Consider the following 68,629-nt stretch of genomic DNA (forward strand, 5'->3'; position numbering starts at 1 on the left):
TTTCTTAATCTTGTGTGTTGAATTACAGTGCTTCCTTCATTTTGCAGACAGGAGCTCTCCATTGAAATTTCACTGTATGCTCATAATTGTATTGTCAATTCGTGTAGTTAACCAGCATTTACACTAGGCAGGAATAGAGAAATGACTGAATAAAGTAAACATCTCCCTAGACTATGTAGAAAATGCTGAATACAGAATTAATGCAGAGGGAAAGAAATTGATCCACTTAGTTTTAACCTTTTTTCTGTTTTAATGCAGTCCTTTAAAAGACCTGGAGGTGTTTGTTTGGTTTTTTGAACAGAAATGGGAGGACATTGAAGTGCTCAATACTACTCTCAGTTTTCAGAAAGGACCACCCCTCATCTTGGTAGTTATTATTTACATTGAGCTGTGTGATGAGGCGGAAATTAAAAATAGAATTAAAATGGTTCTAAAGTAGAGTCATTCACAGAGATTGTGAAGTGTAGCATATTAAATTACAATAATAAAGCTAATTATCAGCTGCTTGCTGAGATATTGAATGCTTTTAATTAAAACTAGTTTGTAGAATTCTAGCAGTTTTCTTCAAGTATTTGAAGATTGGTTATACAATACCGATTACCTTTTTTCCATGTTTAACAGTCTTCCTGTTGCATGCTCAGTCATATTTAGCACATTTGAACATGAAGTTACAAGTCTGTTTATATATATATTAGCTCTTCCATTTAAAATGAAGCTAAAAGTTAAATCCTTTTACAAAGGTGACTTTATTCACCTCTCCTCTTGGTTGTTGCCCCATATTCCTTGACTTCCTTGGATACAAGAGGCTTGGTTCTGTTAGGTTGAGACTGTCTGGTGCAATTAGAAATGCAGCTGTACTATCATTCTGCAGGCAGATGCAACTCCCAGCTTAAACCCCAAAAGACTGATGACACATACATGATGATGCCATTCCTAACCTGTTTTTAATGTGCAAATTCTCCTGTCAGGTATCTTAAGGGCTATAGGAGTTTAGCATGTTTTTCAGGCTGCAATCTCCTTTTCCTTTATTCACTTATTTCTTAAACTTCTGTTTATGTGTCTTGGGTGGTTGAATGTACGACCCATTTTAAGAGCTTTGCTTCAATTTAGGTTTTAAAGCAGGTTGAGCTTTTATAGTTTTGGTTGTTGGTTTGGAGTCTTAGTTTGCTAAAGCTGCAGGCTATGTGCTGAGGAGCCAGTGAGACATGTCAGGGACCACGAAGAGAGACCTGCTCACACACCAGCACTCCATTAGAGCCAGCTGCTCTAGTGACCAGTGTGAGTGGTCCCTTTCCTGCAGAGAGGCTGCTTACAGAAGTGGGGGTTGCACAGTCAGGCATTTCCCTAAGGTGGCTGTAGAAGTAAGGCTGGGGTTTACCTCTTTGCTTGTTTATCACAGTTAACCCAGAGCTGCCACCACTGAGGTCTGCATGTTCCCCTCACTTTTTGTGTTTGCAAAAGCACCTGCAGAGCACCAGGTCCCTTGTAGAAAGTTTATTTCCCCTCCTCTCAAGACTTTGTGAGTGCTTATTTTCTGCTTTGAGGTTTCATGGAAGTGTACCTGCCCTTGTGGGCTGCACTCAAGACCGAAGTGTTCCTTCAGGGACCTTTCTGTCTGCTCAGCATGGCTACAACTACGAATTGTCAGGAAATGTGCAGCTAGTTTTGGTGTACATTTGTGAAATCCTTGCAGCACCAGAGGTAGGGCTCTCTGTAGATGAGAGGACAGCTCTGAGTTTAGGTGTGCTGGTGTAAGACCAAAGTGGCTCCACAAATATCAGCATTTGTGATTTCATTTCCTTACCCTAAGTGAGGTTCCATTGTGCTGAGTGTGGAGCACATCTTGTCCCAGAGAAGTCAGTACATACGTAGCTCAGGAAACACAGAAGAGACAAAAGGATAGCTTGTCTTTGGCCTTGGATTAGGTCATTCCATTGAATCACATCAGTGGCCCATTCTTGCTATCTTTTAGTATCCTAAGAGAACAGGGTTATAGGAGGACAGACATACTTACACATGCTTTATTTCAATTGATGAAGCACTGTATAAATGCTAAGCATTCATTTCTTGAGAAGGAGGTTTACTTTTGAATTTGCTGGGAGATGAAATAATAAACCAAGATTTGCAAATAATTAATTTGCTGTATTCTGAAAGATTAGAAAATCTTGACTTTACAATAGCTTCTTCCTGTTTACACCTGGAATTCTAAAAGGTCCTAAATCTGCTTCTGGTTGTAATTGACATTAGGAATAAATGGAGAAGTATTTCGAGTGATTCATGGGGTGTATTTTGATATATTATTAAAACATAGCATGAGTTATATTGTATAGAAAGTTGCAAGGAGGGAAGTCCATGACAGGTAAAATTTCTTCCGGACAAATGCTGACTAACTTTAATCCAAAATTTTTGTGTGAGCATGGTTACTTAGATGCTTCCTTATTTAAAAAACAAAAAAATCAACATAACCTTTCAGGGGTGTGTGTGTTGATTATTGAGTAATTTAAGGTTGCAATATTTGATTCTTTTTTGAAAGGATTGTAGTAACTTCATCTCTGAATCTGGTATTCACAGTCTGAAAAGGAAAGCATACAGGTTAGAGTTCCTTATCTGAACAGCCTTGAAGAAATAGTTTTATCTATTTTGAAAGGAATTTTATCTATTTTGTAGCTCTTGTAATAAGGAGCCAAACTTTGAAGCTATTTGGATTTCTAAATAGAAGAATTATTTGTTATCACCTAGGTGCTAATCCTTGTCCTGCTATAAATGAGTGAGAGAGGTTCAGAATTTGAGAGCAAGGTTTTTTCAGTCAGGTGCCCACCAAGGTTTTGATTTCTTACTTTGGGCTCCCAAATTAGCTGATAACCTGAAGAGATGTGACTGCATTGAAGACAATGACGCCATACACACTTCTTATGCTAGTGAAGAATTTGATCCATAAGTAAAACTTTAGCAATGAAAAATTACAAAACATCTTTTTTACAAGAAAAAGATGTCATAAACATTTCTAAAACATTGTTCTTTTAGATAAAAAAAATAAAGGTTTATTGATTTACAAATTGATAACAAATAGATGCATTAGTGCAAATCTCCATATCCATACATAGGATCTCTTATTTTCCAGACAGTGACAATGTTTCTGCTGATTCTAGAGCAGAGGAAAGGGAGAAAAATCAGGGCATGGTTTCCTATTCATAAATTCACCATACCAAAGGCAAAAAGGTAAATTCTACTCTTAGCACTTAAAATTTAGCCCAAGACCTGTTATGCTCAAGTCTGGTGTGAAAAACCTTTTAACAGACACAGAGCCAAAACCTACACGTGGCCCATTGCAGAACTGAGATGGGGTGGCAGGTGTCCTGTCATATATTCTTTGCTGATGCAGGGCCTAAGCTGAAGTTAGTGGGATTTCATTAGTATTTGCCAGCTACAATAACAATACAATTTTCCTTTGGGAGAGATTCAAAACAGTTTTGAGGATTTTTTAAAGTTTTCATTTCTTTTATCTGTTTGTTTAGTGCTTGTGGATCTTAATCTACATTTAGGAACTATGTTTAATTGTTCTCAGTAGTTATTTTGAAGGAAAAAAATCTTTCCATCCTCACTTTTCCACCAGCTCTATTTCCTCTCAATGTTTCATCCCTGGGAAATGGATCAGCTTTGCCGAATGTCTTAAAGTCACCTAATTCGAGGATAAACCCTGATATCATCAGTGTGAGATGTGAGGGTGTGTGTTTCATGACAGGCAGTCATCCAACCTCACAGAAAGCAAGCTAAGACAATTCCACTAAAAAAAACCCATAACAAACTGTACTCCAGTTTACCTTCATTTAAAAATACCAAAGCAAGCAAACAAAAATGTGTCCTGTAGTTTAGCTCTTCCTTTAAGAAATCAGGAAATGGGACTTCTCCATTGGGAAGTGTTTTCCAACAGAATTCTGCTTGATGACAGCAAGATGCAGAAAGGAGTACAGCTGAGAAGTGCATGGCAGAAGTTGCAGAAATGCTGAGCATAAGACTTGTCATGACAAAGGCAGGTAAATTCAGGAGTACAAAACTAGAAGAAACTTTCTCCTTTGCACCTTCTCCCCTTGGCACTCCCAGGCCTGCTGAAGCCCCAGCATGAGCGAGAAGGCAGGTGCAGCTGGAACAAAGGGCCCTTCCTGAGTGTGACCCTTTTCTGGTGGGTATTTTCTTGGGGTGTTTTTTTTTGGTTGGTTAAGGTTCACTGTCCTCTGAAAAAAATGTGCAGTAATCAACTGATTAATAGTAGCTGGGTGACCCTAGAAGGCAGTAATAGATGCATTCATATCTATTTTTTCCTGCTTTGTGTTCAGTCATACTTGCTGGAGAAGTAAGGCGGTTGTACCTTGCCACCTGCCATAAATACACCATGCTTCCAGTGACTGAGCAGGCTACCATCATAGGGCTTTCCCTCTTGCAAAAGAAGCTGCTTTTCCCACTGACTACTTTATTAAAAATGGACCTAGTGAAAGCTCTTCAGTCCCATAGGAACCGATGCAAATTTTTGAGTGGAAAGTGGCTGTCTGCATTTTGCATGGCTGTAGTAATTTTTGAGAACTATATATAGACGTTAAACAAATTGCTTGTCTGGAATGAAAGTTTAAGTGCAGAATAAAGCAAGACAGAGTATTACTGGATATTAAGCAGTATTATGGTACATGTGCAACAGCCAGAATGCTCTGTGAGAGTACCCAACATTTTTTGCAAACTACATAGACCATAATCTGTTCAACATCCTATCTGTCTGTGGTCCTGCAGTCTACACGCTCTCTTTTTGCAATTCTAGCATGGGCCTGGTGAGGAAAGACAGGATTTGTAAGTTGGAAGGTGGGGAGAAGCAATATATTGGATCTGAGATGTACTGTTGACATTCAGAAGCAACTGATTAGACCATAAAATTTATGAAATTAATAAATACAATAATAGCTGTTACACTTTCCCACTGTGAATTTTTGAAGAGCAGGATGAAGATCTTGTTTTGGGAAAAGAATAATCATGGAAGTTGGGCTAAAAAAGTTAGGGTAAAGTTGAACACTCCCAGGAACTTGAGCTACATCCTCCTCTGCTTCCATCCCTCAAGAAAATGCTTGTTTCATTTCAGGAAGCAGGCTTGATGGTGCAAGCATCTCAGTTATAAGGAACAGCAAAGAACAGCTTCTCTGCTTGGTAGGATATGGAGCCAGCTGCAGCAGGTGGAGATGTGACCTAACATTCCATGGCTGAACAAAGAACTTGTAGGCTCTTTATCCCTTTCCCACCTGAGGCTACCTCAGCTGCCCATGCCGTGTTTCAAGGTGGTGACCAAGTTGTGAAGGGACTACCTGCTCCAGCAGCACATCTGTTATCCCAGGGGCCACCAGCTGTCTGTAGCCAGAGCTTGAGCCCTGGGACTGCAGGGCCCCTTCTGATTGAGAACCTGAGTTTTGTTTCTACCCCACTGACTCTCCACATCTTCTCCCTGGTGCTTGTGGTCACTGGTATCTGGCTCCTCGGAAGATGGTGTGTCGCAAGCAGAGGGCAGGAGCTTCCTGGTATCGCTTACCATGCTGTGGAGCCAGCCATCTGTCAGCAAAACAGGAAGGCACGGGTTCCTTCTCCCTCCTGGGCTTGTTTCGCTATTTTCGGGAGCTGTACTTCTCCCGCCTGCAGCGCCAGGCTGGTGTGGTCTGAGGGAAGGGCTCCCAGGCGAGCGAGGGGCCAAAGCCTGGAGCTGCTGCTCTGCCCATCTGCTGTGGCTGGAGGTGTATTCATTATTAATGGAGGTAGTGGCTGTTGCTGCTCAGATATGCAGCCCTGCCTGGGTAAATGAGACATTCTTCAGCAAATTGCTTCGTTTTTTGATTGCTGATTGTACGTGTGTCACCAAGCTGACTCAAGGTTCATCGATGCATGCTCAGTAAATTAGAAAGAACATAACTATGGATCAACCAAGAGAATGAATTCTGTGCCTACAATGACCCAGGGCCATTTAATTTTCTGCTTAATTTTGTTGCAGTCAGTTTGCATTTTGGGTTATTATGCAGTAGGAAATTAACAATAAATAACAAATTTGGTCCTCCTGTGCTTGTAATGATATTTTTATAAATCTCTGTAATGCTGTTTTTCAAAGGATCAAGGTCTGTGCCAGTCTGATACTCCAGCAAGTATGCAGGGAGGAAATAAAGAGAAAAATACATTATTCTTCCCAGATAATCTTATAGTTAAATAGCAAAGGGTTTTTTTCCTTTCCCCTTCTTTCTCCTTCTGTGTCTGTGTGAGGTGGTTTTTTTTTTCCTTTTTCTGTGTGTGTATGTGTGTGTTATTTTACATTAACATAAGGCTTTTCCTCTCTTCTCAGATAACTTGAGGAAAATGGAAACAGATGAGGCTCAAGATATGTCCCAGGTTTCAGGTGAGGTCCTTAACAAATACTTCTACAAAGAAAATACTAAATTCCTGCTCATCTTTCTAGCACAGTACAATGTTTTTCTTGTTGTCAATAAAATTGCTTTGGGTCTTTTTTAAAACCAAAGTGGGAATTGAGATATAATTAATGATATCACTTGATACCAAGCCCAATGGTGCATGGATTTTTTAAAAGGGACTGTGCAAATAAAGAAGTCAAGGGAATATAGAAGCATAGATGTAATTTTGCATTAAATCTGTGGTAACGTATCCCTAAAGCATGGTCAAGTGCATGTTTATGCCACTTCTTTTGGGAGCAAAATTCTGATTGTTACAAAATAAATATAGAACAAACAAAGTTCACCAGGTGGGAGGGGGAAAATACCAATGAAAAACAAACAAACTGTGTTTACCATATAGGGTTATTTGACTTTTTCCCAAAGCATTCCGTTTTACTTACACGTTTAAAAACAAAAAGAAAAAAAAAAGGAGTAAAAAAAGAAAGAAGAAAAAAGAAAATAAGAACTGACTGGCATGAGACTTTGTGCTTGTAATTGTTTTTGTCCAAGATGATGTTTTGAAATATGTTTAAATAGCAGAAAATTTAGGTTTCTAAAATTTGCCCTGTAGTCGCATTAGTAGGATTTTGCAGTCTTACCCCATATTGATATTCCTTTAGGCTATTCTTAACTTCCTTGGAAATTGGTTCCTTACAAAATTGGCTTAGAGAGAGATAATAGATATTCATATAGTTGTGCCTCTGCAGTTGAAAAAGGCCAAGTTACTGTCTTTCCCAGTTTCCCTAATATGTTGGCAGCTGCAACGGTTAATGGCTTTCAGTTTTCACTTTTAGTGTTCAGCCTGGAACACAACAGCCCCATCACCGAGCTCGCTCACAGCAGACACCTGGGTGTGCGGCTCTCGCTTCAAAAGCAGCTCTTGGGCACTGCTGCCTCAGGGCCTGGGGGGTCCAGCTATAGGAGGTAGCTGGTAAAGGTCTGGGCACAGTGTGGGTGATTAGGTCACTGGGTTTTTCTGAAATACACAAACACAATTTTCATTCCCTCTCTCTTTTGTTATTTTTCTGCCTCCTTTCTACAAAATTTGAGAAGTTTTATCAAAAATTGGAACCCAGAACTTTCAATGTCATCTGAGAAATGAAAATCAAACACATTTTCTGTCTGAAAGAGCAACAGTATAATAATCTTTCATGCCAACAGAAGATTACCAGTTAGGTTTAATATAGGGAAGTCATTCCTAGTTAGCCCTGTAGAGACATGTTGCACTTTCTCCTCAGGTAACAAATTTGGAATTGTAACTGGATATACTTACACGTCACTGTTTTGTTGCATTTTGAACCAATTTGTAAATGAAATAAAATCCGTCCTTGTACATGCGGTTCCTGAAGCATGTGTGGCCTTAGCAGAAAAAGCAGTGGGGTTTTAGTCCTTTTTTCACTGTGGATCTACTTGGAGCAGTGAGAGGCACCATGACTTGAGTCCAGCTCCTCTGCCTGCTGCAGAAACCCTTCCCTGCTTGTGTGAGCTCCATCAGGCAGGAACGCTGACCACCTCTTCCTCTGCAGCAGCACAGGCTACCCTGGATACCCACACCTAACTGCTGTGGAGTTCTTTACAACGGTGTGATTTTGAGCTTCACACCTGCTACTTCTTACTAGAGCATTGCTTGCTTTTCTTTTGACATGAAGAGTAGCAGCAGGGGAGATGCTGCCTTGAGTCAAGGATTGAATTGGCAGATCAAATATATTGCATTCCTTGTGGTCTGCCTCTCCCCTTCGAGGGAAAACTTACAAGAAACTTGGCCATTTTGAATGTTTATATATATGTAAATATATACATAATAGACATATCTCTATGTTTAAAATATGTAGCTCTCAAAGTTTTCTGTAGCTGAACCAGTGTAGTATTTTGTTGTGCCTTTTAGCTTTTCCAGAAGATCGTGCAAGAGTACTATTCTGTGATGAGAGAGGGTTTTCTTGAAAAAGAAAGTTACCTTTGATAAGAGGGAGACCTACACAAACAGATTAAAGAGAAAAAAAATCTGCTTTGAACTCTTCCTGCTGTTTCTGTCACCGAGCATCTGGTACTTTCTGTGAGCAAAGGCTGTGACTTGTATTGGGTTGTTAGCTGGATTTATGAACAACTGGCCAAAAAAAGAACTTCCTAATTTGCTTTCATTTATGATAAGAGTTGTGTGGGAATTCACCTTCTGGAAATGAACGCTTGTCAGATTAGGTTCCACAGATACTGGTTCTTTGTAAACTCTTACTAGACCTCAAAAGTAGAGGATCTGAAGGTACAGGGATGTTACCTGCTTCTTTCTCATAGGTTGGTGAATGCAAAAAGGAATTTTTCCCCTTGTCTTCTCCTGGGGTTCTATGTGCTTCTGGGATGCTTCCTTGCATGATGAGGGAGCTCTGCTGTACTTTGGGAACCAGTTAAACAACTGCACAGTTTCAGGAGTGTGAGATTGTCCTGTCTTATTCATTTCTCCTGTTTTATGAGGAATGCTCATCAGGTGTAGCTTGCTCTCTGGGCCTATGGAATTAGGGGACTTGGTTCACTAGCACACTTGGCTGTGTTTTTAAAAATTATAAATTAAAAAAATAAATTCGGTTTGGTGGGTTTCTTTTGGGGCTTTTTGGCTTTTTTTTAAACACAGAAATAAAGAAGGTCTCTAGAAACAGTCACCCCAGCTCAAACATGGTGTTTTGCAGCCACGTGCTTTATGCAGCTGCAGCTGACTCAGGTGTGGCAGCAACCAGCCGGGCCAGGAGAGTATAAAACTAATGTGAGTGAGCCAAACCCTGTATGCACACAGGCATTCCCACCTCGGGGAATCCAGGCATGGCTGACTCCTAGAGGAACTGAAATACTGTGTGACTAGCACAGAATTCACACTTTTTATTTTTCTCCTGAAAGTGATATTTCATGAGACAAGCAGTTGCAGTTCTGAAATGAGGAGAGAGCTGACATACATTTAACCAAATGGTATCCGGCACCCATAAAAGAGAGTCAGAAAACACAGATAATATCTCACTTAACAAGCAGTATTTTTCCTGCCTTTTTTTCTCTTTTTTTTTTTTTTTCTCAGTTCTAGGGCCTAACAGTTAAGGAAGGTGAAAAAACGGTACAAATGTTTCCACATCTAACATTAAGAGATCTCCTAGAACAAACCAGGCTGTGCTGCACTCTGTGCTGCACTCTGCAAAAGCAGGAAGAAGAAACCCTCAGTATTAAATACAGACATACCCAGCATTAGTTTGTGAAAGGATAGGGAATGAGATTTCTATAAGACGTCCTGCCCTGGCTTTCTTTTCAACAGTTGAAGCACCAGCAGCACCATTCTGGCATGAACTGAATCACTCTCAGAGCTGGATGTACATGTTAAAGCAACACCAGGCTAAGGACTTTGACAGAAATAAAGGGTACTAAAACTTTATTGAACTGGCAAGTTTTTTCCCCTTCCTCTCTTTCCTTATGGCTTCAACTATATTTCTTGGGCAGAGATGAGGAAACTCAAATAGAGAGAAGTTGAGTGCCTTGCCAGGCATCGTTGATAGGTTAGGCTGTTCTCTGACTATTTTTATACAGAAATGGCAGTGTTGGAAATCTGAGACCATCTTTCAGAGATGCAGGTTGAAATGAAGGAATGTTTGATACAACAGTTGTTGTTGCAAGCCTGCAGTTGTAGTTCTTTCTATTTATGACTTAACCAAGAGTATGTTGGGATGGGATTTAGTTCCTTTTCCTTTGACCAGTTGTTGTTCTGGGCATGTCTGTTTGAAATTAAAATGGAAAGCATTCCCCCATTTCCCCACCTGCCTTCCATTTCTAAATTAATTGGAAAAATAATGTGAGATTGTGTACCTGTAAGATTGCCATGCAGTAATGAACTTACCATGGTGTAATGATTTAGATGTAGTTAAGGCATGAAATACAAATACGATGCCCTAGAATCCAGGAGACACAGCTCAATAAATGGATCTATTTTAAATCCACTATTTTTGCCCTTTTTGCATGTACGGATTTCTCAATCATGTGTAACAAGAAGAAATCAAACTGTATTAAATGGGTCATTAAAGCCAAGTTTACTAAGTTTTCTAAACTGCAGTCTCCTGCAAAGAGGGAAGCAGACCTGATCTCCAGCTTCTGCCCCACCAAGTTTGTGAGGCGAGTCTGATTCATACCACCTGGACAAACTGCTATTAATTTAACAAGCAGAAGACTGATACGCATTTAATGAACCAAAGAGTTCACCACTGCAAACGTACTCTTCTGCTAACAGGTTTTTATTCCAAAAAGACTTCTCTGACTTATCTTCAAAGTATTCCACTTAGACTACATATTGTAGGATGCCTAATTACACACTTAGAAAGATATTATTTTGTTTGCTGTTATCCCATAGTTCTGAGGAGTTTATATTGGTTTGTAACCAAAAATAGTCTTCAGGTTTTTAGGATAAGTGTTCTTCTCAGCCTAGACTCAGTCAAAGCATCAACCTCCATTGTTTTAACTGGGAGCACAGTTAAAAGAGATCCTTGGATGCAGGTAGCTTTGGATTACTGTTACTTTTTAACAAATTTCCTTAACTTACATGCAGTACGAAGAGAGCTGCCACGCTGTTAATTGTCCTGCAATAAAACCCCTGGGAATTTTTGGTTTTGTTTAGTGTGGGGCAAAATATGTTGAACAAACTGAAGTGTTTCAGTTGTCTCTCTTCACCTGTGCATTTGTCAGGGTGGAACTGCAGCTTGTCAGGGTGGAACTTGGAATGGAAAATTTGCTGTCAGTTGTATAAGTTCCCTACATCTCAGAAATCTGAAGAAATAACTAAATAAGGAGCTAAACAATGAATGGCAAAGAAATGTTTTAATGAACTTACTTCCTGCTTTTATTTTCCTTTGCTGTAAAATTCATATTCCTTCTTGTCTGTTTATGCAATCCACCTTTGCTCTTGCACTTACATCCAGTAGTTGTGATTTTGCCCATTTAAGAACACTCCACAGAAGGTGGATATAAGGGGACCTTATTAAATCATCTAGTTAGTCCCTCTGCCAGTGCAGGACTGTTTCTTCATTACCCTGGAGTCTTCTGGCTGCAGTTTGGGATGGTTCACCTGATGCTGCTCTCAAAACTCCTGCTCAGTGATTATTCCACAGTTTCATAGATATGTCATTAAGAAATGCAGTCACATACTTATTTCATTCATTTAAACATAGATTTGTGCAAATGACTCAAACCAGCTAATTTGGAAGGCGACTTAAACCTACCTGTCATTTCTCCCCGTCATGATCAGTAAAGATGGAAAGCACAATGCTTTGATCAATCTAGGAGGTAGAGAGGAAACCATTCACTTCATTCAGATCAAGTCCATAACTGGCACCACTAAACTGCTGTTACTTAATTAAGCTATATTTCGTTTAATTTTTCAATTTCTGTTAAGTGTTTTAAAGTTTAATGGATTTAATGGATAAAGTTTGTGTTTTAATGAGGAATTATTATTAGGAAAAAAAACACTAATTTGCTAGGGCTTTGAGCCATGGAATTACTGCCCTTACTGTTTTGCCAGTTGCTGCAGGATGTCTAACAGATTTAATCAATGTAATTTGGTAACATCTCCATTTGGGAGACAAGTGTCTTATGTGAACATTACTGAGTTCAAGTCCTGCTCTGGGCCTGTTCTATTCTTTGCTATTAATGCAAAGACCAGTCTTCTAGTAATAGTCAGTGAAAGTAATCACTTAGATAATTCCTTCAAGTAGTTGTTTCCAAGGCATGCTTTTGTTAGAGATGCATGAAGTCATTTTAAAAGAAGTTCTGCAAGACAGTGATAGTACTGTGGGCTGGAGATGTATGCTGTGACTGAGCGCTGAATCAAGAAATCTCACCATTTCTGGAAACACAATACTTAGCAAGAGAGTTCCTTTTCTTATTGTATTGTGTTCAGCTCTAAAACAATTCCACAATACCTACAATGTGTTAAAGCACCAATTTGTTTTCCTCTGAAAAACCTTGTATACACAAGATATTGGGGTTTGTTTCCTATTTACAAATAAAAGACAATAAAATCCTTGAAGTCGTGTTTGCTGAACTCTGCTAATTGTGCATATTTAAGAAGTCCTGGGACCACCAGGCACTTCTACTTGTGTCTACTTGTAGGCACAAGGACCAGCCAGAAATTGATCTGTGGGTATTAGTGAAACTTGCTGGCATTGTAGCTGAATTTTTAGTTGAAGATAAAATTTTGTTTTTGAGGTAGTTCTTTTGGAGCCCCAGAACACTTCTGAGTTAGACTTCACTCTGTCTTTGAAACAAATCTTGATGTGTTCTCAAGGAAAACTTGTGGAAGAAAGAAGCATTTTTACAAAGGATGTCCATTTGATAACCTTTGTAACCTGTCAGTCTGTGTTAGCTAAATTAGATCTTATGAGCATGACAGCTAGAAAACATGCATGTCTCACAAATACCCAAAATGGCAAGGCTAATAACTGTGTATCCAGACTTCAGTAAATTTGGCAGAGACATTGGCATGCATTCTTTTCAAAAATATAATTCCCCTGTATTCATAAGATGTTTTCCCTGCAGGAGAGTAGGGTTTGGTCCTAAGGATATCACGTTTTAGTAGCGATAAGGGGCTTTTTAAGTTTTATTTGATTTGTGGTTCCTCTAATTTTATTATTTGAAAATGAGGCTACTCTGACAACTAACTGATGCTACTTTCCTCACTATTAGGAAAGGAAAGTCCTCCAACTAGTGATGTCCCTGATGATCCAGACGAACCTATGCCTATACCAGAGGACCTTTCAACTAGTACTGGAGGTCAACAGAGTTCTAAGAATGACAGAATCTTGGGTAAGATGACAAATCCACTCTGATAAGAAATACTAGTAGATGATATAGCAATAATGTTAAATTACTTCTTCATAAGCTGGTAAACAAGCAGGTCCTGTGTCTTTTCATCTTCTTCAGGTGTATAGTGTTTTTTGTGCAACCTGTTCTTTGGGAAAGGCATCTTCATCCACAGAGAAGTTGTAAAGATCCTACTATTTGTCTTCTGTCTAAAACATGACTGTTGCATGAAATTCTCCCCAGGAAATATAGGTTTCATTCTATGTAGGAAATAGAATTAAATATGTGGTTCCAGGTCAAAATTATATGAAGTCAGATTTGATAAAAATTCAGTAAATGCGCAGGTATTTTTATTATTATTATTAATTTGAATGCTATCTTTAATGTAATTGTGTTATCTGCACTTCAGATTTCTCCAGAAATGCGTATTAAAACATACATAGTATTCATATATTTCAGATTCCAATATCTGATCTCCATTTATCCTTGATTTTTTACCTGGGAGAACTTTAGAAAACACTGGTCTTTTAGATAAAAACCCGCAATTGATAAAGTCTGGTTAAAATTGTCATCCAGAGATGATTGTGCAAAATGCTGATTATTCTTAGGGATCCCAGTATCACACCAAGGAGCAGCAATGCTGCTGACTACTGCGTGCCCTGGCTCCCATGTAGTGCACTAAAAAGACTAAATATTGCTTGAGCACCATGCCTGTTTACCAGCAGGAAAAAAAAAAAAGGAAAAAAGGAAAAAAAAGCACACTGACTCCCAGAATGCTGTGATCAATGCCCTATATGATAAAATTATTTCTGTAAAGTCATGAGTATCAAAGTACAAGTATCTACCCACAATTAAAAGTATTACTCATGATTCTTACATTCTTACGTTATTGTAACAGTGAGGGTCAGGGTGGATGATTTACAGAAAGACTGCAAGTGCCTTTACATATTTATTGTCTAAGGAAATCCAGTAAAGGATACTAGGTGGAAAGGGAGGCACAGAAGGCAAAATAATCAATTCACCATAATATAGCAGGATGGTGTCAGCCTTAGGAATAGAACCCACTCCCAACTCCAGCACTAGCTAGTAGTAGGCGCATCATCTTATGCATTTTCATTTTATTTACCATTTGATCCCCTCTTATCAAAAATGTGAGCAAAAATTCCAGCTCTTACATGCATATTGACATACCTTATAAACAAATTAATTTTAAAAAATGCTTTTTAACAATCTGATTGCTTACTAAATGTTTCAGTCCAAAGATAATTGGACAAAATCTTTCATTAACTGCTTGTCTATCAACTCCATAAAAAGAGTTATGTCTCCTTTCTCCCAGAGTAACTAACCCTACAAAATATTTAAGCCTTGATTCAGAAATTAAATTTTTTAAGTTCTTTGTTCAAACCCAAACAAACAGGATTTTTCATAGTGTTGAATTTTCTTTAATATACTCACAAATATTATGCAGACCCAGCAAAGTTGAACTTTATATTTGCTGATGATGTAATGATTCTGCCAACAGTTTGGTCACATATATCAATATATACACATATTCTAAATATGATTTGTTCCATCTGTTATTCTCATTACTCAGCAATAAATTAGATTTTCCATGTCCTGACTTTAACAATTTTTCTTCAGCCACTTTCTCTACCCCTAGCTCTTTTGTTTGCACGGGTTACATCTTGTAGTGAGACATTTACCATAGTCAACCAAAACAAAGACAATTCACAATAATCTGCTTTATGGATGATCTGTAGGTATCAACACCAATGCTTCCAATATTTTTCTTTTCTGTAAAGCTGCATACACTTTTACCTCTTTTATTGCTCCTTTTTTCTAACTCTAAGCTAAGTCTCTGAAAACAGTATATTAAAAAAATTAGTTCTCCTTTTTTACAAAGAGGATCTGAACACATGCCCCAGGCATATCAGGAGCCATATGATTGCTGTGCACATTCTAGATCTTTATCAAAAGAAAGTCTCTTATGAATAACATAATGCCTTAGGAGTGGTGTTTGGCCTGTATGATCCTATAGATGTATTAGGGATGAAAGGGGGCTGTCTTCCTATGTAGGCAGAGGCACTGCAGTGTAGACAGACTTGGTGTTTAGTACAACACCATCATCTCCAAGTCTCAAGATCTGTTCCTCGCCTCTATTTATCATCGAACTTAGGTTGACAAGGAGGATCTGAAAAAGTAGTTTGTAGAATGAAAGATAGACAGGAGAGCACTGTAAAAACCCACTGATATTATCTGTGTGCATCTGCAGGTGGGAGCTAGACTGTGGCCTGTGGTAACCGACAGGCCCTGCACGAGCAGATATGACCAGCCAACAATTTCTCTCTGTATGACTTTCCTAATGTCCCATCTGTTTCCTTCATCAGAAGGGAATTCCCTAGCATTTGGATTTATTTCAACATAGGATTTACAGTACATTCCACTTAATCAGTAACACCCTGAGAGATAAGCTGTCCATACAGTGTACACCAAGGAATTTGAGTCAGACATTTTTTGAAGAGGGTCTCTACATTCTGGAGGACTTTCTTGTGCACGTGAGGCTATAGAGTTAACAACGGGAATTGCAGATTTGTTAAATGAAAAGCATAAATATTTACCTCATCCTACTGAAATTAGGTGAGAAATCTGTTATTAATTTTAATCAGCCTGTGAGACAGAAATGTTCAAGTGACAACTTGCTTACTCAGATTTGTAGTAACATTTCATGGAATAATCTTTAACTCTGGAGTCAAAAGTTAAATTACCTTTTTCATCAATGTAGCATTTTGAAGGGCAAAGATTACAGGAAATAAGCTATGTTTAGAAAGGAAAGGCTCTGCTCCTCCATGCGTTTTCAAAAATCTCTTTTTGTGCTTCTTTCAAACCTGTACTGAGACTTGAATGCGGGGTTATAGAGCTGATAGAACTATTTGAAATATTTCTCCTGCTCTGAGAAGGAAGGTGTTGAAGTTCTCTACTCACCAGATTTTATTGGGTGCCTTCAGTTTTTGAATTCTCACTTAAAATGACTAGAGAGGGTGCAAATTTCCTAAGGGAGGAACCCAGAGGATCATGAAATGTATGTTTTGACTTGTGTTCCAGGCAGGGGGGATGCCCAAAACATGGGTTTCTTCTTACCAATGCAAAAATGATCAATGGGTCTGAAAGGGTAATTTATGGAAGTAAAGTCATCAACAGTTTCTAGTAATAACCCCAAGCAGCACAGCAAAGCAGAAACGTATTGAAAGAGATGTTCTTCTCACCATCAAGGCTCTTCATTTCCTTGATGAGATTATTATGATTTTAATGTTGTGACCCCCAGAATGTGTTGAGCAGCTTCCTTCTGCATGCTTAATTTCTGCTGCTCTGTCCACTAGATCTTCTTCCTTCCTTGTCCTATTCTCCACCCCAAATTTACTTCTCGGGCTGATCTGGCACCTATAACATTTTATTATTTTCTTATTCTCTTCACCTGTGTGCTCTACAGATAGTTTCTCTAGAAAACAGAGGGAATATTTTCAGCAAAGTGTGAGATTTTCACAGCTCTTGAAGGCTCTAGAGACTCAGTTTTATCATCTCTCCTAAGTAGCCTTTTGAAATCTTGGTCTGAGTTATTTAGAAATACACATCCCACTGAAAGTCCATTCCATTAAGAATTAGTTCTTTGTAGCCTATTTTGGACAGCCCTATTTCCCATTGTACCCTATTTGAAATATCGTTTGATAATTCTCAGTCTCTGCAAGTTTCAGGTTAAACGTTGTGTGCACCTTTTGTGGACCATCAGTACTGAACATCCTGTGTGTGGTAAACAGTTGCAACTTAGGGCTGTTTGTGCTCTGAGACTGTATCCTAATTCAAGCCATGTGTGGGAAGTTAGTGACTCAGTGAGCTGTACATCAGACCCTACTTCACAGAGAAAGCCATTTTCTGCAGTAGTAGCATTTGTCTAGAAAGGTAGGCAGTGCCCTCCTTTATTCGTAACTGCCCGTTCCACAGCTGGCCATCACTGGGTAAAAAAAAGCCATCTCACAGTGTTAGTGGCCTCAGAAAGAGGCTGTGGGCTCACCATTTCTGCACAGACAGCTGTCTGGTGCTGCGTGAACTTCTAATACAGAAGTCAAGTGTTACCACTGTAGTCACAGATTACAGTCTGGACCTGAAAAAAATAATGCATAGAGATCTTCTTCTTTTTAAGAGGTGGGGAGAAGTCATCTCACAAAATTGGGTTGAAACTGTTGTGCAATTGACAGAGTATACCCAAAGTAACCAGTCAGGGTGATCTTAGATATCAGTAGAAGACAGACAAGATTCATTTGAAGCTATAAAGTCTGATTGTTTAAAATAAACAAGTATGGGAAGAGACATTAAAAGGAATATGGTTTTTTGACATTTTTCTCTCCCAGTGGGAAATACCAAGTGATGATGTCACCTCCCTCCCACAACTCAGTTATTGAAGGAGAAGCCTGTGTAGCTGCAGGCTTCAGAGCCTGGCATCACTGGGATTCCAGCATTGCCTTCACACCCTGGGGTCTGCCCTCCCAGCCATGGGCATTCAGAGGTCATAACCTGCATGAGGAGCTACTTACTGATGCACACAAGTGTCCCCTCTCTGAGCAGCTTTGAAACTTTATTTCCTTAAAAGGAGCTCAACCATTTGAGAGCACCGACACAAGCATTGCTGAGGGGCCACCAGGCAACCACAACCATTGCCATTACATAAATCTACTGCAACTCACATACAGCTGGGTGGAGACAGAGTAAAAGTGTGGAAAGGCAGACAGAGGGGAAAAGCGAGGAAAGAAAAAAGGGGAAGTGCCCCACCCCAGCTTGCAAAATCGGTCCTGTGGTTCAGACAGGTCCAGCTCACTGCTGCCCTGGTAGTTCTGCTGGGCAGGGAAAGGGGCTGAGGAATAAGACTGCTGGAGCTAAACATCTTTGCACACTCCTCCTTGTGGGAGTTCAGTGGCTGTAAGCTCAGTGTCTTGTGTATGAATTATAAAGTGTGGCATGTGTCCACCTGGACATTCAGAGAACCAGATTCTGAGACCTAAAGTAACCAGGAGGGCTGTGCAATATGTTTTGCTTGCTCAGGCTTCAGATGGCTATGTCTGTGGCTCAAAGGTGTGGAAGTGTGTAGAAGCTGATGAGCCTTTGTAAATAACTGGTAACAATTGCTGTCTCACCTGATGTAGCCCTCATGAGAGCAGAGAGAAAATTTGTTTCAAGATGGTTTGGGGAGCTTTGAAAATTGTCCTTAACCCTCCACAATGAAACAAGGCTTGAAAGTCCTGAGGAGGCTTCTGAAGGAATTGAAAAACTTGAAACTGAAATATTTTAGGAACTTTTAAAATAGGGAAGTTGGGAATCTCCCCTCTTGTTTGGTCTGAAGCCCCCATTTCTAACCCCAAAGTAACATGCCCCAGTATGGACTGGTATTGATTGCTCTGAGAGCCTGCCAGTACAACTTATAATTTTAAGAAGAAGGCAGGAGATTTTTGTCAGGATTATTTTCATTTTGTCTGCAAAACTCTTACGGGAATTTGTATGGAGGAGGATGGGGGTGGTTTAGCTGGAGAAGGCACATGACAAATTTCATGAATGCCCTTAAATATGCCATACAGGATATATGTTATATTCCAGCCTTCAAAGGTTTGTTTTGCATGAGCATGGTGTGAAACAGTGTGCTAGAGGGAAGACCCAGGTATTTGGGGCCGTTGGGAATTTCCTGTTGTGCCAAAGACAAGCTCTGATCTGTGTAATGACTTAGGACTTAGAAAAATGTGCACAAAGGCAAGTGGAAAACAACCCTATTACTGAAGGTGAATTCCTCTAGCAAATTTAAAAATGCTTGCTTCAAGTAATGGAGGGTGAACATTTTCAGAGCAAACTTGCAAGAAATTTGTGGAAGTAAGGGGGACCCAGCCTGGAAAACAGAGCTGCCGCTGCCCCAGCGTAGGCTGTGCTGCATTATTAGTGCATTTGTCTCAACCCATGCAAAGCCAGATCAGGCATGTAAAAATTTGCCCTCTGACACAACCATAGCACATGACAAAATCAAATCCTTGAGAACAGAACTGGTCCTAAAAAAGAATTGTACTTTTAAAATTATTTCTATTTAGTTTTGTGAGGATTTTTTTTACTCAGAAGTATGACAGAAGTATGATTTGTGTTGCCACTATGTGGCAACATGACGTTGCAGTAGGTGCTGAAGCTATGGGGTTTTTTCTCTTATTTCTCCAGAGCTGTGTAGCTTGTGGAGCTGCAGCCTATTTCATGAGCACCTGCTGGATACAGCTGTGTTTTCAGAAGAGAACATCAGCACAAAATTCAGGAAAAGACTGGGAACTGTGCAAGTTTTGTTTCTTCAGTGTTGGAGAGTGCCAAGCATTGCTTGAATTGGAGAGATGCAGTGTGTTTAGCTGTGTGGCTTTGGGTAAAGAGATTGAGTCTGCTGATCTAAACTGTAGTGAGAGGAAGTTCTTTATCTGAGCAGAAGAGATGTGCCTCAGAGATAAGCCCCATTCTAGCTCAGGAGTGAAATTTATCTAGCAGGATCTCAGCAGTGGCTGCAGCTCAACTGCAGAAACACTAGGCTCTGGCTGGAAGATGGGCATATTTTAAGCTGAGGAGGACCTCTGTAACTGCAGCTTGCTAAACCTCAGGTTATTTTAAGGGAATGAGTCTTCATCAAAAGGTTGGATTGGCCTCCCAACACCAGCCACTCCTTCATTCTGTGTTAATTCTTGCTTGTTCTTCGTTGTAGGCTTGCTTTTTACCTTGAGCAAGTCCACTTTCACCCCGAGTGCTCTTCAGGACTGCAGTCTTAGAGAAAACTGCTGGACTGAGGCACAGTGCAGGGACCACTTGTCTCTACAGAGGCGCTGTTTTGGAACCAGCTGCTCTTTTGGTTTTCTTCAACCACTCCTCACATTTCTGTAATTTCAACTCCTGCTATGGTGCCTCCTTGGGAGGAGAGGGCTTCTGGCTGCAGAGGACCTGCAGCAATGCTCTTCCCTCAGCTGTGAACTTTCCAGGCTCTGTCCCACAGAAAAATGTGCGAATGTAATGTCACTGTAGCTGAATCCCCCATGTTTGAGATTTGCAAGGAAGGATTTGCAGTGTGATCATGCCTCCACAGTTTTCCTCAGTGTAGATTAAACCCTTTATGATAAAAAGAGGTGATGGAAGAGGTCCTTTTTGGAGCTGTAGTCTTAAAGCCAGGAGCAAACGCCACTCATTGCAGCAGAACAGAGGTTTGTCCCCGAACCTTATCCTTTGAGCTCACTATGTGAGGTTTCTTGAAGCCTCAGATGGTCTCTTAGGAAAAAGCTCTGCCTGAAGGGCAATAGGTAGATACGACATAGCCACCAGTGCAGGCTCACCCTCAGCATGTTATTTATGGTGAATATATGTGAACACAACAAGCTGTTAACTCGTGAAGGTGGATCAGCTAGTATCCCAGGATTCTGGCTTCCAGAGACAGCTTATGTCATGGCTCATCCAGCTGCCTCCCTGAACAAGCAAGTAAGCAGAGCAGCAGCCCAAAAGCAGGCTAGACCTCAGCCTGCAATGTGAGATGTCCTGCTGCTCCCTGCCTCCCTAGCTTCCTCCCTCACCCTTAAGTGGATTCCGTGTTATAAAGGTGCACATGCAGGAACATAATTCCTAGTAAATTAACCCTGGTGTGTGCTTCTTTCTTTGCTTTTTTACACATTTTGGAGTTAGGAATGATACCCAGTTCCCATATTGCAGATTAGGGTCATGTTTCTCAGAAACATTTAGGTGTCTAAGTTACCTGCATAAAAAAAGAGATCCCAAGAAGGTATCTAATCTGGCATTTCACCATTAGCCATAGTGACACCACAGGCACCAAGTAGGATTTTTGGAAGTGAGTAACTCGTACTCTATTGATGCAAATGAGATTTCAATCCTAACATGCCAGAATCCATACCTAAAAATTGGATTAAGAACCTGATTGAAAAAAAAAGGCAGAGCAAGCACAGAATTACTCTCAATTTCCAGCCAAAACAGGCCTGATCAAAAGTAAAAGTTAAGGCACGCATTTTGCTCTTTGCTTTTCACATTCCATTTTCATTGTTTCTCCTCCCCCAAAGATAGTCCAAAATTATCTCTCTTGAGAAGTGTAATAAATGTAGCGAAAGTGGAGAAATATGAAAGCATAAATTAACTTCCACTCTTTCAAGCCACATATCAAAGTTTAAAGAGAAAAAAAAAAAAAAAGAAGAAAAAAAAAAAGAAGAAACTGAAGAGTAAGGAGAACTTTCACATGAACCATTTTTTTACCCTGGAAATGTTACTTCTGAGGAAGTGGCTCTTACCAGAGTTTTCAGTAACTTCTAGATTATTTTATGGAACGATGTGAGAAACTCACTTGTTCCCTGACACCTCCATCAAAAATAAATAATAGTTGAGATCTTTAGAATGAATTGCTAATTCCTTCATATAACAGAGAGTATCTTCACATGATTTTGCCCTCCCTGCTGATTAAGTAACAACAGAAATGTTCAATGCAATGGAAAGGTGGGTTTAAACTAAAGTTGGCGACACTTTCAGCTCGTGTTGCAATTAATAGAAGAGGAAATATTCATTCTCCATATTTCATCATTTAAAAGCATCCTGTATTTGTAAGAAGCTGTGATCAGCCAACATCCCTGCTATGGATTTGAACTTCCCAAATCTTTGGTGGCTTTTGAGCTTGGGGGTTTTTTTTTGTCTAAGCTAAGAGCTTCATGTTCTGATTTTTAATAGTGGCTTAGGGGTTTTTTGGAGGGAGATCCATCCCTTTTCATTCACAGTACTGTACACCTCAGCATTATATGGACCGAGTTATGGAGCCTGGTTTTTCCTGCTTTGAATATGTGTTGCAATGCTCGGAAGTGGTAGCAGTGGTTGGCATTGAAGCGGAATGGTTTCATTAGCACCAAAATGGGGACTGCCAGCTGGGGAACACTGCTGTTTCTGCACCCCTCATGCTGCATCTGCCTTTCAAATATATCTTTCCAGTTCTTTCCATATGAGAATTTGTTTTCAAGGGAAAAGAAACACATGCACCTATAGAATTCACTATGAAAAATACATTTGCCTTATTGTGGGGTGAGACCCACTGCTTGGGTTTTGTGCCCAGGTTTGCAAAGGGGAAACACCTACGTGACTGAGGGAAGTGTCAAATTGTCCATGATCCATCCATACCCTGAGGTCCAGCTGGCTTTTATTCACAATTCAGGCTGTGAATGTCTCTGCCTTTCCAAAGCAGAGCACTCCTCCTGGTTTTCCCAGACCAAAGCCATGAGCAAAGAGGTGAGAACATCTCTTCCACACTGATATGGTGCCTTCCTTTGGGAGTCAGGGTTCATCCTTCTTCCCCCCAGAATACAACTAATTTTGCAACTGGCACCTCCCATGGCTGGACGGTGGAGGGGAGGTGGGGAAGCCCTGATGGCGAGCGTGGTCACTGGAGCTTTGTCTGCTGCAGGTGTGGATCTACAGCAATTTATCTAGAAGTCAAATGAGAACTAGGCTTTTCTTGGGAGGTGTTGAGCTTCCTGCCCATTTGTCTGCATAATGGCAAGTAGAAGTAAGAATGAGAAATGATAATTGTGCTAGCAAAAGGCTTCAGTGGCTTTGGAGCCCAACACATGAAACATGTGAGGGAGGAATAATGGTAATGAGGCATTACCTCTGTTGTAGTATCACATTTGTTTAATCTTGCCATCACATTGCTAGTAGATCCTAGTAAAATTGGTATCCTATCATGGGCTTATTGTGGTGTTAAATGGAATTCTTTTTCTCCTTGCAAAACAGACTAGAGAAGTCTGATATTGTTTATTCTGTAATTACACATTAATGAGTCTACATTTGCTGTACAGTATAAGCATTAATAATAAGCTCTTTCCTGTGTTCAAAGAGAGAGACTGATTTATACAATGCATGATACAACCCTTGGTGTTTAGAAGACAATGCAAATATGTTTTACATTTCTAAAACTTTCTATAATTCATTTTTTTTCTTTAATACTCCCTCTGAAATTTGAAATGGCAATGTATTTTCCAGATATCAGGAGCTGTTTATTCCGTACTTTCGCCTTTGCATGTTTATATGTACACACATACACATATGTACATACAAATATGCATTTTAGCACTCATAAAATTATGTGCCTGGAAAACCAAGTTCCTCTATGTTTATGTCAATGTAAAAACAGTCCACATATGCAAAAGAACATTTATCTTGAAAGCTGAGCTTTTTCTTCTTCTTAAGACCAAGCAAACATGCACTCTGCAACATAAACACATGCCATAATTTTTTTTTTCTCAAACCTAAAAGAGGAAAAGGTTAGTTCCTGCTAGCTTGTCTGTATCCCTATAAGAAAGTAAACTGTAAATTCCATTTGGGAAGTGGGCAGCAGCTGAGGAAGACCCACTGGTACCCATTGTGGCTTTTCTAGCCTGTGTAAAGCTGCTGGGCCAAGGCAGCTGTGAAGGTCATGGTACTAGAAGGCCCACAAAGGAGTTCACGAAGATAGAGAGAGATGGGGAAAGGAGGGAGAAACACACATGCCTGCAAGTCTTCCTGCTAGCATTCTTTGCCTGAAGAGGGTCTCCTGCCTGCCACTGCTGGCTCAGCAGTGAGGGCTACATGGGTCCTGAGAATTCTCCCCTGCTGCTCATAAATGAAATTCCTCCTTGCATTCAGGTATTCTATTAACTTAATTCCTTGCAGTGTTATATAGATAAGGTCTGTAATGGAGAGACAGGGAATCATTCATTAAAAGTTTTTCTCCAGAAGATTCTTTTGCAGTGTTGTACCAAATTTAGGATTGCATAGTGAAGCTGTTTGAACAATATACTGCTCACAGAGGGAGATATGTGTGACATATTGAAATAATCTACTGGAAAATGCAGATATAATATCTTGTATCTCTTGTTTGAGATACAGCTTTCCACTAAAAGCTTATGCGTGCCTAACTTGATAACTTTCTTAGAGATGTTTCAGTAGCTAACTGAGCTAATGAGTACAAAAGCACAGTTAAAAGCACCACTCTAATAGTGGTAGTGATGGACCCCTCTGCTCTCCTTCTCCAGAAAGCAACTTGTATTCAGGGAATCTCCTTATGCACATCTCAGGGAGCTTCAGGTGAGTTCAAAATATATCTCCCCACAAAGACCAGGCTAGTTGAGCACAATGCAGTCCCCTGCTTTCCTGTGTGGGAACTCATGTTTTCTGTGCAAAGGTGGTTTTTTTCACCCTTATTTTTTGCCCTCAGTGAGACAGAGCACAAATAGTTGCCTGCTTCCTGAGAACACAGTGATCCTCACATTCTGGGCTGCAGGTTGTGTTTTTCACATTCAGGCATAGGATGGGAGTTAATCAGATAGCCATGGGCAGCTCTAGCAAATAGCACATTTGCATCAGCAGAAGCTAGTTTCAGCAGACTTGCTGGGAAGATTTGCTGCAGCATGCCACCATCCTGCACTACTGACAGGCACTGCACATTCATTTGATAAAACAGATGACAATAGAAAATGAAACTTTTTACATTCTCTTCTTCAAACCCTTGAGAAGCACCTTACCCTGCTGGTGTGAGCCTGTGATTCACATCAGGTTTCCTGAGACTCCATGATGTCTTTAAGGTAAAGGGATTTGAAGCTGTGGATGAGCCGTGCTTCATTTGTCCTGGTGGCAAGGAGAGCTCTTAGAACCACTCTAATGGAAGTGACAATCCTGATGACAAACAGTTTCCAAGAGTCCAAAAACCTTCAAGCAGAATAATTGCGATTACTGGGATTTGAGTGTTTTATGTGCTCAGAAATAATCAGCCATTACAATTTTGTCTTTTTGTGTTGGACAAGTAACTTGGAACTGAGACTTGACTTTCTCTCTTCTAAATGAACAAAGCATCATTCATTAGTCCCACATTTTTGTCTCTGGTTGCTGACCAGTTTACCAGGTAAAGGTTCATTTTCTGAAAACCGAGTCTGCACGCTTTCTGCAGCCTCTGACAGACCTGCCCGGCCATGACCTGGCTCAGCTTGCATAACCAATAGCCCAAACTGTATTTCTGGATGTATGTGCTTGTAGGTGCTGAAGTTAGCAGGATTTCATTTCCTTTCTTGACCTCACTATATTCCACAGTGCAGCATAGCCATGGCAGATACCAAAATCTATCTTAGCTAATAAGAAGTAGCAACTTCTGTAGAGCTGTTTTGCATTTTAATGAGGAAGGGTTTTCATGCTTTCCATTTGCCTCACACTTAGTCCCACCATGCTGTCTAGGTGTTCGTACGGAATTTAGGTGCACTGTGAATCCTGGGTTGGGCACTGCTGATGCACTCTCCCTGACTTGGTAGCAACAAGGAGCTGCAACTTGGTAGTTCATCAGAAGGAAGGTTTCCTAACATGTTACCACACAATAGGACACACATTTGTGTGTTTCTGTCCTGAGAATCCATTATATTTGGTGAAAATGCAATTCAATGGCTTTTCCTTTGGAATATTTGAAAAGCACTTTACACATAAACTGGGCAGATGCTTTGAAAAAGATTCTTCCAAGTAAAAGGCACTTACACTGGCTAGGGCATGCAACTAGGAGCAGAGAGGAAGTTTGACAGAAACTTTGCCTGCTAGACACTTTCAAATATTCCATAAATGCTGAGATGGCAGGAAATGCCAACAATGATAGCCTAAATAGATCATTAACCCTTACAGGAGGCCAAGTTTTGATCACCCTTTGAATGCCTGGCACCAGTTTTCACAGCACAGGTCTTGTTCTAGTTGCATATAATTGTGTGTCTTCTGTCCATTTTAGTTGTTGCTGTTGGTGTAAGACTGAGAAAGTGAGTGAATTAAACTTTGGTTTTTCTACTGCCATTATTTTCCAATTGTTTTGTTGGGACTTTTTTTGTCCCTGGTTTTATGTTGTGGCACAGGGTTCCTGAAAAAGAACCACTGTTACTCTAAAGACTGCACAAACACAAACAGAACACCCCAAAGAGTTTACAGTCTAATTAAGGCTATATATATACATAATTGATTAAGCTTTACAAGTCCTAGCCAAGGTAAGTGTAAGGTAGAGCAGAATGAAATGTAATCAATTTTGCTGTGGAATCTAAACCATATACAGTATTCTAGAGACCAGAGGGCAAATTTGTTTTTCTAGCAGATGCAGCAAAACAGTCTTGTGAGTTCTTCCAGGGTGCAGTGGGATTGGTTTGGTTCAAAGTACTCAACTTTGTTTCAAACCAATTCTCTTTAGCTTGAAAAGTAAGATTGAAAAATATAAAGCAGGTAAAAGTAAATAAATTAAGGATTTGGTGATCGTACGTGAGGGAATAAAATAAAGATTGTCAACTAATTATTAGATCACTTGGGTAATCTGGAAGTAATTAGTTTCCTGACTCCTAATTAGTCTAGATTTTAGTACAGAGGAGCAATCTACTGTATCACTTGACTTTTGGAAAAAGAGGAGAGCTGATTCTGAGCTCTGTACCTGACTTGGAAAGGCAGAAATCCTGGCACGTACCACTGCAGTGAGTGAAATTCCAGCCTGGTGCTGGTTTGACAGAAGTGAGTGAGGCTGGTCTCAGGAGGCTGGGAAGCTGAAGATAAAGTTGGGACATAAGCCCAAATTTCAGGATATCAGATCCATAATCTTGTCCAGGCTTTTCTTTACACTGAGATGTTTCTGAAGATCTTTTGCATTTAAAATATATATGTATATTCTAGCAATTTGGTTTTGGAGTGAGATTTTACACCTCATAACTGAATGTGTATGAGAAGCACGACACAGCTGAACTGCAGATGACACAGTTTTCAGTTTTAGGTCATTTCCCACACCAGAGGTACAGGCCGAGTCCCTCTCTTCTCTCCTTTCTCACTGATTACTTTTGCCATGCTGGCTTCAGTGTGGAGAATAATTAAAAACTGCTTTGACTATTAAACAACTTATGCTTTTTCTCTTGAGGTAGTTGCCTTTCAGACTTTTACATCTCTCTTGGAACAGAGTGATAGCATGGGAAAAGGTCAGCTGAGGAAAAATAAAATTTCTTTCCTGCTTCTGTATCAGTCTGAGGAAGAAAAAGTTTACTTTTTGACCTTGAACAATCCTGGATAAGGGAGAGCTGGCTGAGGGCTCCAAGCATTTGATATCCAGTATTTTATGGGTGTAACCAAGGTTTATTAGACTGAACAATAATTCTACCTTTGTGTAATTCTCAGTGATGTAGGACACATCACAGATTATGGGTAGCATTTTCACAAATACCTAAGTGACGCAATATTTTGGAGCTCCAACTTCTGCCTCCTCCATGGTCCCTAGTCTTCTTCTGTGGAATGCATAAAGAGAGTGACCAGTGCATGGCCAGATTTCAGCTTTATGAGTTAGGATACTTGAGAGGCATGTACCTGAATATAAGAATCACTCTAAGCAGGAAAATGGCTTTTGAATTCCCCATTAAAAAAAAAAAAGTCTTATCCCTATTTTAAAATAATTGAAAAATGTGCAGATAGGGAAGTAAGGGCACATGATGGATTAAAACCCTTTCCCATGGCCACACAGGAAGTCTGTGGCTAAGCTAGGAATTAAACCTAGATTTCCTCAGTCTGCATCCAGTGCTCTGCCCCCCTTTCAGGCTGTAAAATTTTGTTTGTTATCAAATTCTCCATAGGCTGAAGCAGTAGGACACTGAATGTGAGAATGAGAATATTAGAGGATAAGTACTATTAATAATTGGTGAGAAATTGAGAGTAGTTCTGGATCAAGTATTACCTATTTCTGGTGCTATTTAATGTTCTCTTTTTTCCAAGTTTACATCAGCATAAAAATCCCCTTGTGGTGCTGTTCCTTAACCAAACTACTTGTGCCTTTCCTTATGGCTAGGGTTGCAGTGGAGCCCAATGCTTAGCTGTTTCCAACTGTTCTGGTTTAACAGTAAGTAACATTATGACTGGATTGGCAGAAAAATGATTCTATTTCTCCCTCTTTTGCTTTACATTTCTCATCCAAAGTCATATAGAAAAATTACATCCATTTCCTGTGGAGAACATCCATATCTAAGTTCTCTCTTACCATGCTCATTTGATTTAACAAAACATTCTTTCTTGAACAGCTGCATGACTGAATTTTATCCTTGGAAATGCTGAGCTACATCAAGAGGGGCTCCACTGAAGTGAAGTCAGACCAGGACTAGTAAAGCCAGAAGAAGGCAGGTCATGCCCCTCAAATCTGAAATAAACAGAAGCCCATCTCTGTAGTAGGTAGGGTATGACAAGCTAGGCAAAGCCTTCACATTCATTTATGTCCCTCTCACATAAATGTACTGGGTATTGCACAGCTTGGTCACTGCCAGCCCTACAAGAATAATGCACTGTATAAACTCTGCCCTTGTAAACTAGAGGTACTGGTGCTGTACCTGTAAGGAACTGGGAGAGCAGTCAGAGCTGCAGGATGGGACATGCAGTGCAGGTCTCCAACAGTGATTCCATCTCATGGACTGTTGCCATTCACTGGAAGATACTGCTAACTCCTTCCCATGCAGGTAGGAAGACCCACATGTCCCAGATTACATTAACTTCAGCTGAAGAACTAAATACTGCTCAAGAGGCCCACAGGATATTTCCTAATTTACAGATAAATGGTAGGGAGAAGAGCTGAACCTGCTGATATTCTCTGTGCAAGAGTATTTCAAAGAAAGTGAAGCCTTACTAAAGCCCTTTCTTATCGCCTCCTGACAGCCTTTTTTGTGGGGAATAGCCACAAATGGTTTTGACAGTTCTTCCAACAAAGTAGCTTTCATTCAGTGATGGAGAAATAAATATACCACAGTACACCTTTGTGTAACACTCCTGTCTTCATTTACATGCAGGATTTCACCACTGTCTTCCTGAGAAACTACAAAATTCATTTAGCCACCAGATAAGACAAAAACTGGAGCTTGACTCAAAAACGATGCATAACTGTTAGTGTTGTGGTATTTATAGAGGGTCATTTCTCATGTTTTTACTTTCTACTCAGCTTTTTATCAGAAAAATTCTTGCTAAAAAGTCCCCAAGAAATGGAAGACTGTAAAAAGCTGGTATTCCCACTCTGTTCTTAAAGTAGTCCATGTTCTGTTTTGTATCTATTTTATCTGGAAATGAAGAAGAGAAAATTCTTCATGTGAATTTCAAACACTCTGCTGCAGCCAAGTTTCATTTTGAACAAGTGGGACACATGATCTCAGTGGAAGGACTTCCTAAGTTGTCTGTTCCATCCGCTGCCAGCCAGGCAGGATTGCCCAGTTAGGCAATCCCTACTCTGCTTTAGCCAATTTCCTTCTGTACTCTTCCATCACTCTGTCCCCCACAGCTGCCTTCAGCAAGAAAGACCATTGCATAATTGTGCCTTTGATATGAAGATAAGGAATGGGCTGGATTCGTTCAGGTTTGGAAAAGTCCAGCTGCATACAGAGCAGCACAGTTTGGTGCCTGTCTTAAAGTAGATGGGGAAGGAAATAAATGTCAAGTGGATGAAAGTCAAAGAAGAATAGTAATTTGTAAGATTACTGGAGAGGCAAAAAGGGCTAAATCTCTCCATTTTTTGTTAGTTTTAATTTTTTTTTTCTGCTAAGCCACTAAGTATAATTCCTGGTTTATGCTTCCCTTTCTGTCACTTCTCCATAATTCTTAGCATTTCAGTTGGGCTGCTGTCTCTTGGCTGCTTCCTCTTTTCCTGCTTTCCTATATTTCATTATTTGCCCTTCTTCCTCTTAGAGTACTTTTATAACAGAGTGAGGAGGATGTGGAAATGTTAAAATGTGATACAGAAACTGCAGTGTCACAACTGCAGCTCTTTTGTTTCACCTCCAGGAATACAAAGAAACAGATCAGAGTGGAGAGGCTGGAGTGGGTAGCTGAGTGCAGGAAGGGAGAGATTTATAAATACAGAAGAGAAACGACAAAAAGTCAGAAAGTTTCCAGCTTAATAACTTGAGATAATGGCTTTCCACATAGTTAAAGATAATCCCAAACTGAACCATCACTGTGTCCTTGAATACAAAGGAGAGACACGGGCAGTACCATTGTAGGGGCCTCCTATAATACGACTGCAACAGAGGAGACATAGCCATGATGTGGTTTTGAACTTTCCTGTAGAGATGTGAAAGCTGAGCAGAGATCTAGACCTGTGTTGTGCACAGTTCATAAAATTGTCCTTTCAAAACAATCAACAAACAAATAAACAATAGATTCTCAAAAGAATAACTATTTTTAGGGCCCATGTCTGTATGTGAAGTAAACCTTTGGAAGACAACATGGTTGAAAATGAGACGCTGTAGCTCTCTTGAGATATTTGGCACCTGGAAAAACTCACTCCCAAGGACTTTGCTCCAGCTGCTTCCTAGGGCACCCATTAATTAGAGGTGCTCTTCTCTTCTCTTCTCTTCTCTTCTCTTCTCTTCTCTTCTCTTCTCTTCTCTTCTCTTCTCTTCTCTTCTCTTCTCTTCTCTTCTCTTTCTCTTCTCCTTTTTAATGTCTGTGGTCTCCTAGAAACCTTCCAACTTGAGTGATTTAAAATTCCATCATAGCAACTGGTGTAGGAGTTGATCCAAACTTCCAGGCCATGACAGATGCTAGGGAGATAAACAACTGTGGGTAGGGAGGAAATGGGTAATACGTTAAGACTGCCCTTTGTGGAAGGAGTTAGAGGAACAGAAGGTAAAGGTTTCATGTTAAGCCAAGGGGACAAGGGGGAAGCTGTAATAGCTTCTGAGCTATGGCTGCAATTGGACTCAAGTTCCACAGCATTCTTAGTGTGGGTTTACTGTTTCTCCACTCCCCTCAGTCTCCCACCATGGGAAGCTCAGGTTGTCTTAAAAATCTGAGTATCACTTAAAGTCAAAGAGATTTAAGCTCCCAGATAATTTTGACACTTCGAAATTGCTCTCCGCTGCTACACTGTTGCTTTCAGCCCGGGGTGCTACAGTGGAACAAGGATTTCATAGTCTCCATCTGCTGCAGATTGGAAAGCAACACCTGAACCATCTCTGAGATACGAAATCAGAATATGCCCATATATGTCCTTTTTGTTAACTACTGTGCTACTGATCAACTTACAGGTTATAACAAACAGAGTTTGTGAGGAGGTAACAAATGCCTGCCTGCACATGCATGCTAAACAGAGGATACTTCTGAGATGACTGGATGCCCAAGATTCAGATATGGAGCTTGAGACAGTGGTCTAATTTCTTAGTGGATCAGCATTTTCCAGGGTGATATGTTTTCTGATAATCTAGTTTCATTAGTATCTGAATTTGGGGTGCCCCAAAGCATTAGTTGCTTTGTAAAAATATTTCGTTGATAGGCAAATGTTAAAGTAATTGGTAGGCATATTGAAATGAGTGAAAGAGTGTTTGAACACTAGTTAGACCACATTGGATTATTCTGTTCTGTACCTCATCCAAAAATAAAGACTCTGGTGGGATAATTTCTTTGGTCTGAGTTACATAATTTTCTGATGTTCATAATAGTCAGTTTTGGGCTCCTTGTGACAAATTAGTCGAGTGATGCTGTTGGAGACTATTCAATTTAAAACACATTATTTTGAAAGAGTTGTCCCTTGAAGTTCTGCCAGCAATGTGTTGGCTTGGATGCTTTGTTGATCTATCCAAGTTAGGAAAATGGTTGTACTTTGATGCAAGATACCGAGCATGGTAATTGTGACTGTCTGAAGATTGTGATCTTGACTGTGTTTCCAGTGAGTTTCAAATGTCAGATTACTCATTCAACAGAGACATAAAATAGTTTAAAAACACCTTTTATGCTCACCAGCCTTAGATATTGCTGAAGAATTGTTCAGAGTTTGAGGAAGTTGCACCTGAGTGTATTGACTCTCTCTTCTGGAGGCATGGTGACACCTGCACCAGAAACTCTGCTAAACTTCAACTCTGCAGCTTAGTTCCTTTCTGGTTTTGGAGACACACTTCAGGACAGGAATAGGGACTCCTAAATTTGGTAGTTTTGAATCACATCTGAAGTGTGATTGCAGATCAGAACTAGGAAGTCCAGGTAGGATGCTCTTCCTGCTGTAACATCTTTTATATATAAAATTCTTTAGTCTTAACTTCTGACATTTTTCTCCACATCTTTCTGAGAAACTGACCTTTTTTTAAAATATTCTCTCCTTCTGCTTTTGCAGAAAGCTAGTGAAATCTAGGTTTTTCTCTTAGCACTGTGCACAAAGACCCAAGAAACCAGTATTCAACTTTGCAACAGAAGAGGCATCCAATGCCAGGGATGACTTGTCATAGCACTAATATTGTTAAGGTTGGATTCTTTTCAGGAAAGGGAAGGTGTGCTTGTTTTTCCTGAGGTAAAAGCAAGAAAACAACAAGCTTGAAAAATGGTGAAGAAGTGAGGAAAGACAAGAAGTTTCTTAAAAATGTGTACTAAACAGAATTTCTAGACTTTCAGAATTATACAGATCTCTAAGTGCTCCAGAGTCTGCCAGCATCATTTGGGGTTTCTTGCCATTACAAAACAGAGGACTGATTGCCAGAGGGGGATTACAGGTCCCTGTAGCAAAGCATTGTCTGTGATACACAGTGGGAAATAATTGATTTTGTCCTGACATTCTTCTTCTCAGGAGCTATCAGGTAGGTCCATATTCAGAGAATTCTTTGAGATTTCTGTATGTCTCAGTTTGAGACAAGTTTAGGAGGAAACGTCCTGTAATGAACATCTCCTTGTAAGAGGGCAGGTTTCAGCACTCCCTCTCCCACTGACACAAAATTAATTTCTTGGATGAAAGTGAAAAAAACTATTTATTTAACAAGTAGAGTTCCAGCAGGGCAAAGAAACAAATGAGTAATGTTAGATAATAAACCTCCTCAATGCGGAGAAAGCTGGTGGATTTAGAGTTCCCTCTGTAGATGTCTCAGTCCTTCCCAAGGTCAGAGGATGGGATGTGGGGTCCCTGCAGCTTCCCTGCTGGTCCACGGGGTCTGATGATCTGGTTCTCGGATCACAGCTAGGCCAAACAGTTCCAGAAGAAGAAGAAGAAGTTCCAAAGGATTTTGGTATGCAGGTATGCTGGTATGGGAAAATTTCTTGCCTCAGCTAACAGGCTGGCTAAAAGCAGGAAGGTGCTCCCTCGGCTCTGCAGCGGGGAGAACGAGGGGGAGTGTATGTGAGCCCTTGAATACCAACTGCACTGAAGAATTCACCTGGCTTCTCTCCTCCCTCTTCTGGACCCAGCCTAAAGCTATGGGACCCATTTCTGGGCAATAAGCAGACGAAAGGGAAATACAGTATCATCAAAAAATCACCCCAAGACACTGTAGAACAATTTTTGCCTCTTCCCTAGAAGATGTAGATTAGGATTTCATTTCGCTGGAATGTTGAGCACACACTAATCAAGTAAACAACAGTTTAGATAGCAAAACTTTCTCATAATATTTTTACAACCCAAAAAGAAGAGTCTTCAATTGTGTCTGGAAAAATAACTGAGCACTCAGGGTTAACAGACATAAAGCAGGCCTCGTAATTCAACATCACCTTCTTTTCACAGTTCTGAGAGAGAACATTTACTTTATCACTCATAAAGCGATGACTACATTTGATTTGCTTTAGCTTAAAACAGACTTTCAGTATCCCTGGGGTTTTTTTTCCCCTGTGTCAGATGAGGGGGACACAGAAGACTCTGCTCAGCAATTTGTTTTTGGAGTAGGCAAGATGATAAAATTTTCATAGTGCATTCCCTCCCAAGTGCTGAAATGGCTGGGTTCCTCTCCATTTCTTCCTCTGACCTCTTCTCAAAAGAGGACATTGACAGTGCACAGCTTTGGCACGACACCCAAGGGCACCTCCCCAAACCTAAACACAGCTGCTTGGTCTAATTTTAGATCTTCTGACCCTTTGACAGCTATGTGGAACTATGTACATTTGCTTAAAATGTTGCTCAAGACATCATCATGGTAGCTGAATGATCCCTGGAAAAGTCCCTGGGTCCGTTCACTGATAGCAAAGGCACAGCACATTCGTTGTTAACATGCATAGACTTTTTAACGTGGATGGACTTGCAAGGGCCTGACCCTGAGCCAGGGTAGCTCTGTGCTACTCCAGACATAAAAGTAAGGATGTGCAAGCAGCTCACTGAGCTGGCACATGAAAAGGGGAGGGTTTGCAAAGGAGGGCTTTGAAAATGCAAATGCCCTTTGCATTCAGGGCAAGGCAAATGTAGGTTCTCTGAAGCAATATACAATATAGTTCATGCCCCTGCCTTTCCCTGAACCACAGAACCAAGGGCACTTCATTGCTCCCAAGTGGTAGTTTTGTTCTTCAGGGCAGTGACTGTTGCCTTCAGCTGCTACCTGACCAAAACCCTCTGTGCGTGTTCTTATTTCACAGGCTTTGCTCTTGGTCAAGCAAGCTTAAAATTCCCCCTCTAACTACAGTTCACATTATTTATATGTAACTGATCACCTCGTCTGTTTTTTAATTGTGTTTCTGCACTTTTTAAGCCCTTTGCCTTGTTAAGGGATGCCCACAGTAACCTCCAGGTAAGGACAACTTCCAGCTGTGACAGCATGGCTTAATGGAAGAGCCTGGCTGTCTCTTCCATCTTTGAGGAGCTTCTGGTCTGCCTCTTGAATCTCAATATAGGCATTCCTCTTCTCCAAAATGCTAATCTTTGCAGGTGCATACTCCTGTCTTGTTCTCCCAGCTGCCACATGCAACTGCCTTCAGCTAGAATTTTGTTGCATTAGTTGAGGTCTGATTAACACCTGTGACTTTCACTAAAGTGTGCTTTCTGGAAGGATTAGAGAAGGGAAATGCCTTATAAGTGTTAGGATATCATATATCTGAGTCTCTGCTGTTCTTGGATAACTGTTGCTGTGTGGGTAAGAGTGTAAGCCACAATGATTGTGCCTGTAGTCTTTTTGGAGAATCCAGCTCCAGAGGTTCCAGTCTCAGCACATAAGCATGTGTATTCACAGGTAAATCTGCATGAGCTGAGAATGTTTTTGTGTATGGTCATTGTTTTACCTCACTGTTGTGCCTTGTTACTTAAGGTTACTTTGCTTTTTAAAAATTTCCTGATAAATGTCCTCTTACTACTCCCTCATCCTTTAATGCCCATGTTTAAAAAATCTGGTGAAAGCAGAAGAGACAAAAAATTTGAGGATGAAAAGTGCTGTTCTTACGATCATTTGTCAGCAAATCTTTCTCCCCACTTTGAAAGCGTTCCCAGCTTACTTAGAGAAGAGTCAATAAAGTCTGTTACCAGCAAACCTGCAGCAGTTCTCGTAGCTTCTCCATCATGCAGCCAGTAAAAGATGCAGAGCATTTCCAATATAGGAAGCATGGATTACACATCAGGTGGAACTTGAGAAACAGGTTTAATATAGCATTTCCTGACAGTGCTCTTTCTTTTGCCTTTAAAACTTAGTTTTACTTGTAGTTCAGATGATGAACATCAAGCAGCCAGGTAGTTAACTGTCCTTCGGAAAAACAACTTGAATCCAGTACAAAATGTACCAGGAAGTGTCACAACAAAGACAAGAAATATGAGCTAGACCAGCCCCTTGGTTTGGTTACAGATCATTTCCTACTGAAACACAAATTTAGAAAGGTATATGAAAGGCATGTAGCTTCAAGTGTGTATTTGAGGGCATTATTTGAATGTCTTTAACCAATGAAACTTTACTGGTCCTTTAGAAGATTCTTGTAGGTAACTAACAGGGGGCTACTGGGAGAATGCATAATGGAGCAAAAGCCACTTTTTGTACCTGAAGAGGACATACTTTGTTGGTTGTTTTGTTCACTTGTTTGATTCTGTATGGTTTGAATTCACTGCAGCCCCTAGAAAAACATGTTGATGTGCTTTGCAATGCAGTGAAGCACAGTTCCCTGCTCCTTTCTGCTGAGGACAGGCTGTGCATGCCGCCGGGCGCTGGTGCTGGCACATGGGGTAGGCACCTCCCCCAGACAGCAGCAGGGAGAAGTAGCAGTCATGGGTGATGACATGGGTGGAGCTCCTCACACCAGTTGTCCCATGGGAGATAGCTTATCTGTGGACGCCTGTGTTTCTGGAATAGTATCCATTTGATGGAAAGCCAAAATTAGAGTAGGGAAGAAATTGGCTGCCAAGGGCTGATTGGCACTCAGAGTCAAAGGAAGCAGCATGGACCCTGCAGGGAGGATCTCCTTATCCGTCAGCACCAGCCTCTCTACCTGCAGGTGTGTCCCAGAAGTTCTTGCTGCTACTCTTCCTTCTGTTATTTTTGTTTCCCTTAAAAAATGTGCTCTAACTTTCAGCATTCTACACACAGAGACACCACAAGCACTTGATTAACTGGAAATGCAGTGCTATATGTAGAAAGGAGAAAGCAAAAAAATTTTAAGAGCACTTGGGTGCATCTGCTTTTTCTGTAGCTAAACAACCAGTTTGTTTGGTCAGCTCCATCTGTGTTCTGTTGTGTCATCTAAATTATACTGAAGAAGGGCTCAAGGCATTGCATAGTTAATTATGGTTCCTCTGCCCAGACCTTTTGTTGTCATTTTTCACACCCACACAATTCTTCTTGTCACTTCAGAAGCTCATAAGGGAAAGACACTATTAATGGAAACATAATTTGAGTTGAAGAATGGGTCTTTGTTGCCAAGTCTGGCTGGTGAATAATGACTCCTTAACTATTCTATGGACAAACAACTTTCATTTCTGGGGATGGCATCCTCCACCTGCAGTGTTCTTGTGGGGTGAGAACAGAGCTGATGACACAGTAAATGACCATGATGTAAAAAGGAAAAGGGGGAAGGATTTCAGTTCATAGCCAAGTGCTAAAATTTTGGTATGCTGTAACAAAACAGAGTAGCTGTTAATTATGTCTTCTATCAGAAATAACGGGTGGGATTGCTGACAATATTCTGTTTTCTGAGTACTTATGTAAATAAGAAGAGATCCTGTCTGCATTTGTTGACACATGTTGGCATGCTATTTTGGTCTGATAAGTGGGGTTTTTTCCATCTTAGTCTGCCTTTTTAGCAACATTTTCTATCATTTGTTAGAGCGGATGGTGTTAAAGTTTTTTTTCTCACCGTTGCAGTGATAATGTACTGTTCAAATCAGTCAGGTATGTTTGTTGGTTGAATAGTTATGGTGTCTTCATGAGAACTCTTGTATTTTAAAACTACCCTTTAAACATCAACTAATATCAACAAAATACTTCTGACTTGTCTTGGAATAACAAGTGGGCCATGAAAACAAAAAATTACATGCACCCAAACTATTTGCAGCAATTTGAAGAGAGTTGAAGAGTTCGAGCAGGGAGTTCTCTGCTCTTGGCTACAATGTACGAGCAAGACATTGCATGAAAACAAAATCAAATTATTGGGGTTATTTTCAAAGAAAGTCTGGAGGATAACTTCTTAAAGGCAGATATATGCCACAAGGATACAGTTTAGTACTTACTGGGATGAAAGGTAAAATCCCATTAAAAATCAAAGGGAGTAAGGGAACTCTATTGTTTAAATGCCTCAGAAGCTTCAGTGTGATTGGTCTTTCTCTGTTACTGTCTAAATACCTTTGGTAACCACGTCTTATGCTTTTTGCTTCTTTAAAAATCCCACTGGAGAAGAATATTACATGGGAGATGAATGCCCCCTTCCAAATGGAATTATGGCCCAGGTGCTTAGACCTGTTCCATTGCCAAAGTCTCACAAAACTGAAAGGATTTTACAGCTGGGAGGGAGTCCCATAGCTAAAAGAGAAGGTAAATTGGCAATGGATCGAAAACAAATTACTAATTGTTCACATGCATCTTTTTTCCAGCTGCCTATTTCTCTGTCCTTCGAAAGCCACACTCTACGTCCAGTTTCCCAGGAGGTCTGTTTTGTTTCTCCTTTCTGCTCACTATCAACTCTTTCACTCATTGCAAAATGCCTCCCTTCCATCTCCATGTTGCTCAGCTCTTTCCAGGGAAGTGTGATGCTGTCTCCTCTCATACCATCCTGCTTTCCTGACTGCCCTGGCCCAAGTCTGATGCAGAGCCAGCAATGCTGGTCTTCAGTGATAAATTATATCATCACCTCTCTCCCTTTTGACATATCAATTTATTTTTTTTCCTAAGACTTGCCTAAATCACCTTTAGCCATAGACTACTGAGAAGATGCTTTAACATTAATTCCAAATGCTCTTCAGAAAACCCCAAATTCCCAGTAAACATCAGAGAGCACAAGGGACCCAGCTAGTGCTCTAGTTTTGGGTAATTTTTACACACTCTGGATAGGTAAAAAAGGAATGGGGTAAAGCTGTCAGTTCAGTGACAACAAAGCACTCTGCACCACTTCCACAGTGGAAAGGGGTTCGTATCAAACTTCCTTGGATTGTAATAATGTGTACAAAGAGAATAAAATCCAGAGCCTTTTAGGTCACCTTCAACCAAATTGAAGTAAATTAATTAATGAGTAATTTCTTAATGGTGTTAGAAGAGCCAACGAGCAATTACCATGACTTACTGTAGAGCTAATTAATGTCTGGACATGTGTGTACATAGACATGGATGTGCACAGAAATTATTTCTACAAAGATCATATCAGGTAACTGTTTCAGAAAACTCTAAAAATGCTGAGTATATTCTTAATCATCTGAAATATTCTTAGTGCATCTGAAAAATATGGTTTAGAGGTATTTTTCACATTTTTGTTGCTCCATAAGTGATTTCTCCACTATAGCAAGGGAGGGACAGGAATCACTCTCACAAAAAAAGCAGAAAACATTGATGGTTTTTATTTCCAGTATAAGTCCCAAGGGAAAAAAAAATACCCTTCTTTCCCTATTATTCAGATTTAACAAAAGTCCTCAGATTTCCACTGGAGTGATTCCTCTCTCCTGTTGTGTCTCCTGCATCAGGGGGGCTCTTTTCACTAGTTCTCATATAGCAGACATATTTGCAAGAACTACTAAGTTTGAACAGGGAGAGATTTTGTTTGTTAACTAGACCTACAAAATTTCTGTGAGGACCCAGGGTAAGTCAGGTGCCCTCACTGTCCATCAGCTCTCACTGGCAAAGTGAAATCTGCACCTGAACTGAGCCCCTGCCATGAGCTGCACTGCCGAATGGATGCACATCCTGCATACTCAGCCTGGTCTGCATCGGGATGTTCATTGAGCAGTACAGCTGCAGAGGTGCAGGGCATAGCTGTGGAGAGCTTTAGTGAAGATTGACTGGACCAATATCCCTGTCATTGCTTATGCCAAGCAATGAACTCCAGCATTACCTGTATCAGTGTGCCAAAGGCATGGTAATTTGTATGTGGCTACTCATAATATGTAGGGTGTAGTATATTTGTACAACTGGGTTTTTGTAAATACATTGTGAGGACAAGTCTTAAAAATGCGAACAAAAAATATTCCAATATACACAACAATAAATATATACATGTGAAACTGAACTCCCTCTTCTTCCATTGCATAAGACCAGCAGGCATGAGAAGAAAACAATGCAATTTCACTTTTTATAACTGCAGAGATTAGAAACAAGGATGTGTAAGGAAGATATCTCTGTCACGGAAAGAGGACATATTGGCAAAAAATAAATTCTGAGGAAGCTTCACTGTAGGGGCCTGCATTGACCCTTTTGAGACACATTAATGAAAGTTCCTCTTGACTTCAGCAGGAATTAATGTGCAAGCAAGGGGAATACCCAAGAGCATATTATGCTTCTAGAAAACATGATAAAACTTGTTGGCTGCTTTGGAGGAAAAGGGCGTTTTCACAAATGGGAATTGTTCTAGACAGGTCAGGATTCCCCTGCCAGATGTCCTTCTGTTGTTCCTCCTTCATCCTAAACTGCTTATGTTGCTTCTGTGATGATAGTTTTGTCTTTCTCCTAGGTATTTATCTTATAGCAATAGTGCCATCTTCTTTTACATTTACTGCTAGCAGTACCACAAACCAGCATCCTGTTTGCCTTCTTTATTGCAGCTGCATACGGGGCGGAAGGCTTTAGGGACTTTCATGCAATAATTCCCAAATCTTTTTCCAGTAAGTATACTGAAACTCAGTTCACTACAGAGCATTTCCATCTAGTTCCTACTTTTATGATTTTTGTTTTTGTCATTTCACTTCTGAGTAATGTATGTTTGTCTGCATGCACTTAAGTAGTCTGATCTTTTTGCTTTGTTCACATGTATTTTGTTTTAACTTAACAGAAAATCTGCTTCAAAAGCCACCTTCTCCAAATCCCTGGCAGGCAAGGAGCCTATAATTGTTTAGTATTAACATGTATTTATTATTCTTATAACTGAAAGGAAAAAAAAATTACCTGTAAATTGTGGAAGATCTTGTCATATACTCAGGCCAAATACTTCTGTTGCTTCCATTTGCCGTGGTGAAAATAACAGTATGGGGTTGTAGTCCACTAAATTTGCAGAATCACTTCTGTTTAACCAGTCATACCATCTTTCTATGTCATTGTTTGGTCATTGATTTTTCTGCCATATCACTAAATTATTCTCCTTTTTAGAACATACACTTTCAAGGAAAACTGCTATTTATGATATGCATTTATTGTGGTTTGTGTATGATTTCTATTAAAAATGCAATACTTGAAAAATCATTAAAATACCTAGATTGGTAGACTTTTTAAAAGGTGTCCAGTCAAGCAGTATTCATAAGTGTGAACACCTTTAGGCATCTGTTTCCCAGCAGGATTTTGAGTCAGGTACTCTAGTCAGTTACATCCATGCAGTCCTCCTGGGACTCTTGTGAGGTTGCAGGATGTATCAGAGAAGAGCTTGTCAGTCCTCTCCATTTCAAGGGAGTACCAAGGTCTTTCAGCCTCTTGAGGTAATTATAGCCGATAGCTTATTATTATCACACTGCTACACTATCACTTTTGAATCAGGTTACCACGAAAGAGAAGGAAAAGACCTGGACTTCATTGGATGAAACAGATCCTTTGTATTCTTAGCTACCCACTAAAGTAAATTCTTTTTTTTTGGGGGGTGGGGTGGGATGAAGGTAGAGGGGGTTTTACTGTATGGAAAGTAAGATTTTGGGCAATGAAATAGGTTTTTTTCAGCCTAATGAAGAAGTATTTTTTGCCAAAATCACCAGATCAGAAAATAGGGAAATAACAGAAAATATTACTTTTTTCTTCATAAAACACCATGCAATCCTGTGGAGAGAAGAGGAATACTGGCATGAACTGGTCTGAATCTTGGCCCTTTCCTTAATGTTAAAGTTGGCTATGTTCATATCAGATCAAATTTACTAGCCTCTATGTTATCACATGTTGTGAGGCTATGGCAAATTTACACCTAAGTTCTTCTGGCTGTAAGCAATTGATGCCTATGGGATTACAACAAAAATGATTTATCCAAAAGAGTCATAACACTTTTCCCAGCCACCTTTTTTATTTGACTGGTTTTTAATCATAGCTCCTGACTCTAGGAATCTTCTCCTGTTATTCATCAATCCTAATCCTGCTGTCCTAGATACACAACTATCACTCCTATAATTTCCTTAAATTTTTCCTTCCATCCTTCCCTACTCTGCTTTCTTTATCAGTGTTTGTACTCTTTGCTTTCCCACTGTTGTTGCTTACCCCATAGAACTGCAAACCAAAACTTTGGATTCAGTACAACCCTTGGAATCTTCCTGCCAAGTGGAGAGTGTTGCATTTTCTGTTCACTTTTATCCATTGAGTTACTTACTTTCATGATTGTTTTGGACAAATCCCTATGAAGTGGATTCATTTTAAATTTCATTCCAATTAGCCTGATTGTCAAAATCAAAGCTATAAACGCAAAAATCTCAAAGCAACCTAGAAACAGACCTGTAATATTGTTTGGTTCCCAGCTCCCTGGATGCCTTGTATTTGTTTTACTGATATTCACTGTTCACTGCTTGATGTGTTACAAACTCATCTCATTGCCCATAGAATTGTAGTCGAGTCCATAGCATTTGTTATTTAGTGATACTGTACCTGCTGTTTAGAAGTTAACTCCGTTCATGTGATTGTTTCTTTGCCACATTATTTGTTCTGTAACCAAACTGAGTGGCATCCTGTATTGTTTTTTTTCAGCTGGTAATATTAAAATAGAGACTCAGAGTGATGAAGAGAATGGGCGTGCCTGTGAAATGAATGGGGAAGAATGTGCAGAGGATTTACGAATGCTTGATGCTGCAGGAGAGAAAATGAATGGCTCACACAATGGCCCAGGCAGCAAGGCTTTGTCAGGAGTTGGAGGCATTCGACTTCCTAACGGAAAGCTAAAATGTGATATCTGTGGGATAATTTGCATCGGTCCCAATGTGCTCATGGTTCACAAACGAAGCCACACTGGTAAGGCCTGCCATAGTTTTTCCTGTAGTTGACAAGAACTGGCCACATATTAGTAACTAAGACTTATTTTCTGTATCATGCACATGTTGCCTCTTGTAAGGTAAGGCAGCGTTGGTGAGCCTTCAGAACTCAGTTATTTTGGGACATTCTTTTGGCCTGCACAGGAATTGAGACTTCTTCATGGAAGTCCATCTATGGGGCTAGAAATTGTGCTGTTTGTTTGGTTTGAAACAAAAAAGTTTGTAAAATCAAATTTAAAAGTAAAGAAGTCTTGTTTAATTTCTAAGAAATGTCTAAGAACTGCTGAAAAACCCATTTGCAGCTAACTCTGAAATTAACCCAGTTGTAATCTGGTCTGTAACCCAGTCTGTAAAAAGAGCAAAGCTCGTTATGGATCAGTGATTATGAAAGTGATTGGCAAAATACATATTAAGAGAACTGTATTGATAGACTTAGTCAAAAAAGACTTACATTTCATGTCCAGTGTTTCATGAAGTAAAAACAAGTATTGTCACTGGCCAAATGTGCAATAAAGTGTTTCCACTGGGACGCTAAAAGGGACATGTAAAAATTTTGTGTTCCATAAAGATGGCTTTTCATTATACAGTGCTGGGAATATTCTTGCCTCAATTTTATAATTCTGAATAGTCTCAAAGAGGGCCAAAAATGAAGAGACTGAAACAAATGAAGGAGTAAAGAGTGAGTCTCACCTTGACTGATATAAGATGTCTAAAAATTAGGCTTCCAATCTAAACTTTAATGTCATTCATAGTTAAAAGAGAAGAACTGAACTGTACTGCTGTTTCACAGAAGTTGCTTTGAAAATAAATTGGGGATTTGGCATTTTTGCATGAATATTCCAATGAGAGGGAATTTTAAAATATTTTTAAGGTAAGAATGATCTGTCTTATAGTTACATTCAACTGAAATAGTTGTGCCAATAAACATATAGACACTTTCTTCCTCCATGTCCTCACAGTCTTGCTTAAATAACTTTCCCACAATTACTAAGTAGTGAGATTAACAAAGTACTTTCAGGGTTTAATGGAGAGGATCCACGAAAAGCCCTGTATTCCATTGCCCTCAGTGTCGCTGTCTGTCACAGTAACTGTGTCTGTTTAAGCTGTGGAAGTGTGCGATCTGTTAGTGTAACATGGGTTACCCAGGTTCAGAAACAATGCTGTTACACTGCCTGCTTCAAAGTACTCTTCAATTCCATGTGATAAATCCCTCTGTCAGGGAAGAGCAGACAATTATTGGAAAAGCCACAACTAGTACTCAGAAGAGAGGCCATAGCCTACTTCCTAGATAAAACAAAGTGGTTGTTGATCCTTTCCTTTCCTTTCCTTTCCTTTCCTTTCCTTTCCTTTCCTTTCCTTTCCTTTCCTTTCCTTTCCTTTCCTTTCCTTTCCTTTCCTTTCCTTTCCTTTCCTTTCCTTTCCTTTCCTTTCCTTTCCTTTCCTTTCCTTTCCTTTCCTTTCCTTTCCTTTCCTTTCCTTTCCTTTCCTTTCCTGCCCTGCCCTGCCCTGCCCTGCCCTGCCCTGCCCTGCCCTGCCCTGCCTTCCCTTCCCCTCCCCTCCCCCCTCTTCCCTCTTCCCTTTTCCCTTTTCCCTTTTCCCTTACATTAATATGATCCTTTAAAAGTTGATAAAATGAGTGCATAAAATGAGTTGTAGCTGAGGCCTTTTAAACAGACCCATGGGCTGAAGAGGATGCTGTAGTGGTTGAAATAATATGTTGCAACTTAAAATGCACTTAGAGGTAGAAGTCTTTGTACTTTTTTAAGCAGACTGCTCTTTTATTTAAAAGCCCTGTTGTTGCTGAATCAGAGGAGCTGTTTCAGGTCCCTAAGAGTCCATGGCAGTGTTTGCACCAGGGCTGAATGGCCTGTATGAAGATACATATGGCCTGTATGACTTTAGGGAGGCAGCGGGCACAGCTGCCTTTGTTTCTTGTGCACTCCTTGGTACCCAGCACGCTGTGTCTGAGCACAAGCTGGGCTGCCTGTTCCCTGTGACAATATCCCCAGGTGCCACCTCACTGGGTGCCAGGTCATTTCCCTGGCTCAGACCTTCAGCTGCCCAAATTGCTTGCCTAGCAGAGGGACCCATTTGGCTGCCAAGGGTGCTTGGGGTGCTACCACACAAAGATTGTCACTTGAAGATTTCTCCACCCTTTGCAGAGATCTTCCCTTGCCAACTAGACCCTCTTTTTAATCAGGGAATGTCGTTCAAGCCTACAGTGGAAGCACCCCACAAGAGGCACTTTGCTTAGGAGGACCCCCTTCTTTTACACTCAGTAAAACTAAAGGGTGTGAAGTTTTGTCCCTGTGTCCTTCCACGGAAAGAATGCCTTTTCTTTCCCTCCAGCCTTGTCCTCAGCTCCTCTCCTGAGCAGCCTCTTTGAATGAGCTCAGGTGGTTTTTCAGGGGCTGGCAAAAGAGTGGAAGTTCAGAGCTGGTAGTTTAAATTAAAGGGACGTCATGGGGAAACAGTGGTGACTGCTTTTCCTTTCAGCTGCGCTGTGAAAATTAAAGTCGAAATGGGATATACTATTACAGACATTTAACTGACTATGCTGAAGCCCATTTCAATACATGTCTGGTGAAGGAATAAGCCTCACAAATGAATTACTTTGCTGCTAATTCATGTAAAACCTGCATATGCAGTGAGGTTTTCTTAAATAAATATTTGATAAGTGAACAAAACTCTAGCACACTAAAGTGCCAAAATAAAATGACTGCCTGACCTTATAAAAGACATAATTACTTTTAATGAATACACCTGCCAAATGCAGATATGCAGAGCAGCACCTGATATTTTTGCCCCCTCCTGTACAGCACGGACTGCTTCCTAGCACCTTACCTGTCGCTTCCATCTGCAGAGCAAATCCCAACTCACTGATGCCCAGCTCTTGTCACTCTCCTTCCCTTTCAGCGCATTAATTTTCTTGTTTGTTTGGTGTTTAAGAAAAAGGAGATCTTGAAAGGAGAAAGAAGCTCCTGCTTCCTGATGCTGAAACCTCAGGGTATAGATTCAAGCTTCTCTTGCTCACTGTGCATATATCTGCATATATGTGCATATCTCTGTATGTGTGTGCATAGGTGTATATATTGCCTCCCTATATGTGCACTAACTTAAGTCACCAGTTAGTTCACTCACATCTTGTTACTTAGTTCTGAATATCTCAAATTTATTTAGAAAATTAATGCCCATTGAAGGGAAAAAAAAAAAAAAGAAAAGAAAAAGAGAGCTCTGCAGGTCTCTGTGTGTTAGGTGATCTTGTCATATTGTTTATGAAATAAGAAATATTTTAATTAAGATGATAAGTGTTCTTCACTGAAAAAGTGGTCCAGGGCCCAAGCTCCCAGCAAGGCTTGCAAATCACTGCAATGGTGATAATGGTTGATTGAGTTAAGGGTCCCATTGCAGTTCTTGTTCCTGGGCCTATAATTGATTGTGGCTACATGCCCAGGACAGGTATATGCTGTTCAGACCTGGAGAAAATAACACAATGTTTAGACTGTTTAGAAAAAGAGTCATTATGTGTTTTTTCTTTCCATCCTGTTCAATCCTCATTTTGGGAGGTATCACCACACCCAGTAACTTTCCATCTGTGGCTGTCAGCTTCCTGGCAGGTCTGCAAGTTTTGCTGGGCTCACAAGAAAGGCATTCCCCACACCACTAGTTGTAGCATGGACAACTAAGGGCCAGCCAAGCTACACGTAGCTTCAAGGTCTTTTGGTGACAATGTTGTTTCCCTTCTACGCACCGTGAGTGCAGGCTCCCTTACGTTTGATCCCGCTGTAAGTTCTGGAGAAGTAATTGGAATGCAGCAGTCTCGTTTGAAATGCTCCATCCATCTGTCTCTTCCACCTAGTGCAAGATTTCACCCTGTAATTGGGAGAGCTGTAGGCTTGAGATACATTTCATTCTTACTTTGCTTTACATTTCATTCCTGGAGTACTTTTATGATTCTTTATTCTCCCCTTACAGTCCTCTGAGTAAAAATAACAGAAATGAATGCTAGAAAAGCTGCTTAGTAAGAATTAACCATTTCTTCTGAATTTGTATTCCCCTTGCCAAGCTGACTTCTTTCATTTACTGTTTCAGTCCATTTCTGAAAAATACCTTCTGCACTGAGTAACTGCCCCAAAGATTAAGTAAAGCAGAGAGACACTTACCTGTTTTCTTTTCCCCCTAACTGTACCATGCATGGCTTATGAAGTACATTGCAAAGTCCTGTAAGGCTTATGCTGGCATTTTTGTGTGCCACGCCAGCTGAACCAGATGTGAGTATAGTTTAGATGAACAGAGCTACTTGATGGACCAAGAAAGTGAGCTCATTTGGCTTGACAGGCACTATGCTGCCCTGCTTCTAACTGACCACTGAAAATGTCTTGCCATGATGGCAGTTTTCATATTTTTGGGTTGGGATTGTGCTGCTGTCTAATTGATCTTCAGCTGTTCTGCTGCATTACCCAGAAGTCAAAAATGATCATGCTGCACATATATGCACATGTACGGACATAAAATTTCATCCTAGGTGTGAAAAATAATATATGATGTTTAAGTGAGAGAGAAGGAAGATATTGTTTAATTTTTTTTTTTTAATATTTTAACTTCAGCTCTGAAATCTTAAATACAATGTTATTGTTACACAAAAAAAAATCAAGACTAAGAACAAGTCATCTCTGGGCTATTTCTGATGTTGTTGATGCACTATAATTACTACAAGAGATTGAATTGATGCCTAAGAGAAACAGAATTCAGCAAGTGAGTTTTAAAGGCTAGTTTGACTTAGTTGAGGGCCGTGCAGAAATAGGCATGCAGAAGCAGTTCTTGCTGATAGAATGCTCTCATGTATAAATTTTCTCTTATTCCTATCTGGTACAACTGGAGACATATTTTTTTTCCCACTGATTTCAGAAGAGGCCTCATCCATCTTAAATTTAAAAACCAAGAGCAAAACCTAAAACCCCCTAATTAATAAATTATCATATTGATTTTAAACAGCACTAAATAGCAAACAACAGCCATATCAATTTTTGCAAAGGCTTTGATTCACTTCCTTGATAACAGGCACCAGTTTAGACAAATCAAGGCTGTGTGTGTTCAAGTTTTTCCATGTCTGTCCAAGGTGTAGAGCACCAGAGCCTGTTTGTGCAGCTCCTCTGTTCATACCTTACCTAGGGCAGGGTTGGGACTTAGGCATGGAAGTACAGGGCTTCCTTTGCACTGTCTTAACTTCTGTGATTTTACTCTATTGCTTTCTCTCTTTTCTCTGTCTCTTTCCTGATTTGGCTGCTTAGGGACAGACAGGTAATGGAGAAGAAATTGAAAGGGAAAATACAGGGAAAATGTAAATGAAAAGAAGTTATTATAACTGTTATAATGAAGTGCCTTTCATTTAAATATAAGAATGTAACGCTGAAATGAACTTGTGATCCTGAAATGCATTTTTAATGAGTTTCCTTTTTATTTTGCTGCTTCAGTGGCATATTTTAAAGACCCTTTGAAAAAAGCCACATTAAAAACCCCACCAAATGCCACAACATGCAAAATTGGATATTGGTTTATTCCAAAACTGCTGATCAGGAAGAGTGGCTCTTCAACACAAAATGCTGCAGTCACTTTATTTAAATGAGTTTGAATTTGCATTGTGATGTGCCATTCTGATTTAGAAAAAAAAAATTAGATTTTCAGATCAAATTGACCCAGCCAGTGAAGCATTAAGAAACTGGCAGGTTTAGTCTGAAAGCCTCATGTTATATCAAACCTGCAGCCGGTGGAAGTCACAGAGCAGCAGTGAGAAAACAACTTTCTCCCTGAAATCTTTCTCTTGTTACCGCATAAGATTTTTTTGTTCTCACATATTTTCTCCTTCTTCCCATAGGAGAGCGCCCTTTCCAGTGCAATCAGTGCGGAGCCTCCTTTACCCAGAAGGGCAACCTTCTGCGCCACATAAAGCTGCACTCAGGTGAAAAGCCCTTCAAGTGTCACCTGTGTAACTACGCTTGCCGCCGCAGGGATGCCCTCACGGGACACCTGAGGACTCACTCAGGTAAGTGAAGGTTTGGGAATAACCAGGGCTGCTTATCGCCATACCTGCTGAGGAGATGGGGGTGGCCACCAAGCCTGAGAGCTCTTTTCACAGTGTGGAGCTGAGTAGCCCCATCTTGGGGTTAACCAAGCTGTGAGTCGGCCACAGCGTGTCAGCATCAGAAATGACTAAACACGTCACACTCACGACCCTTCACCAGAAGAACCGGGTTTTTTCCCATACTTCTTGGCTGATTCAAAGTTTCTGTGTTAGGGTTTCATCTTACAAGCCTCATGTGAGTAATACATTTCATGGAAGTACGAAGATGAGTTAAAGTTGATTAATGTTTTAGGGCTAGAGATAATATAAAGTTGAAACACAGTCTGCTATTCATCCTCAACCTAAGGAGTGAACACTGCCTACAGCATTTAGCAGGAGTTACTTGTTGCACCTTGTTATTACAAGTACTTTGAAAGAGAGAATGGGGAGAAGGGAAAGGGTGGGAGAAAGAAAGATTATTATCTTCCACAAAAGGGGACTCTGATGGAGTTTTTCAGCATCTGTCTCAACAGTAATATGGAGATATGAATAAATATTTTTGAATAGCTGCACTTTCCTGGTACCATGAACATCTCATTGTTTGACAGAAGCCATAGTCACATACCTTCTGTGAAGTAAAACCAATTTAGCACATTTAAAGTGCCTTTAAAAGCGGAGTGCGATCTCATCTAGTTTCCCAAGCTAAGCTGCAAATGCAAATTGCTATTTGGATGGGAGACCTCCAATACTCATTGCTGGAATTGACACTGGTAACATTACCTGTGAAAGTTGGCTTTGGGTTCTGGGTGGCAGAAAGGGAGCTCTCAAAATTATGTTTTTGTGCTGCTAAAATCTAGGCAAATTCTTTTCTAGCACTCACATTGAATAATAAGATCCTTAGAGTTGACCCAAATTTCCAAAATAATTTCCACTTTTCCTGGTTTTCCCAGCCTGATTGAAGAAAACATATATTTTAAATAGTATTTTGCCTCCCTCTCCTTTGCTGATATTGATTTTCATGGATGCACAATTTGAAACATAGCTTTTCGTGTATATATATATGAAATTGCACCTAGACCCTCTTGGCAAACTTTGAGGGTTCTGTAATTAAAGAGACAGTGGCTAAATTATAGATAATGATTAGTTCCTGCAATTGGCAAATTGACACCAATACATTATAAAACAAGTTCGATGTCTGAATCTGATTTTCACCTAAGAATCTGCAAATAAAATTTGGAAGTTAAACTGTGTAGCCATCTAAAATTGTGAAATCACATATAATGTGACTGTCTTGTCATGTTAAGACAGAAAATTCAAGTCCAGAAGTACATAAACCAGTATTTTTGTGCAAAATTCCTAGAACCAGCTAGATCTGGATTGGTGTAATACAGAAAAGAAATTGTCATGCCATTTCTCTTGAATTTCCAGGAGCAGAAAACACACAAAATCTAAGATTGTCTTAAAAGGGTTGGGCTGGTTCTGTTTACACCAGAACCGACCTCCAGCCAAGTGTCTACCTACACCACCAGTTCATCCACTGGCAGTCTCTGTCCCACTGGGCACTAAAGCAACTGTTCCCAGACCTTTGAAGGTATCTCGGTTTCTAACCTGTGTAGACGCTGTTTTTAAAGATTTAATGTCACAGTCTTTATCTGATCGGAATAATCTAAAATCAGTTTGCAGCACCCATAGAATTGGCCTGTTGATGTAAAGATATACAGCCAGTTTTCCATTAGCTGTTTCTCACTTAGATTTTTTTAAATTGACAAAATCTTTCTTCACCCCAGCATGGCTTTATTTTTGGGGTGGGCTTTTTATCTCTTGTTCTTACCATTGTTAATATGCTGTTGAATGCCTCTTCTGAATCTCATATTGAATTGTGTTTTCTCCAGTTGGCAAACCCCATAAGTGTGGATATTGTGGTCGCAGTTACAAGCAGCGCAGCTCTTTGGAAGAACATAAAGAACGCTGCCATAACTACCTGCAAACCATGAATCTCTCAAGCAGCATCTATCCAGGTAATAAAAGTGTCCATTTGGGGAATATTGCTGTCCTGTCATGAATGCAGAGGAAGGAGTGCAAAAGAATCAGTAGTACCATTTGTAGCAACTTCTGCTTTGGGAAGGCACATGCATCCCCCATATGTATGATACTGTGTCTGGATTTATGCTTTATTTGAGAAGCATTTGGCTGTTGTCTCGCTTTGTTTAGCTCCAGTAAAAAGCCAAAGTACAATTCAAACATGTAGCAAAACACTTGCAAGGCCTGGAGATCATCAGTTTGTCATCTCAAGACAATGTGGCTATATCACCTCACTGCCTTCTCTTGGAGGCCTGTATTGCAATACACTTGTGGATGTGTTTTTAATAAAGACTGAATGCTGGTGTTCTAGGTAAGGCTGCAGAATCTTCTGCACTGCACATCTTCTTCCCAGGCATGGCTTAAAGGTCTTACTTGACCACTGGGAACAACTCATCTAACAAGGATGAACAATCTGACTTTGATCTCACTCTGCCAAGCAAGAGGACATAAAGCCAGAGATATTTAATTTAGGCAGTTTGACTTGAGACAGTCCAGAACAGCTAATAACTTCTTGACAGCCTTCTTCCCAAGCTTCCCTTTAAAAGAAAACTGGGAGGAGGTGAGGTTCTGTGTTGAGACTAGTGCAATGATGAAGGTAGTCTATTTCTTGGAGAATATTAAAAAAACTATGCCCAGAAAGAGAGCAAGCAGATATTGGGACTTGGATTAAATTTTTTAACAAAGATCCAGATGATCTGCATGGGATTGATCACAGTAATTAGAATTACAAAGTCCCCTTGAATGTGCAGTTTTAGATAGAGAAGATCCAGCTTCTCTGGTGGAGTTTAAACCCAGCCAGTAAGTTCCATTTCCTGCATACCTTTGTAATCCTGTCAGTATATGTTATTTAATTTGTCAAATAACAAAAATGGAAGGTTCTCTCTGCCCTATTTGCAATGATGCTTCATTTAATATTTTATATCTGTACAGAACCTGAATATGTTTTTACATGCTATCAAATAATGTAAAGGATATGCACATAATGATAGCAGTGAATACAACTGAGATGCTTTAGCAGATAGCATGTAAGAGCAGTGCCCCTTCTAATTTTATTGAGGGGCTGGAGAATATATGAATAGAAAACCTCAATGTAATAATGTACAGTAAGCAGCAATATTTATTTCTCAAAGAGGGGACAGGATTTAGAATCAAATATTCTGATTTGGGATTTCAGTCTTCGGTGTCTGGCACCTGGATTTAACTGCCTGCACACAGAACTTGAAAGTATGTGTGAATGAGTAGCTGAACTACTAAAACTCTTATTAGGATGAAAACTATGTCAGGAATCATAAACTTTAGTAAGAAATGAAAAAGTTTTAGAGACTGACCCTTGTTTATATAAAATCCTGACAGGAGAGCTTGCACTAGCTTATAACTAAATATCTAATAACTCAGAGGGATAAAAACTTGAGGAATTAATTAACGCTTTGAAAGAATCACTTCCTCTTGTGTATACTGGAAGTATCATCACATTCTATATTTGACATAACAGGATGGCTTTTGCAAATTAGAAAAAAAATTATTTACTTAAGGGTGTAGACGTCATATTCAGCCAAAGACTTCACTCTTAAAGGAATTTAGTCCTCAGTTAATAAATTAATTCTTTATATCTCTAAAAAATAAAGCTTTCCTTCATTTTTTCCTAATATTTTACATGATGAAAATGTAGAAAAAACAGCTGAGAATGAGTGGATGTCCTGTGAATTTTAATGTATTCTATGATATATTTAGAAAAGCAAGTAGCTATAATACCACTGTTCTTATACTATTTCAAGGTGTGATGTGGATCTGTCAGAGCCATTATTCAGACCCGCTTTTTCCCCCAGCCTCAAAAAAAAAGTTGGTACAAAAATCTGCTAGAGCGTCTGATTTGACATTCTGCCACAGCAGGATTGCTTTTTAAAGCATTTTTAAATACCTTTTTCAGTACACATAGAAAAAATGTCAGTTGAAAGGACCGAAACTTGTAGAAGCTTTCCATCAGCTTATAAATCTAACAAATGTAATTGAGAAAGAATTTAAATAAGGAAAAGATAGAATAAAAGGGAGGAAGAACAGGAACAAGAGATCGTACTTACATTTTAACTTCGGTTTACTTTCTTTAAGAGAAGGAAATACAACACAGAATTGGAACCTGATGAATTTAATGGCAAAATTCTTATTTTGGAGGACTATAATCTCACTGTCCATGTGAAGTTCTTCTCTTAAAGATATCATCTGGAGTTTTTCATTTGAGTTGAGTAGAACTGTGCTGAAGTCTTACCAGGCTTATGTAAAAGAACAGGAGAAGTAGTTTATGTAATTTTAAAACTGTCAATTACAGTTCTTCAGTCACTGGGAATTTTTGATTGAAAAGATAATTTTTTTTTCAGTTCACGGACACCAAATTATAAAGAAATATTTATCCATTTGGTAGCAGAATTCAGAGGCTTTCAGTTACAAGTGCTGGGGATTAGTATGGAATTCAATTTGCCCTCTTTTTTAATAACAGTTTTAGAAGTTTGAAAGTTTGACTGTTGAATACATGACTCATCCTCTCTTGAACTGATTAGAAAAGGAATGTTATTATATTCTAAATAATTATTTCTTGGTCATTTAGACTTTTAACTAAAAATGCAGTCTTTTGTTTCTTTGTTGAATATCTGCTTTAAAACATTCTCTGTAAGTCTCTTCCTGAGGTGGTACCTGTGGGCCTTGACCAGCACAAGATGCCAGTGTGTGCTTGTTCAATGGTGGCTATGTACCATCAAAATCCTTTACTCTTCTGCACCTTCATGACCAAATTCTTCTCATTTCTTGCAATGGTTACAATCTTTACTGTCTTATGGGCTGGAACATAATTCCATGAAACTCCCTGTAACTGGCATTGGCATTGGCATTTTCATTGTCACTGTCACTGCAGTACGTGCTGCTGCAGCAAGGAGTCAAGAACCAGTTGTGTACTTCTCAGTTTGGTATTGCAGGGCACTGTTGAACAGGACACTTCACCTGCCCGTCACAGGTATCCATCAGACCTGATTTCACATATTTCAGGAACAGCAACATTTTCACAATCATCCTTTTATGGCTATGGTATATTGTCAGAGTAACACTGGATTGCAATGATGTGTTCTCAGCTATTGAGAAACACCCAGGTACCAGGGTAATGGGTCCTGTGAACCAGTAAATCCAGTGATAAAACAAATTCTCAGCAGGCACAGAAGGCAAAATATAGCAGAGTGGGGCACCTAATTGGAACAGCTCCTAGAACCAAAGTATAAAAATCATCTTTTGCGTCTTCCTTTAATAGCAATTCAAAAGTTCAGGAAAAATGTCCATATCTTAGTAGCAGATAAAAATAAAATTAACCCCTCTTTCTCCCTTGACAAGCAAACAAAAAAAACCCCAAACCCCACAAACAAACAAAAATCCCCACCAGCACAGCAGTTGTGCTCTGATCTCGGTGCATTCATCTTCCTCTTAGATGATGGAAGTCAGAAATACCTTTCCATACCTTTTTCATAGTCATTGTTTTGGCAGTGCATTTTCATACATCCCTTTTGTTTCTGCAGGAAAGTACTGAAGTAAAATATACTGAAAGTGAAATAGTCTCCTTTTCCTAGAGCCTCACAGTTAAGCTTCTAATTCTACAGAGTCTCAGCAGCAGCAAGAGGTTGGGAAACAGGTTTGAGTATTGGAAATCAGTGTTCCACTGAAGGTGTGATTTTATCAATTAAAATTGTTATTTAAAGTCTAGAATAGCATCACAGAATTATTGAAGTATTTGCTAAGGGGTAAAAGGGGCTGGAGACAAGGGTTGGTGTAGCTTGCAAATACATCTTCCACTTCTGGAGTTGAGAAGTTTATCCATTTTTCCTGCTGAGGAAGCAATTACCATACACGGGGTTTCACTGGGAGAGGTGCAGAGGGATGCTGGGAGCGTTTCAGTGGGAGAGTGAAAAGGTGAACTGCTTTGTGTCCAGGATAAAGTTAGGACCTCATTTTTTCACAGAAATGCAGAGTGGCTGTAGAACAAGAGTGAAGAGATTATGTGACATACAGGGAGAAACCTTGCAGTTGTTATCTCATTTTTGTGTCCTAAATGAGGAAAACATGAGCATGTACATAGATTAATGAGCATGAGGGAATTCGTTACCGAGAGACAGAATCATCCTATGTCTCATATGCTCGCTCCTTCATCCAGCTGCTTGGGAGCTAAAAGACATTGACTGACAAACAATAACCTAAGACAACAGTTCCATTAAAATGGAACCTGCCTAACCCTTCTGATGTCATTTGATTTCAGTCATAAAAGACGAAAGTAACCAGAGTGAAATGGCTGAAGACCTGTGCAAGATAGGGTCAGAAAGAGCCCTCGTGCTGGATAGACTAGCAAGTAACGTCGCCAAACGTAAGAGCTCTATGCCTCAGAAATTTGTTGGTAAGAGTTAAACATTTGCTGTCTCCTAAAAATAAAATAAAACAAAGCCCCCTAAAAAAATCACAGCATTTTTACTTTTGCTTTATAATTTTACTTGTTTTGCTGAATTAACAATATGTATCTCTATAGAAGCAGATACAGAGATGCGTTGGGAGAAAAAAAAACCCTAAATATCTCCAGCATAAATTTCTTCATGTTTAATTTTCCACATCTGGAGATCAATTTTAAGTCTTTTTCCTGCCTTTTTAAAAGCTTATGTAGCAGATTGTTACAAAATCTGGACAGGTTCTTGAAGTTGCCTTAAGAACCTGAAAATAGGAAGAGAAGTTTCCTATTGGGATAGCATTTGACCACACTTTCAGAGTTATTTTATTGAATTCTTGAATGACATTCAGATCTGGGCATATTGGTGTTTCTGAAAGCATTTGTGAATAGTTGAACATAGACTGGGTAATATTCCTTCTCCCTTTAATAAAATCTGTTTATTTTTACAGCCCAAACTGATATGTCTGAGAACAGTACCTAAATGAAAGGACCTTTGAGTACATTCTATGAACAATACAAAAACTTCATGCCCATTTGCACCTAGCAGCTCTTGTTTAACAATGAAAAACTTGACATTAAGCCTATAAAAATGAAGGCTACTCATATTGTTCTGTTTAGTAGGCCTGTGTTAAGTAGGGATTTACACCTGTTTTGTGAGACTGACAGACAATATTTTGTCAGCTAGGTAGGGTTAGTCTTCAATAAATAAATACATGGGAGATCAGAGGACAGCATAGACTCCTATCTAGTTAGGTTCTTTTTTAATTCTCTGTACATTTTAAAAAAATATTCTATAGGAGAAAATCAGATGAAACTAAAGCCTTTAAAACAAAGTACACATTAAGAAGGTCTTCAGTAAAAAGTCAAGGCAAATAAAAAGACCAGTTTATGGGACAGAAAATGCAAATATACTTTCTTCAACAAGGACACGAGGGTGAAAGGAAAATTAGTATTTCCTAGACAAGGAAAGGGGAGTTTCAGCTACATCAGGACGTGCAACAAAAGGTTTTAAATTAAATTCCAAGGCTTTTTTCAAGTCCAGGCAACAAAAAGAAGGCAACAATTCTAGGAGATAGTCAAGGATAAGAAACACTTATGTTTATAAAAGGGCAAAAGCTGTAGTCGAAATAGTTACCAAAAATGTATCAACTATAATATGTATGTAAGGCCAACCAGACTAGTTTAGACACTCCAGTAACTGTTTGCATTTGGCAAGATACTAATTCTATGAAAGTTACAGGAAGACCAGAAGTGCTAAAATTTAGAAGGTACTAGCAAGTACCCTATATGCAATGTATCCTTGGGTGTGGACTGGCTATTTCGTTCTCTTTTTCTCTGTTCACCCTAAGAAACAGCAAAGACAGCCAGCTTAACTATGTGCTTTAGGAGGGCAGAGTTTCCTGTCAGTTTTTCAGGGTGCAGTGTAAGAAGACAACCTACTGACAGCAGATATTTATGGGAATTTGCTAACCTTCAACAGGAAAAACTTTTTTAACAAGAAAATGCTCCCAAATCCTTTCCTTTCCAATCCTCACCTGCTGCTTCATACAGTAGGCGAATTCCTGATTAACACAAGGTTGGGCTGGCCAGTGAGGAGAGCTTTTGGCTACTAAAACGTGTTTATTGCTCTTTCAGATTATCATGTTGTCCCAATCCCTGTGCTGAATTCCAGGGACAAGGAGTAAAATGGCATCCTTCACATAAGGGAAGGAGCATCTTCTTCTTCACTAGTTTTTCTCAAGAATAAATTAATTACCCTTCAAAAATGAGATTGTTCACCAAATTCAGCCAGTTATCCGTAAAATTCTCTCTGTATTCTGAACTGGAATTGGTCCCAAACCCAAAAGAACTGGGCCATCCAAACCAGAGAGTGAGAACTGCATGAAAGGTTGATGTGTTTATAATGTTTAAAAGAACAGGCAGCAGAGAGGGATTAAGAAATACTAAGAGAAAAGGTGCCCACATGCACTGAGTGCATTTTTATTGTTTAAGTACCTGCTGCAGAATCCTGAGCAGTGCAAACCTTGAAGTGCATCAAACCTTTAGCAGTTTAATTTACTTATGCTCTAATAACCACAGAAATGAGCTATTATTTTTAATGAGTGCAAGTATTACTGCATTGCTCAGATATAGAAATGGTACCTGCCTACCCTAACTTTGTGTCTGTTTCAGGCACTTCGCTTGGAAGCATATTTTTCTTATGAACACTTGATCCTCTCAGCACAACTACCAACTAGTTATGCTACATAAAGCAAATGCTTCCCAAGAAACAGATATTAAATCATGCTTTCTGGATGCCCAAAATTTTGTTTTTAATGAGGACCAGTCCCACTTTTCAGTGGTGTGCAGTGCCCAAGGAATATGAATGATTTTGACCTCATTTTTTCCTCCTTGAATAAAGTGCATACATTCATATTAGGAGAGTTTTTCTGTATTTAATTCAAGAGTCTTTTACAATGCCTATTTTGAATCTTAAGCATGAAACTCTGCCTGAAAACTATAGCATTATAAAGGATAAATCTGGAATAAAAAGGGCTGCACCCCAAATTGGCAGAATGATTGGGAAAGAAAACAAGAGGAACTGGAAACTTGTGTAGCATAGCAGCCAGAAGGTGTCTGTACCCTACATCCCCCATAGGAACTTACGCAATGCTCAGGGCATTTCTTTCTCTGCTTGCAGAGCATGGAACTGGTATGAAACCATATTTTGTGGGAAACGTAGACCACAGGACTTCCTATACTTTGGCCCCCACCATTGCAAAAGTGTCATGCTAGAAGGTTTTTTGTCTCTTCACTGACTTGGAATGGTCAATCTGAGTAGAAACTGGGTGGGAAATTGTTGATAAATTAGTGTGCAGATCTGCTGGTAAAATTTCCATGCCTCTGTTAGCATTTCTTTTGACAAATTAGGACTTTCCAAGACCTACCAGTAAATTTCATGGTGATCAGGAAATAGTGACAGCACCTCACAGGGATGTTTGTGGCTTTTAGTGTTTCCCAAGATCTGAAGAGCCAGAAAATCCATCCAGACTATCAACAATCTGTTATTGGTAGACCATAAGAACCTCTGAAAATCTTTTACCTCTTTATCTTTGCATGAATTTATTAAGGGCCTGGTAATCACTTTGGTGGTTTACACTGTTAGAGAAGACTGCTCAAGTTCATAAAATCAGCATCTGTGCATTTAAATAGTTTTCTAAGTCCTAACTTTTGCCTTCTATGTTTTGCTATCTGTCCAGCAATCTGGGGGAAATTGTAGTGAAACTCAACATTCCATACTGGGGTGTCCAGCTAAATATACATTAGTGCAGTCTAAAAAAAGTTAGAGATTTACTCCTTACTTTTGGAATCCCATCAGAATCAAAGTTACCAGTAACAAGTAAGCTTGCTCTACACAGGGCTTTCTACCTTGTAGGCAAAATATGCTCCAACTACACATGCACTTAAATTTTTTCCGTGATTCTTGGTTACTCCTGTACACAACTTTTTGACACAAAATATTTAGGAACATGGGTAGCTTCTGGTAATGTGTCTAACATGGCTTATGTTAGGTGCGTGGGGATGGTGGCAATACGAAAAATAAAGTTTTTATTGATTTTTCTCCAAAATGCCATATATATGACCACATTGCTGATGTGGGTTATTTCTAAGAAACTGAAGGTCTAAAACTAAACCATACAATTTCCCGTCTAAGAATGTAATATTTTAGGTAAAAATATTGATAATGTGCTTCACGCTCTGAAGCATCAGGCCAAGCTTGCTGTGGCTGCGCTGGCGCACCGGCTTCACCAGCCACAAAGGCAATGCCTCTGCTCACTGCAGGAGGCAGATGAGGGACGCCAGTCAGAAAGGAAAAAGACATGATGAAGCATTTGATCTGTAGCTCCCATGAGTCTCCATATAAATAATTTCCAGAATTTCTTTCATCCATTTGCTTTTCCAAAGCCCTCAAATTATTTTGCAGGCTAAAAAATACCACCAACACACCGTTTTCCTGAACACCTGTATTAGAGAGCTGTGAATACTTCAGGTGGATTTCAGAGGCAGATGTGGTCAACTCTCTTCTTCCCTGTTTTATTAATCCAAGATGTTCGTTTCCTTAATTATGTAGAAATTAACCCTCTAACTCCTCACTTTTTCACTGCAGGTGACAAATGTTTGCCTGATCTTCCATACGATGCCAGCATCAACTACGAGAAGGAGAATGAACTCATGCAGACACACGTGATCGACCAGGCCATCAACAACGCCATCAGTTACCTGGGGGCAGAGTCCCTGCGTCCCCTCGTCCAGACACCGCCAGGTGGCTCTGAGGTGGTGCCCGTCATCAGCCCCATGTATCAGCTCCACAAACCTCTCGGGGACAATCCGGTTCGCTCCAACCTCCCTCAGGACAGCGCAGTGGAAAACTTGTTGCTGCTTTCCAAAGCCAAGTCTGTCTCCTCTGAACGAGATGTCTCTCCCAGCAACAGCTGCCAAGACTCAACAGATACAGAGAGCAATAATGAGGAGCGCAGTGGTTTGATCTACCTGACAAACCACATAGGTGCCCATGCAAGAAATGGCATCTCTATCAAAGAAGAAAACAGGCAATACGATGTCTTGAGAGCGGGTACTGACAATTCCCAGGATGCTTTCAAAGTGATCAGCAGCAATGGGGAGCAAGTAAGAGTTTACAAGTGTGAACACTGTCGAGTCCTTTTCTTGGATCATGTGATGTATACAATCCATATGGGCTGCCACGGGTTCCGCGATCCTTTTGAATGCAACATGTGTGGCTACCACAGCCAGGACAGGTACGAATTCTCTTCCCACATAACTCGAGGGGAGCATCGTTTCCACATGGGTTAAAACACTGGCACGGATCGAGCCTCAACAGCTGCGTTACTGGAGCTGCACAAGCCATGACAGCAACAAAGCAAAAGTCAGCTGGACAGTAAAAGTCACAAGAGAATCAGAAGTTCAGCAATCTTCTCCCACAAGAAAAGGGATTTCATTTTGGTAGTATGCATTGCAACTCAGTTTTCTAAAATGAGTTTTTACTGAAAATGTTTGATCAACAAAAACCTTTAGTAATGTAAGTAGAAGCTTTTGTAGTCACATAGCTGAAAGCCCTTCCCTGAACTGATGATTCTTGCAAGCCCCCTTTGCCAGAACTCTTAACCACGTGCAGGATGCTCCACACAACAAGGACACAACAGGCAGCAGTGGCCAGGCTTTCTCTCATAACACCCTGAGAGTAGGGCTCTTCTACCAGATGTATGTGTTTCGATTTCTGGTATTATTTGACTCTTTTGGGAAGATTGAACTCAACTGAAGATGGAGGGACCCATCTCAGATGACTTCATGGACAGCTGGGGTGGGACGGGACCTGCCCCACCCAGAAGGTTCTGAGTTGCTTTGGTGGTAAGAAGTAGAACATTTCCACCTGCAAGGGTGCTACTGGTATTGACATCACAACATGCCTTGTTTGTGTCACTAGGCAGGCGAGCAGGAATGCAAAAGATAGAAGAAACACCCTTGTAATATACTCTGTGAAGTATGAATTGCATTTAATGTACAGAAAAAGGGTATTGTGGCTCTTCTTTGAATAAATATTTTCTGTTCCTATCCAGTAAACCCCCACTGTTTGTTAAGCAACCCCTCCTTTCTCTGCATATAAAAGTTACAATGTATTTAATTTTTCTTTCTTTTTAAAGTTTTAGTTATTTAGAAAAGTGTGATGTACAGTTGAGAAAGTAGATAGATATATGTGTGGGGAGTCTCCTTATGCACATTTTTCATCTTTTTAAATTGTCTGGAAAATATCCAAATGTCCCTCTCTTAGATATAAAGAAAAATCCCATTTTTGCTTGCACAGAAGATGTCCTCTTGTAAATTTTGTGACTCTACTCATAAATGTTGCACTTGATTATTTTTAAAGCACTGAGAGGAATTAAACCAGCCAGTCAAAATTCGCAGCCGTCTTCTTTTTTCCTGGCATTTGCCATTTAATGAGGGACCAAGGACCACAAAGGTGTGGAGAGCCTTTACTTCCCATCCAACCAGTCATTTCACTAAGTGCTTTGAGTTACTTTTAATTCAGTGGAACTAATCTTAAGGTATAAAAAATGTTGTTTTTTGCAGAATGGAGACCAGAGGCTGCAGCACTTTGCAGAGTGCAGCAAAGTCCACCAAGAGCTTTCTCCATGGTGGCTTCTGCTGCAGGTACTGTAGCTTCAGTTAGAATCAAAACTTCTATGACAAATAGATTTTAACACCAAACAAGTCTAATAAAAAACCTCTTTTATAAAGCTTCTGCTTAGCTTCCTCTTCCAAATATTTCATTTCTCTCCCTGAACACCCTCATGCTTTAAGACTGGGCAAAAATTAAATTCCTGCAGCAGCTGCATAAAAATCTGCCATTGGTGCTGCAATACTTCCTGGGCAACATTCATAAAGATAACCCATCTTATTAACTTAATGTATATATACTTCCACTCTGCATATGGAATGGATATTTTGCAATAAACAGAATCAAATACCCAACAAGACGAGAAGTCTTGTCATACATTTACATATTTTCCATTCACAAGTGCATGAAAGCACATGTATTTACTATAAAACAGATTCGATGGGACCACAAACTGCTTGTACCTGGGCCAATGTGGCCTGATACTACACTTGCAGCTATATTTGATACACCTTTCCTATATACACATACTATTACAGGCATGCCGAGCTCCTTCTGCTTTCACTTTTGCAGGTGTAGGTCAGGAGCAACAACACTGAAGCTGAGGAAAGACACTGATGAAACAGCGAATCACAAATGTGCGCTTGCAGAACCTCAAGCCTTGGCTGCCTGTGCCAGCTGTAAGGCACTGGCTTCACTGGGCATGGCGGTGGTTTTACACTGAACGTGCAGGAGAGAGAGCCTGACAATGCAGGGCTTTGTCACCAGAGGTGAATGCTGTGTGTGAATGCCCACAGACTGGTGCATACACCCACAGCAGGGAAAACACACATTACTAGTACATGTCATCCCCAAACACGAGCAGTGTAAACTACAGGCCCGGAGGTGACCACCTCTATTCCCACATTAGAACTTGGTTGACTTAAAAGATTTTATTGATCCCCTGTATTCCCACATTACAACTCATCTGAGACTTTATTGCTTGTTACCTTCCAGCCCAAGAGGCTGCACGGGGGGTGGGCACAAGGAATCCCTGGCCACTTTCATGCCCCAGCCATGGTCTTGTCATCAATGCCTGCTCCACATTCAGCTTCAAGACAGACTGTACCTGGCAAGGAGATGTTGCCAAATATTTTGTATAGGAATGATCTGAAGAGGTCTTTCAAGGGGGTAACTTACATGGATGAGTTTCCTTTAATTTTTCCTTTTTATAAATACAGTTTGGGTTCATTTTTCATAGCTGGTAGGGATACATTCAGCTGTTCTTACCCCTCTTCAATTTTGATTGATGCCAATCACCAAATTAACAAAGAGAGGGGACAAAGTAATTTCCCAACCCTGCTGCAAAGTCCTGGAGATCAGACATTGGCTGTAGAGAAACACTCTGCTTTTATTGCTCTTAGACCTCCTTCCTGTTCTTCTTAGATTTAGGTCACTATATACCCCATGGTGTAATTTTTTTCCACCCTTCATTTTAAGACTCCCCCAGCTATACAGGGGAGGGGGACAAAAGCTCACTCAGGCGGTTTTGTTTCTTTGCTTTTTCCAAAAATCAACACAAATGAAGCCACGTTCAAGAACTGTGTAAACAAGCACAGCTCTGGTGGAGTTTAAGTGTGCCTCAAACACAGCTTTGAAAGGTGATTTCTGATTCCCGGGTAGGTTTGTTACCTTCACCACATCTCTGTGCACACATGCACGTGTCTGAGTCCCTGTGTCTTCTCCTCTTGTCAACATGCACATGCCCTCTCTGTGGCTCTGTGTATCATTAATATTTTATATACATTTGTATGTGTATACATATCTAAAATGGTTTGTATGACATGATGATGCACTGTCACTCACAGTGGGTTTGTTTCCTGGCTCTGGAGTTTTCTTATTTATACTATAACAGAATATGTTGATGTTGTATAATAAGCAGTACAGTAGTATAAGTGTATTAAGACACAGTGTATCAGAGCATAGTCTAAAGGCAGAGCAAATGGCATTCTCTGTTCACTAAAGGGCCTTTTTAGGTTTGTGTTTTTCCAGTGTTTTTTCTCTCTTTTGCACAAAATCATCTTCAATTTGTTTAGAAACAAGTGGTTCAGTAATTTTATTTATGAACATATGCAAGGATGGCATGAAAATAGGATGTTGTGTTTGTGTGCATTGAAACAAACTGTGCCCTCAGAAAAGTTTAGTGTAATCTCCTTTTTTCTCTTTTTTTGCTATGGTGCAATACCCTGATACGGCTTAGTTGACCTTTAAAAGGAGTAAACATGTGAGTGGTTTTAAGTTTGTATCTGTTTTAAAAAAGTAAAAAATAACTGCTTCCCATTCCTTCCCCAGGCACTGCCTTTTCTAATAGAAAAAGTTGTATTTACACCTTTTTTTTTTTTTTGCTGTGGTTTTATATTGTAACTTCATTTTTCTTTGAGAATATTGTATTTAAAAAAAGAAATTTCATAAAAATTGGAAATGTTATTAAATTATGTCTGCAAACGGAGATGTATCTTTTGAGACAAGAGAACAAGGTAAATACCCCAAACCCCAGAATATTTTTGTGACTCTCCTCATGGGTGAAGGAGTTGTAGGGCACAGCTGAAGGCTCTGTGTCTGTGGGGTGGTGGCTGTGTGGGAGGGGGCACAGAGTGAGGTGAGGTGCAGACAGAGCCCCATGGGGAGTCCACCCATGCTGTCCCCACACCACAGAGAGTCCATCCAGTGTTGTCCCCGCCCCATGGTGAGTCCATCCATGCTGCCTTTGCAATCCAACCTCCATAACCAAAAAAAGCCAGGCTGTGTCTCCACCCTGCACTCACATGAGGCAGAGTTGTTCAGGCAGCTCCAGTGGAGATCAGGTCCTGCACTGGCCACCTGCTATCCAGAGTGTCCCTGCCCAGCCAAATCACCCACGTCCTGCAAGCAGCCGACTTGGAGAAATGCTTCCCCTCCAGCCCTCTCCTCACACCCTTCCCTCCCACCAGCCTGAGGAAGTCATTACAGAACACAATTACTTCTGCATGTAGAGTCATGGTAATTCAAAATAAAACACAGAGAAATTATTTCTACTGTTTGCCATAACAAAGGTGATTTCTCTGCGGGTGTCCCTGTTTCCTTCAGATTCCAGCACAGTAAATTTCACATCACATATTTAATGCAAACAGTGTTTTGTTCAGAAAAGGCACCACTTATAAAGTTTCAGAAATATTTCCATTTGTTAAACTGTATTATTATGAACAAAATGAGATTTAAAAAAGAAAAAAAAAACAACCCCAAAACAAGCCCAAATGGTATTGCAATTAATTGTTTTACAGGTTCCCAAAATCTAAGTTTTCCTTAAGTTCCTTAAGTTTTTGTGGTATAGTTTCATCATAAACTATGACTACATCATATAAGAAGGAACTAACATCCTAATTTCTTTGTTTCCCATCATAACTGGCTCTCAGTTAATGAAACAAACTACAAATTTCTGTTTGAGCTGGCGATTTTTCTCCAAAACAAATATCATCTGTTTAATAATAATAATCACAAAAACAGACCAAATGTAATCTTCTCAATCAGTGTTATTAAATCCTTGAGTTAGAGACATCCACAGATTTAAATGCAAGTTTGTGTACCTAAAAATCTATCCTGGGTATCTTACCTATTACTTTTCAAAGACTTCCTTCAAATCATCATATTTATATTTTTTCCTACTCCAATAGCTTGACTAAATTACATCAGAAACTGTGGCAGGTGCCAAGATATAAATTGTTATACAGACAAAACCTGCAACTACCAGGGGTGAGGATTTTCAGCCTCGAGTGCCCAGACTGGCTTCCCAATCCATACATAAGCATTGAAACACCAAAACAGCATTAACCTGTGCTCAACAAACAGTGTTTTTGGAACTGAGGAATCCTCTAAAAGACACATTATTATTTTAGAGATACCAAAATGAGAACTCAGAGCCAGACCTGGAGCACGTGGATCTGATAATGTAACAATTTCTGGTTTTTTGATACATGTGTGTGTGTGTGTGAGAATCACTCAACATCTCACTTGGGGAAAACGAGTTAGAAATGTTCCTGACTTTGCCAATACACTGAGGATATTGTCAGCTTGAGAGATGGTCAAAAATAAAGGAAAAGCTTTCACTGAAAGCTTCACGTTTCAGCAGCAGCACCGACAGTTTGAAAACTGAAAATGTGGCAACTGGAAAATCAAAATATTTGACTTCTGAACAAACTGTTCATGCCTGTCTTGTGGGTTAGATCTCCAGGGCATCCTTCCCTTCTATGGGGCAGCCAGGCTGTGTCCACCAGCGTGAAACACAGGAAGCTTCTTGTCTGGAAGGAAAATGGTACCTGACAAATTCTGGTCAAAATGCATCATGAAAGACAAAAATTCCTCAGACCTGGCCTGTGGAAAACAACAGAAGTCTTAACAGGACATCCATTATCCCAATTTCTAAATTTCAATTTTTGATGCTTCTTTATTTTGGCCACACAGATTTTGACTTTTCAGGGCTGCTGAACCAGAGTCGCTGGCAGCAGCAGACGTGCAGTGTTTCTGAAATCCTGAGGTAATGGCGAGAAGATGGGCACGCAGAAAACAGGAAGGACAAAAATTTGCAAAGTTTCACTGAGAGTGGGATAGATGGAAGTGAGAAATCCAAAGCCAGGCTTCACACGGCAGGAGTTAATCACATTTAAACAAAAAAAGGCTGCACGAGCATGACTGAAACCCCGCTCTTGCGAAATGAAGAGATCCCTGTTAACTGCAGCGAGATTTCTGCTGCATTTAACATCGCAATTATTTTTTTTCTTTTCGTATACAGAAAGGTCTCACTGCTTTACAGCCATCCCAGGACATGGAACAATTCCTGGTTTTATCTGTCCTGACCACACGTATGAAACATGTGAATGATAGAGGGCAGCTGCTGCTGTTCCTGCCGCTGGTAGCGGCTGCAAATCACACAAACCAACGCCTTCCTGTCCCTTGGGAGAGAAGTGAAGGTTCTGGTTTATGAGCAGTTAGAGAAGAAAAAAGAAAAAAAGTAGAAAAAAATCTACACCTTGCAGCAGACAGTGAGCCTGGGGCTGGGGGGGTGAGGAAGTTAATCAGCCCCAAGCAGGCTGTTCGGGATGAGGCCAAACAGATGGCTCGTCTCCGAAACGGCAAAACGGGAAGCAGATGTGGCCACCGCTTCTCCCCATGCATAACTGGGAACCAGCCGGTTGGTGAGGAACTTTGCATAACAAGGATAATTTGGTATCAAAACTGTCCCTAGAAGTGATCTGAATGGATCTGGGCACAGTTGACAGTTTTCACTTCTTGTTTCCCACTCAACGTTCAACCAGATTAAATTTTAAATGTGACCTGACTGCTTGCCTGGGGTTGCTCTCAGCCCTCTTCTAGGGAAACCTGTGATGGGAGTCCTCAGGTCTCTACTGAAGCTTTCAGGACCAAAACCCTGATCTCTGTTCAGTCAGTTGACATTTTAGTGACCAATTTCAATTTCTGGTCTGATTTTTCAATTTAAAGTCCATAAACTTTTGAACAGGCAGCAGAACTGAGCTTGAGCTCATGTCCTCCATTTGCATGCACCAAAACTCATAGAGCCTGGACACAGGAATGCCATGAGCCTGGCATCCCTTTCTGGGGAGACATCATCTGCCTGGAGGAGCAGGGATAGGAGCTTCTGGCTGCAAAGCCTCAGCAACCTTTCAGGGCCTTTACACCTGCCAGCCCTGCATACACTTTACCAAAAAACCTGGGAAAATACCATGAGTATTGAGGGGGCAGTTTAAAGCATAGATCAGACATGTCATACAAGTAAAAGAGGGGTGTCTCTTTTTCTATTCCCCCCTATCTTGTTTCAACAGAGAGATAGTAATGTCAATTTGACTACAGCTTTTACTTTATAGTGTCCCTGTTGCATTGACAAGGATTAAATAAACTACAGCTTTAGTATGTCATAAATCAGAAGAGAGATCCACAGGGCTCTTAACATTAAGGGTTGTTTGAATCTGGATTCAAACACTCCAGGTTTATTTCACTGATAGTTGCAGTGTACAAAAATATACTTTTATCAACTTACAGAGATTCCTCAGTGTAGCCATGGCAGAGAATATAGACTCATTGTGTTGAAGAAAAAGAAAAGGGTGTAAATACTTGCCAAAAACATATTTGTGAGCACTAACCAAAGCCCTGTTACATGAATTTCACTTTTTTTTTAGCACAACACATAAGAGATTTACCTCCCCAAGTCCAGCTCTGAAACATTCACAAACTCTTTCTTTTTGCTTTGCATCCAGTCACTTAGCTCCTGGCTAAAAATATAGATAGTGTTTTATTTGCATAGTCTAGCAAATGCACATGGGAATTGTGCTGAGCACTCACATGTACGTAGGGGGTTTTTGGACTCATTAAGTATTGGTACAGATTAGAATGGTTACTTCTGCTTTGGAAACATCTGCCTCACCACCTCTTTGTAAATGAGGCTGAGACACCAACCAGTCTTGTAAGGTATATTGCAATTGTATCCTGATATTATGATAGTACCTGACAAGAGAATTTCTTTTGCAGGAACCAGGATGCAGCTCAGTAAGTGAGAATACTCAGGCTCCTGAGGAACACCCAGCGCCAACAGACCCTGCAGCTGCTTCTGCCTGAGACACAACTCCATCACGTTTAACTGACCTTTAAACAAAGGTGGGGTCCTGATCAGCAGGAAGAGTAGAGGAAGAAGAGCTTGAGTGGTTTTAGAAAAACAATGCAATGCATCTGTTAATAGAACAAGTCATCTAGAATTAAGCATTTTCAACAGAATTCCAAAGCCCAGGCCAGGAGAAGGAGACTAAGGGCATCTGCCTGAGTTTCATTAACTACTTCGTGATAGCTTAACCATTGGTCATTGAAGGTAGGAGCAAATGTACCAGAAGTGATAGGCAGACCAGAAAGGAAATGAAGGGTGGTAGAAGATTGGGTGGAAAAATTAACACATCAAGTTCAGCAGTGAAGAAATTACTCTCTACCATAAGGTTTATGACCACAGAGTTAAGAAAAGCCAAACCCAGTGCATTTCAGGGAAATAAAAAATATTCCACCTTTCTTAATGGCAGCATGCCTATTATAGTGCCTATTACGCTATGGGAGAGTTGTCCTCTGCTTTTGATTATCCTTAAACATGAAATCAATTTCTGAACTAAAACTATTCTTCTATTTGGATCTTAGTGGTGAC

General features: G+C 40.1%; 1 protein-coding gene across 1 annotated transcript; it reads left to right on the forward strand.

Moving 5' to 3' along the window:
* Window positions 1-5,806: 5,806 nt before the first annotated feature.
* On the forward strand, window positions 5,807-60,136 carry IKZF1 (IKAROS family zinc finger 1; the record flags this gene model as incomplete). Its single annotated transcript, XM_082281373.1, has 8 exons — window positions 5,807-5,822; window positions 6,359-6,412; window positions 13,161-13,280; window positions 42,359-42,619; window positions 48,515-48,682; window positions 50,593-50,718; window positions 55,068-55,202; window positions 59,395-60,136. The coding sequence occupies 8 exons, from the start codon at window positions 5,807-5,809 to the stop codon at window positions 60,096-60,098; spliced, it is 1,584 nt and encodes a 527-aa protein (XP_082137499.1). The 3' UTR covers window positions 60,099-60,136.
* Window positions 60,137-68,629: the final 8,493 nt, after the last annotated feature.

Source organism: Coloeus monedula (assembly GCF_965178545.1).
Source record: "Coloeus monedula genome assembly, chromosome: 1".
NCBI classification, from domain to species: Eukaryota; Metazoa; Chordata; class Aves; order Passeriformes; family Corvidae; genus Coloeus; species Coloeus monedula.